This window comes from Ornithorhynchus anatinus, chromosome X1, assembly GCF_004115215.2.
Source record: "Ornithorhynchus anatinus isolate Pmale09 chromosome X1, mOrnAna1.pri.v4, whole genome shotgun sequence".
Lineage (NCBI taxonomy): Eukaryota > Metazoa > Chordata > Mammalia > Monotremata > Ornithorhynchidae > Ornithorhynchus > Ornithorhynchus anatinus.
Window position 1 is genome coordinate 47,016,851 of NC_041749.1, and position 72,089 is coordinate 47,088,939.

At 45.1% G+C, this 72,089-nt stretch overlaps 1 protein-coding gene and 1 non-coding gene across 3 annotated transcripts; one reads left to right on the top strand and one right to left on the bottom strand.

Moving 5' to 3' along the window:
- Positions 1–2,476: 2,476 nt before the first annotated feature.
- LOC114806661 lies at positions 2,477–2,614 on the top strand. The gene has a single exon (XR_003754723.1). It is a non-coding gene; the product is annotated as a small nucleolar RNA SNORA7 (small nucleolar RNA).
- Positions 2,615–13,707: 11,093 nt separating this feature from the next.
- EFHB (EF-hand domain family member B) lies at positions 13,708–50,975 on the bottom strand. Of its 2 annotated transcripts, XM_029050017.2 has the most exons (13): positions 50,800–50,975; positions 44,954–45,016; positions 39,743–39,886; positions 34,777–34,957; positions 33,147–33,257; positions 31,935–32,064; positions 30,805–30,888; positions 24,418–24,485; positions 22,400–22,554; positions 18,441–18,648; positions 17,437–17,634; positions 15,890–16,071; positions 13,708–13,956 (listed from the first exon to the last, which is right to left on the bottom strand). In XM_029050017.2, the coding sequence occupies exons 1-13, from the start codon at positions 50,908–50,910 to the stop codon at positions 13,792–13,794; spliced, it is 1,800 nt and encodes a 599-aa protein (XP_028905850.1). In that variant the 5' UTR covers positions 50,911–50,975; the 3' UTR covers positions 13,708–13,791. The 2 variants fall into 2 exon arrangements, with proteins under 2 accessions (XP_028905850.1, XP_028905851.1); XM_029050018.2 differs by lacking the exon at positions 39,743–39,886.
- Between the last annotated feature and the right edge of the window lie 21,114 nt (positions 50,976–72,089).

The window sequence follows — 72,089 nt, forward strand, 5'->3', positions numbered from 1 at the left end:
TGGGTAGCAAGAAAACACTTGACGTGAGTTGGGAATTGTGGAAGAGGAGAAGGGGATAGTTGGTTCCAGGCTGGGGAAGCCTGGAAGCCCATGGGCTCCGATTCTGAACATTTACAGGCTCTCCTAATCCTCGTTGCATATTTGAGATGTTTCTGACCTTGGGTTTGAGGTCTCTCCTTTCTCCCAGCTGGTCCTGTGACTGATCGTATCAATACCTTGTTCCTCTGCCAGCCCCCAACCCCCCCTGCAGGTTCTCCCTAGGCCTCTGACAGACAGGGGAAAGGGAGCAGGGAATATGAACTTCTAATAGTATGGTATTTATTAAGCACTATATACCAAGCAATATACCGAGTGCTGGAGTAGATACAAGATCATCAGGTTGCACCCAATCCCTGTCCCACAAGGGGCTCACGGCCTAACAGAGAGAGAGGACGGGAATCAAATCCTGATTTCACAAGAGGAGAAAGCTGAAGCACAGAGGAGTGAAGTGACTTGCCCAAGATCGCACAGCAGGCAAGTGGCAGAGCTAGGATTAGGACAAGGTCTCCTGACTCCCAGGCCTATTCTCTTTCCACTAAGCCATGATGCTTTTTCACTGGCTTGACCCAGTAGGGACAAGGGAATGATTTTTCCAACTTACCCCCGGCCCAAGCTAAGGATGTGGACAGTGAGGTATTTTGCCTGTCTACTAGTGCACTCACCCACCCTCTATTCTTTTTTCTTTTAAATTTTTATTTTTCCCCTTTCTCCCTGCTCTTGCACTGTTCCCAGGTTTCCTTCCCTCATTGTTCCCTGATTCCTGCTCCTGGATTTTCAGTGACGACTCCTCTGATTTGTACATCCAATAGGAGCTCTTCGACCTGCACCTGGGCATAAATAGGATGAGGACCCGGGGAAGCCTGAGGCTGAGGAGGGCAGCCGAAAGGATTATGTGCCACAAACACAAACCATACCCTCACCCCAGCCACTCTTCTCACAGTGCACAGCATTGCCTGCTGAGGGACTGGGCAAGAGAGTGTGGATGACTCAACCAAACCCCTCACTTCTAATGGAGAGACCACCCAAATACACTTCCTTTGGGTGGTGGGATATGGATCGAGAGCGCCAAAAAGGGCCATACCAAGTTGAAAGTTTCATAGGTTCCTGGGCCAGCTACATGATACTGATCCAGTTTCAGCTGCACCATCTACAAAACTCAATCAGAAAATGGCAGGACAAGATTACCAATGATGAGTACCTGGAAACATTGTCAGCTCACTGGCATTGAAAAAGTGGCCACAAGCAGCACAGCTCTGAGACTGAAATGCAAATCAGAAGGACAGAATAAACCAGTTAGAGACCCAGTGAAGCCTAATCTCAGATAAAGGGATGGAGCAGGGGACTGATGGAAGACCAGTGTCACAGACAGACCAGCCTGACAGGTAGCTGCCAGGGCTTAGGATGCTTGTCTGGAGCAAAGACTTTGCAAGTCATGGGATGTGAAGAATCAGGTTTGCAAATAGGGAAAGGTCCTGTTTAGGATAAACTTCTCGGGATATAAGTGCACACAAGACAAGGTTATCAGTCACACTGGGTCTCACTATCGGTAGCATCAACTTAGAAAGTGAAGGGCAGTTCTCTAATGCTCATTTTCTTCAGGCTCTCCCCTACCCCCTCTCAGATGTATACATATGTGTCCCCTCCTCCCACCCCTAGGCCACCTGCCCCCCAAATTCAAGCCAGTCCTGGGTCTCCTGAGGCTGCAAGGGGTAGGAGCTGGCTTTCTCCCTCCCCCACACTGGAGAATTCCCCTGCCCCCATGCCTCCATCCCCACCCTGGCCCAGCCCTGTGGCCACCACCCTAGCTACAGTGGTGGAGAATCTGTGCCATGCCACGCCTGTGCCTGCCCATGCCTGCACCCCTGGTTAAAGTAGGAGCTAGGGTAGAGGAAAGCTTGGCATTTCCAAATAATTCATTCTGGAACATCTTATGGGCACTTCTATTGAGCCAGTATAGCATACTGCTCCCTTCTGACTTACTTTCACCTCTGACCAGACTTCTGATTATCTATGTCAGTGCTCCCCTGTACTGATGCAGATAATCCAGAGAGTACTGTACCTTTCATTATAAAGATCTCCTTGGGAGTAGCATTTGATAATAATAAGTGTGGTGTTCCTTAAGCACTTACTGTGTGCCAAGCCCTGTCTTAGGTACTGAGGTAGATACAAGAAAATCACACTGGACACAGTCCCTGTCCCACTTGGGGCTCTCAGTCTAAGGGGGAGGGAAAATAGGAATTTAATCCCCATTTTACAGGTGAAGAAACTGAGGCACAGAAGAGTTAAGTGATTTATTCAAGGTCACACAGTGAGCGAGTAACAGAACCAGCATTAGAACACAAGTCCTCTGACTCCTAGGTCTGTTCTTCCCAGTAGTTCGCACTGATTTTCAAGCACCAATCTCTCTCAGGATTTCCTTCTAGGTAGAGGCTATTCCCCCCTCCCAGGGACACACCTGGAGAGTTTCCAGTACTCTATCAGTCTCGACTACAGGAATGAGAGTCAAGCAGAGGCATACCCATTCCATTCCTAGCTTGGCCAATGGCTAGCGAGTGGGAGACAATCTGCTACAAGTCAAAACTCCCCTGTGCTGGGTAGCAGGGGTGTGGGAGAGAGTCAAGGGCAGAGACTCAGGTTTACTGCACAAAAGGAGGCAATGGTAAGAAAACTCTTGCAATCTTGAAAGCGATTGCAGATGGAGGAGGGACGTTCTGAGAGAGATGTGTCCACAGTGACACTGTAGGTCGGAGACGACTGGACAACATAAGACGAGAGGCTATTCATATGCCCTCAGATGAAGGAACAAGTTTACTGGAGTAAACAGCCCTGGAATGGTGATAAAGGAATGATAAAGAATGAGGAAATTAAGGAACATCCAGAGCATTTATCAACAGCTCACTCAGGGAAGCAGTAAAGAAGGAACAAAGAGAGATGGGTGGGGAAACGCTGGCAGGTTGGGCCCCAGTCAGCCCCTGTTCTATTGGACTACCCTGCTGAGCCTACAGCTTCAGAGAGAAACTGCACCAAATCCACACCATCAGATTATCCCAACAGCCCCTGTTCCAGTCTAGGAAGAATGAGAAATCAGTGGTAGAAATCAGTGGCCTTCTCAACTTTTACAACATCGGGATAACTGTGGTTATGGCTGCAGTCGTGACTGTGGCTGTCGCAAATGTTAGAATCTAGATTACCATTATCCTTGCATTTTAGGTGGTGGATGTGTTTTTAATCCTTTCATCTTTCCTTACGTACCTGTGGCCAGCACTCTCCCCACTTTATTGTCGGGGGCCAAGGACCGTTTCTGATTCTCACCGGTGTATATTTTCCCCCGGCAGCTAATATAATTCTTTGACCCTTAGTAAACACTTTGGGAGTTTGGGGGCTGCCTCTCTATCGTCATCTCGTGGGCAAGCCTTTGAATGGCAGCCTGTTGCCTCTCTTTCGCCATCTCGTGGTAGAACTAGGAGACGTGTAAGGACGCTCTCTTGCCTTATTCAATTAATTGTTGCTTGTTTTGTATTTCGCTGTTCTTGTTCTAGTTGTTCATCCCCTTGTAGACCGTGAACCCCTTGTGGGACAGGGACCAGGCCGAATCTGTTTAAATCCCCCTCAACCCCCACCCCCAGCATTTAGCACGGAGCTTCGCACATAATAAGCAATCACTTAAGAAACACCACAACCATAACTACGATATAGTTGTGCTAGATTTACACACATAGTGGTCTCAGGACACATCTGGGCGTAGCTGACACAAGTCAAATCCTCTCCAGGTCAACTAGAAAGAAATCAGAAGTAAAATTTGGAAGGTAAAGGCCCCAAGAGCTCCCCCTGACCCAATTCCTGTGAATTGAGAAGCAGCATGGCCCTGTGGAAAGACCATGGGCCTGGGAGTCAGATGACCTGGGTTCTAATACCAGCTCCCCCACTTGGGCGACCTTGGCCAAGTCACTTAATGTCTCTGTGCCTCAGTTACCTCATCTGTAAAATGGAGATTAAGACTGTGAGCCCTCTGTGAGACAGGGACTGTGTCCCATCTGATTAACTTGCATTTTCCACATCGTTTAACAAATACCATAAAACAAAATGAAATAGCAGCTGCCCCAGCCTGGATATCAATAGGAACTTGGCGATGATTTCTAGGCCTTTACAAGGGAAATTAGAGGAGGGATGAAGGCATGTGTGTGCTGGGAGGGGGAGGTTATCCTGTTCCAAAATGACTGAAAACAGCAAAGTAACTGGAATTTGGACCTTCGCTTCCTGTGTGTCACAAGCTGGAGCATCTTCTGTTAGCAATAGTGGTAGCAATATGACTGAGAATAGTAGTAGAAGCAGCAGGGCATAGTGGATAGAGCACTGGCCCGGGAGTCAGAAGGTCATGGGTTCTAATCCTGACTCCACCACTAGTCTGTTGTGTGGCCTTGGGCAAGTCATTTCCCTTCCCTGGGCCTCAGGTACTTCGTCTGTAAACCGGGGACTGAGAACTGTGAGCCCCACATGGGACAGGTACTGTGTCCAACCTGATGTGCCTGTATCCACTCCAGGGCTTAGTACAATGTCTGGCACATAGTAAGTGCTTAAGAAATACAATAATAATATCAGTAATGATAGGGATGTACCTGTGGCCTTTAGTTCCCCTCAAGACACACCTGTGAGGTCAGGTTCATTTCTCCAGCCACTGCTCCCCTCCAACCCCATCACCTTAATTTCTGCACCTCACTTCCTCACCGGTGACCTCTGTCCATGTTCCCTTCCTCGTCGCATCAAGCAGAAATTCCTGACCATTAGATTTCAGGCATTCAATCAGCTATCTCCTCTCACTCTCTTGGTTTCTCTGTAGCTCACCTACTCAATGGACCGCATTCTCACCTGCCCCCACCATCCAACTCATGTTCACGTCCTGCCTTCTGCCTGGGACTCCCTCCCCCTTCAGACTGCTGTTCTTCCCATCTTCATAGTGTTGCTGAAATCATAGCTCTTCCAGGAGGCTTTTTCCCCAGTTAATTTCTAATATTATAGCCCAATGATTACCCCTTTAGCACTTAAGCCAACTCTTCATGTGTATATTTACAACAACTCTTCATGTGTATATTTACAACCACCTGAGGCCACCTCTCCGCATATTTTATATACCCTATTTCTTAAGTACTAACTCATTTATAGTTACAATTTTCCTCCTTCCTCTTATCTGTACATTATTTTAGTGTCTGTCTCCCCTGCTAGAGGAAGGGATCATGTTTTCTGAGCCTATTGCTCTCACTTAAGCACGTAGTACAGTGTTCTTTGCGCTGCAGGTGCTCAGTAACTATTGATTGATTGATCCTGGCCTCGTTCTGTCTCTTCTATTATTCCATCTTATGCTGCTGGGCTCATCTGCTCTTCTTTTTTCCACCCTTTTCTTCTCCTTTCCTCCTCCCCCTGAGAGTGTATATCAGCCACCTTGCAATCGGTGGCTGCAGCTGTAGCTGTCTAAACAAAGGGGCCGGTTTGCTCTTCACCTGATGGAAGTGACAATCTCGACACGGTCTCAAGAGTGAACAAGTCTATTCCTTGAAAATAATAATTTTCATATTTGTTAAGTGCTTATAACTGGGGTGGATGCAACATAAGCTTGTCAAACACTCCCTGTTCCACATAGGTCTCACCATCGGCGCATGCCCTAGGATCTGTACACCTTCAGCACTTTGATCTTCACCCCACCTCATCTCCAAAGAACTTGTGTACATATCCTTACACTCTGCAATTTCTCCTAGCTCTAATTTGTTTTAATGTCTGCCTCCCCCACTAAGCTTCTTGTGGGCAGGGACCATATCTACTAACTCTATTATATTGTACTCTCCCAAGCACTTGGTACAGGTATTGAATCCCCATCGTTACAGCTGAGGAAATGGAGGTATAAAGAAGTAAGTGATTTGCCCAAGGTCACACAGCAGGCAAGTGGTAGAGCCGAGATTAGAACGCAGATCTTCTGACAGCCTTCTGCTCCTTCGACTAGGCTATGCTGATTCCGTTCTGTTTTTCAACCTACATTTCAGGTAGTCACAAATCCTGTCAGTTCTTTCTTCACAACGTCTCCAGAATCTCTCCTTTCCTCTCCATCCAAACTGCTACCATGCACGTTCAAGCACTTGTGTCACCCAGTCTCTACTACTACATCAAGCTCCTCCTCCCAACCCCCAGCCTCTCCCCTCTCCAGTCCATAATTCACTCAGCTGTCTGTATCATTTTTCTAAAACATTGTTTGCCACGTTTCCCGACTCTTAATAATCTTCTAATGGTTGCCCATTCCTTTCCCCCATCAAAAAGAAACTCCTGATCCTTGGCTTTAAGACACATAAATAGCTCTCTCCCCTCCTACTTACCTTGGCTCCTCTCCCACTCCACCCAGGCTTCACTCCTCTCAAACAGTGTGGCCTAGTGGAAAGAGTATAAGCTTGGGATACAGAGGAGGGGTTCAAATCCTGGCTCTGCTACCTGCTTGCTGTGTGACCTTGAGCAAGTCACATAACTTCTCTGTGCCTCAGTTTCCTCATCTGTAAAATAGGTATAGTTCTCTTTCTTACTTAGACTGTGAGCCCCATGTGGGAAAGGAACTACGTCTAACCTGATTAGTTTGTACTCACCCCAGTGCTTAGAACAATTTTTGACACATAGTAAGCTCTTAACGTATATAATAATAATAATTTTTAAAAAGCCAATTGACTCACTGTGCTTTGTTCTTGTCTCTCTTATACCATCTCTTGTTCATACCCTCCTTTTTGCCTGGAACTCCCTTTCCCTTCACATTGGGCGGATGACAGTTCTCTCAATCAATCCATCAATGGTATTTGAGTGCTTATTATATGCAGAGCACTGTACTAAGTGCTTGGGAGAGTACAACGCAATTAGCAGACATGTTCATCCTCAAAACCCTTCTGAAGTCCCAACTCCTCCATGAGGTCTTCCCTGATTAATTTCTCATCTCCCCACCCTATCCTGCCACCATATTACTGCCATCTCAGCACTTCCACATCACATAATCTCTTGGGTACTCACCACCCGCAAGCCCCCATAGTATATATAGAGAGAGAGATATACATATCTCTCTCTCTATATATACTATGCTGCTTCCTCTTACCTAATTTTTTTGGTGTCTGTCTCCCCCAGAATTATGAACACCTTGAGGGCAGTGATTGTATCTACTAACTCTATTGTACTCTCCCAAGCTCTTAGTACAATGCATAGAGTAAATTCATAATAAATACTTTTAATTTTACTTGTTCTTCCTTTGCTTCCCACCCCATAGTTGTAGGTGTGGCTTAGGGCTCTTTTCTGGGTCCCCAACTCTTCTCACTTTACACTCACTGTTTGGGGAGTTCATCCGCTCTCACAGATTCAACTAACATGCCTATGCAGATGATGCCCAAATCTATTTCTCTAGCCCTGATCTCTCTCCTTTGCAATCTCACGTTTCCTCCTGTCCCCAAGACTTCAGTATATAGGTTTCCCGCTGCCACCTCAAACTCGATATGTCCCAAACTAAACTCATCTTCCCTTCAAGATCCTTTTCTCACCTTAACACTCCCATCATAGTTAATTGAACCACCATCCTCCCCATATCTGATGTCCACTCCTCCTTTTTTTTGACTCCTCCCTTTTTTTCTGGCCCCATATTCTGTCTTCAAAGCCTGACAATTTTGACCCAGCAACATTTCCACCCCTTCTTCTCCCTCTATCCACACCACCACCATGCCGATCCTGGGCACTCGGCTTGAATTCCTCATCCAATTTCTGCATCAGCCTCTACCTACTGACCTCCCTGCCTCCAGCCTCTCCCCTTTCCAGTCCATTATTTCACGCTGGGCCCAGTTCATTTTTCTAAAACATTGTTCTGCAGGTGTTTCTCCACTCCTCAAAAAGCCCTGTATGTTTGCTCTGTTTTTTTTTTCTTTCTTTCCCATAAAGAACCAGCTTATTACACTTCCTCCAACCCCACTGCACACCCCCACTTTCTTTACTAGACAAATTTATTTTTATTCCTTGTAGCAGGACAGGGAGATAGTCAAGAGTCTTCAACAGGGATCTGGGTATCAGGAGTTTGGGTCTTTTTTCAAAACATTGCCATTGATTTGCTGGATGAACTTGGTGAAAGTTACTACTGGAGGCAGAATTAGAATCCAGGTCTTCTGATCCAAGTCTTTATTCAATTCCCATTTTCTCAGTGAGGAAACTAAGCGCACACACAGACACATATAGACTCGCATTTGAAGGGAGCATTAATTTGGGCAACCCTTAAGGCACTGATTAAGCACTTATATTTGCTGGAATAGGTAGTGAAAAATCACATTGGACATGTCCCACACTGGGGAGCAAATACACACACACACACACACACTCTTTCTCCCTCTCTCTCTCTCTTTCGTCTTCTGTCTCTCTCACCCAACTGATTATATTGTCTCTACCCCAGTGCTTAGTGGAGTATTTGGCACCACAACTATTGTGAACCTTCCCTCTGTGAAATTCCCTCAAACCTGCATTCCAGAAATGGATCTCCAATATCCCATCCCAATTTTCCACTACCTTCATGCCAATGAGCTATTACTTATCCCAGCCCTCTGTTCCCCATTCAAATCTGGGGGAAACTTCCTGGGGCAAATTCCATGATTGGCAGACGCATCTCTCCCCCTATTGTTCCTATGAGACAGGCCCTTGACATCCAGTGTCATCCTCAAAGAAATGTAAATTTGTGAATTTTCGGTGACAAATCATTCTAAAGTACAAAAAAGATCACTTCTTCAAATTCAAGATATATCATTTGATTAGAAAGTCTGAACTCTAAACAAGCTATACACTTAATCAAGAAATGTCAACTATGTTTGTTGGTGGATGCTTTCCTGTAAATCTCCCAGAAAATGCTTGCCGGGCAGGTGGGTTACGGCTGTAGATCATTGGTGACTTTTGAGAGGGTGGTTTCTGTGGAGTGAAGGGGACAGAAGCAAGATTGGAGGGGGCCAAGGAGAAAACTGGAGGAGAGGAATTTGAGACAGTGGGTGTAGAAAACTGACTCTAGGAGTTTGGAGAGGAATGGTAGGAGGGAGATAAGGCAAAAACTGGAGGGGGCCGTGGGATTAAGAGAGGGGTTTTTTAGGATAGGGGAGACATGAGCATGTTTGAAAGCAATGGAGAAGAAGCCATCGGAGAGAGAACAGTTGAAGATGGCTGTTAGGGAGGGAAGTAGGGAAGGAGCAAGAGTTTTGATAAATTGAGAAGTAATGGGCTCGGATGCACAGGTGGAGGGAGTGAATTTTGAGAGGAGGCAGATCTCCTCTAGAGATACTGCTGGGAAGGATGGGAGAGTTGGAGGTGGGACCTGGGGGTCATTAGATGACAGTTACTAGAATCTGGAGTGAGTAGTAGAGCCGGATGATATGAGCTTTGAAGGAAGGGAAAGAAAGAGATGGGGGAGGTGTAATGGTACAAAAGCAACACTGGGATGCAAGGGAGCCATAACCTCCTCCTTTCCCAGTGAGTCTGGGTGAGTGGCAGGAAAAGAGGCCCCCTCTGAAGAATCAGGAATAGGTCAAGGATGAAGGGAAGCTTTCCCATGATGGAATGGTGGATCCACAGACCACACTTGGAAGAAGCTCTTAGGGGAGGGGACAGTGCCAGGTTTGGGGAGGGTTTAGATGGGAGTGAGCTGATGGGGGCCAGTGAGGGGGGAGGGGGACGAGGGGTGGTGCTGGACAGGATTATAGGAATGGAAAAGGGAGGAGTGGGGGTGGCGCAAGGGGTGGGGAGGTGTTGGGTGGTGGTGGGAGTGGGGGCAGTGTGATGGTAGGGGAGAACTTGGAGGTTCAGTGTGGCATAGTGGATAGAGCATGGGTTTGGAAGTCAGAAAGTCATAGGTTCTAATTTCAGATCTGCCACTTGTCTGCTATATGACCTTGGGCAAGTCACTTCATTTCTCTGGGCCTCAGTTACCTCATCTATAAAATGGGGATTGAAACTGTGCGCCTCAGGTGGGACAGGTACTTTGTGTCCAAAAAGATTTGCTTGTACCACCCCAACACTTAGTACAGTGCCTGGCATGTAGTAAGCACTTAAAAATACCACAATTATGATGATGATTATCATTATTATTATTATTGGGATGGGCTGACAGGAAGCAGGGGATTGAAGGGTTATGGTGGGGTCAGTGAGATAAATGACACCAGTAACAACTTAATCCAGTGATACCCAGAGGAGATGGTTGAATTGTCCTCAGGTCATTAAGAGTGAATAATAATAATGATGATGGTATATTTTAAGCACTTACTATGTGCCAAGCACTGTTCTAAGCGCTGGAATAGATACAAGGTAATCAGGTTGCCTCATGTGGAGCTCACAGTCTTAATCCCCATTTTATAGATATGGGAACTGAAGCACAGAGAAGTTAAGTGACTTGCCCAAAATCACACAGCTAAGTGACAGAGCCAAGAATAGAACCCACGACCTCTGACTCCCTAGCCCGTGCTCTTCCCACTGAGCCATGCTGCTTACTCATAGCGATGCTATTTGTTAAGCACTTACTATGTGCCAAGCACTGTTCTAAGAGCTGGGGTAGATACAAGGTAATTAGATTGTCCCACGCGGGGCTCACAGACTTAATTCCCATTTTACAGATGAGATAACTGAGGCACAGAGAAGCGAAGTGACTTGCCTGAAGTCACAAAGCTGACAAGTGGCAGAGCAGGGATTAGAACCCACAACTTCTCCCAAACCCGTGATCTTTCCACTATGCCTCCTCGCTGCTTTGTTTAGGGGAACCCTGAGGACATGGTTGAATTGTCCTTGAGGCCACTGAATAAAGATAACAGCCTGAGTTGGTTTGAAGCTAGAAGAAAGCAGGGGCTGAGTAGTTGTAAAGGCAGGAGCCTTTGAAATGTAAAAATGTATGAATCTGGGCTTTTGCCATCTACGGGTTAGGCAGCCACAGGGACTGCAGGAAAAGAGGGAAGATGAAGAAAATGGCCACTTCTTGGCTGGAGCAGGGAGGGAACGAAATCTCCTATAAACCTGGCAGGCGAGAAGACAGTAGGCAGTGGTGCCGATGGCTGATGACCTGGTCAAGCTGAGTCCACTCGATGGAAAGATCTCAGCATCCTCGGGCAGATCTCTGTCCCAGGTGATGGATGATATTACTACCAGTGCACTTGTGAAAGGGAATAACTGCTTGGATAAGCCCCCGGGGAAATGGCCAAACTGTGGAGAATTCACTGAACAGGACTTTTGTCTATAAAATCAAATTAGCTTCATGATGTTGCCCCAAAGCCTGTTAGTATTCTCAGCCTCCTGAAGTACTTATGTAAATATCTCATATACCTTATTTTTAAAGCATGGGTATGCGTATGGGTCCCCTTCTCCTTCTTACATCTATCTGTAATTCATTTTGTGTATTTGCACTACCAAATCTTAAGTTCTTTGAAGGCAGGGACAATGTCTGGTATCTCCATTCTACTCTTCCAAGTATTTAGTTCAGAGCTCTTCACAAAATAGGCACTCAATAATACTACTGATTGATTGATTTGATTGAATTTTCAAGTGGCAGAAGTAATAATATCAGAATACTGAGATTTATGATCCAATTACAGATTTAATCACTCTGGCACTATTACTTTATAGACATGTGATCGAAGAGAACAGAGCAGCCTAAATTAACTTTTTTATTTGAGTTTCTGGGGCTGGAGACCAAACTGGAATGGAACTTCCTATTGGAAGCCCTGTAATTATATTTGAAAAAATATCTGATAATTTAAAAATCTCCAAAGCACAAAAGAACTCCAAACCTTACCTGAAAAAAACATTTCAAAGTAATTGCAGTATTAATTTCTACTGCCCTTATTTTTAACCCCAAAGAGCTTCTTTGTGCTATATACTAGAAACCCAAATCATCTGGCACGGAGTCTGGTGTGGAGTCTGATATGGAATCTGACAGTAATCGTTCAATCAACCAATGGCATTTATTGAGCACTTACCGTATGTAGAGCACACAGAGTTGGACATAATGTCTGGCTTGTATTCTCATCTGTAGTCTGGCACTGATCTGGCATGGAATCTGGCAGTGGGAAGGGAGTGGAGGCAGGGTAGAGGTTTCTCCTTTTTTCCCTGGGACTTCCCCTGACCAGCCATTTCTCCCCTTCCACCCTCTTTCTTTTTGGCCTCCCCACACTTGGTTGCTCTTTGTGTTCCGATTCTTTTCTTTATCTAGCAGTTTATTTCCCGTAAGTCAAAAATCCACTGGGTAATGGCACAGAATTTAAATCTTTTAAATTTGCATTATAAGCCATTGTACACCATAGGACACCTAAGAAGAAGTTGTTTCATCAGATTCGAGGTGAGGTTGTATTAATGTGCTAGGAGTCTGTGCCATTCACATGCTTTGGAAAGAAAGCCTAAGCTGTCTTTATTTTATTTGGTATACCAGTTTTAAGCATCCTAAATCACCAAAGGGCATTTGGGGTAAAATATCAGGGTAAAGTTGTCACTGTTTGTGGGAGATACTTGGGGGAGACTTTTGAAAGAAGTCCAAATGTCTCTTATAATGGGAAACTTGCAAAGAATGGTGGGAAACAGACTTTTCCCAGACTTCCACTGATGAGGTCTCTCACATAGAATAAATTTGGTGCATCAGAGTTTATTAGCAGGCTCATAAGGAAACAGCATGGCTTGGTGGAAAGAGCACAGGCTTGGGAGTCAGAGGACGTGACTTCTAATTCTGGTTCCGCCACTTGTCTGCTATGTGACCTAGGGCAAGTCACTTCACTTTTCTGTGCCTCAGTCACCTCATCTATAAAATGGGGATTAAGACTCGAGCCCCACTTGGGACAAACTGATTTCCTTATATCTACCCCAGAGCTTAGAACAGTGCTTGGCACATAGTAAGCACTTAACAAATACCATAATTATTATTATTATTATTATTCATAGGTCTCAAACAAGGGGAAAATAATAGGCTTGTAGCCATAGTAGCAGACAAGCCCTTCTCCCTGCCATCTGTGTAATCATCTCTCTCCCCTTTCCTTCCTACCCCTGCTCATTCCTTCAGGCCTCCTTGCCGTCCTCAGCTCACCCTACTCCCGACATTTGGCACCTTAACCACTCTGACCTGGTTACCAGTGCTCACATCCTATCCCAGACCCTGCACCTGGTGCCCTATGACCACCATAGGCCCCTCTCCTGGCACTACTTGACGTGATCCTTGCTCCCTGCCATCCCTGCCTTTCCAGGACATCATTCCCAAGTGCCCTTCTCATCCTGTACCCTGCTCCCCACTGCCAGGTCCACTTCCCAGAGCCTGAGATTGGTCCCAGTCCTGCTTTGCAGCCATTCCCAGCCTGCCCTGGGGGTACCACCCACTCTGGGCCTGTTCCTTTCAATTCCAAACACACTTTGGATCCTCTGTTCACCAGTCCTGGCTTTCCCACTTCCTGTCACTCCCATCCACATATCCCAGGGTCCCCACTCCCTCCTGGTGTCCTCCCCAGCCAGTTCACGGGTTCTCCAGATGGCCTGAATTCCTGATTTACCTCAGAGACTGACTCCCCATTAACCCAGATTCCCCACCACAACAGTCCCCATCTCCCCAAACCCACCCCAACCCCATCTTCCCCTCATTCCACTCTGGGTGTCCTTCCAAAAATAAAGGGTCACCACTCTCAGGGTTGGCCTCTGCCGACAGAATCTATTTAAAGGCATATGCAACATCACACAAATGAGGGCAATTTCTGTTTGAAGTGATCACTGACACTTGATGTGTAATTCATGCAGCCACTTATCTAGGACTTTGAGGAAGATCTCCATACAGACTTCCCCGTTGGGATGCTTTCTGGAAGCCAGAGTCCATAATTCTTCAAAAGTTTCAACAGAAAGGTTTACACCAATGTTGTGTAGTATCCATGCAATCTACAAGACACGAGAGAAGGAATATTGAAGTGGGAAGCTGATGACTGGAGAAATAAGGTGAGAGATGTCTAGAGCTCCCCCTAGACTGTAAGCACGTTGTGGGCAGGGAACGTGTCTACCAACTCTGGTATACTGTACTCTCCCAAGTGCTTAGTACAGTGTTCCTCACATAGTAAGTGCTCAATAAATACCATTGATTGGTTTAGAAGAGACTGTGTCAGGCGAGGTAATGGCAGAGTTAATCACGGAGGGATCGGGCTGTCTCCATTGGTCAGCTGTCTTGGAAAAGATACCCATGGAAAATCTCCAGGAAGCAATTTTCACCACAAAGAGATGGAAAGACACCCTCTCCCACCCCTGCCCCTGGATTGGCATCCCCCACAGCAGGTGAGGGATAGGTCGCTGCAACCATGCCAACATCCTGCTGCGGGCCCTTGCCAGGGAACAACCAATTCCACTCTCCAATCAATCAAACCTTTTACATGCAAATTCAAAATTATTCAAACGGGCACTGCCTCAGGTGCAAAAATCCATTTCAAATCAGTAAGTTCCATAAAGAAAGACCACAGCAAGTGCCAGCACCAATACACACATTTGAAAGGAGCCTTGTGGCCCACAGGGAAATCACATGTGACTACTGTGAAATGGAAGAGGCTTGCAAGTGGGGCTGGGATGAAGCCCCCAGGAGGAGAGAGATTCCAGGGACCCATTACTGAAGTAAGAATTCATCAAAGGGAGAGCACAGTCTGGTAGAAATGGTAAGCTCCTTGAGGGCAAGGAATGTGCCTTGTGTTTCAGTTGTACCAAGTGCTTGGAATGGTATTATGCTTTTCAGTAAGCCCATAGTAAACACCCTCCCTGCTGCTAAGACTAGAATCAAAGTGTTGCAAGAAACTTCATAACTGGAAAACAGAGGAATTTATCAGAGAGAAGGTCCAAAGACCAGGGCTTCAGCCACAGAGGAGAGAGGTGTGCTCATAAGATGAAATTTGAAAAGCTTACCTCAATAAATCAAGCAACGGTATTTATTGAGTGCTTACTGTGTGCCAATATTTTAGGAGGCACTTGGGAGACTATAATACAGAAGAGTTGACAAATTCCCTTCCCACAAGAATCATGAAAAGCAGTATGGTGAAGCAGATAGAGCACGGACCTGGGAGTCAGGTGGCCGTGTGTTCTAATCCTGAGTCTGCCACTGGTCTGCTGTGTGACCCTGGGCAAGTCACCTCACTTCTCTGTGCCTCAATTACCTCATCTGTAAAATAGGGATAGAGATTGGGAGCTCCAGGGGGACAGGGAGAGCACGGGCTTGGGAGTCAGAGGTCATGGGTTCTAACCCTGGCTCCGCCACTTGTCAGCTGGGTGACTTTGGGCAAGTCACTTGACTTCTCCATGGCTCAGTTACCTCATTTGTAAAATGGGGATTAAGACTGTGAGCCCCAAGTGGGATAACCTGATTACCTTGTATCTACCCGGAGCACTTAGAACAGTGCTTGGCAAATAGTAAGCACTTAAGAAATATTGACGATATTATACATAATCAATAATCAATAATAACCAATATAATATGATATATTGATAATATTATTATATTATTATTGTTATTATTTGTTTGTATCCAGCACTTAGTACAGTGCCTGGCAAACAGTAAACACTTAACAAATACCACAATTATTATTATTATCATTACATCTACCCCAGTGATTAGCACAGTGCCGGGCACATAGTAAGTGCTTCACAACTACCATTAAAAAAAATCAAGACTTTTAAAGCTTAAAACTACTTCAGTACATCTACTATTCATGAACAAAAGTTGGAAAAGGAAAATATCATCAATCCCATGAATGGCTTCTTCTTTGTTGAATGGGTGTGAATAAAACTACCTATTCCCAGATATCACTTTTTTGGCATTTTTAAAAATAATGTACAGTACCTCTTCCTTGGATCTAGTTTTGAAGAAATCTTTTTCAAACACTCTCTTTCGACTGTAAATCGATGGGTATAATAAAGCATAAGCTGTGCCGTCTCCCCCATAGTTCATGCTGTCACTGATGCTTCGGATACGAGGTGCAGGTATGTCACTACGAACAGTTGGAATACCATACACGGGGTAACCTGGGAAATGATAAATTAAAAAGGCAACAAAGTCACACTATCCACCCAAAATTCTAACAAGATTGTAAGGTTCAGGCTGCCTGCATTTTTGCAACCCTGCCTCAGTTTCCTGCACATGTGTAGGCCTTACAGTTTTGAACAGATGGTGCAACCAGATCACTGTGAGTGTTTAGCCATTCGGTCATCCTTTCATTCATCCATTCATCTATCCATCCATCGATTCATTCATATGTTCCACCCACTCATCCATCCATCCATCCATCCATGGCAACTGGTCCTGCTAACCTTTTCCTCCATCAGTTGTGAAAGGAAGCCCACTTGATGCCAACACTGAATCCTTTTTTCTGAGTCTTCTACTCCCTCCCAACCCCACTCCCAACACCCACTTTTAAAAAAAAAGTGATTTAAGTGCTTACTATGTACCAGGTACTGTATGAAGCACTGGGACAGATACAAGATAATCAGGTTGGACACAGTTCCTGTCCCACATAAGGCTCACAGTCTCAATCCCCACTTTACAGATGAGGTAACTGAGACACAGAGAAGTTAAGTGACTTGCCCAAGTTCACACAGCAGACAAGTGCCAGAACTGGGATTAGAATCCAGATTCTTCAGACTCCCAGCTAGACGATAAGTGCTTAGGACAGTGCTCTGCACACAGTAAGTGCTCAATAAATACGACTGAATGAATGAATAAGCTCGTTTTGGGCAGGGAATGTATGTCTATTGTTATATTGTACTCTCCCAAACACTTAGTATAGTGCTTTGCACACAGTAAGCGCTCAATAAATACAATTGACTGACTGACTTCATCCACTAGGCCACACCGCTTTACCTGTGCAGGCAGAAGGGGTAGCTGCCCTGAGCCCATTACCCTCAGGGTATGTTTGTGTGGTGGGGAAGAGGGAACAAACTCCACACCCAAGGAGATCCTCCAAGGTAACCCCAACAGTCCTCTCTCCCCTCCAACTGGGCTAGATTGCACACAAAATGAGAGAGCAGAATAGTCTAAAAATCCTCCAGGGTTTTTGAAGAACCGAAAAGAGCCCTGGAAGTGCCAGGAAGCAGAGATACATGCCCAAACACAAAGACGAGAAGGACCTCACAGAGAGTTTCCAGATTACCTCTGCTCTGCACAGAACTTAATTCGCATACAGAATTGCCAGGACTCAACCCCGGTACCTGTAGCCGAGCCATGATCGAATCCTGGGCCTTCTAACTCTAGGGCCAGAAAGATTGAAGGTAAGAACGTATGCTTCTCAGTTGTTCGTATCAGTTAGTATCATCTAATAAGCTGATACTTTTGGGTAACAGGAAATGAAAACTTGGGTTGTGGTTCCAAAGAGTCAGGTCTCATGTACTCACAAGTCGAAGGAAAGCCTCCCACGATTGCATTAATCTGCGATGAGGATGTCCGATAGTTAGAGTACACTCTATCTGTTGATTTTGAGAGTGCCTTGGGAGTTTTTTTTGAACCCCCTGACTCCTTCAGTATGATGTCTTCTGGTTTCAATAAGGCAGTGTCTTTGTGCAGGATAGTCCGGTCAGAATCCGACTTCCTCCCTTGCATCAAAGGAGAAGCAAAATGATGCAGAAACCAAACTACAACTACTTAGATCTACAATCAACAGGTGGGGGAATTTTCATCGAATTTCCCTTCTGCAAGCCAAAGCTGCATCAGGCCAGGGGGTGCCTGAACTGCAGGAGTCCTGCCCAGGGTGGAAAGCCACTGCAAGGAGAACCAGAGACCCTGGGCCAAGTGGGTGTCCAAAGACACCTGTATGAGCCCCCAAAGACACATAAGACCCCTAGCACAACCCAAACCCCAAAGTGGTTCTGAGGTAACCCCAAATCACCCTGGGATTGTGGGTGGGAGGGGGGCTTTGGGAACAGTAATCCTCAACACTGACTGCTCTCACTGCCTGAAAACTGCCAGGAGACATTTGTGGACATTATTCATTAGAACTTTTGAGCAATGCCTGATAGCCTTCTCGTTCCCCTCCCCAACCTCGATTTGGGTTTCATAACAAAGTATTCACCCTTTCCAGATTCCCCTGCATCTTGGCTCATTCCTGCCCTGACCCTAAACCAGCTCTCCTATTGCTTGAGAAAGTTTTGGGGTTGGATTTTAAAGATATCAGTTGGCTTTGATTAGCTGCTGCTGGGACGCTCTTGTTAAAAGACCTTATAAGAACTATTTGATCATTAAGACAAACAATGGTGTCCTGCTATTTCTACTTTACTCCAGTATGGGCTTTAAAGACCATCAGAGTAGAGGAGGAAAAGAAATCTCAGAGCAAAGGACCAGCTCCCTTTCCTATCTACAGACCCGGCTAGTGGCTGAATGAGCCTCTGTATCATGCACCTACCTTGAGTAAGGATCTGTTTTTCAAAATCATTAATGGCCATTCTATCCTTCCAGTTAAGAAAATTTGTAAATTCTTTATAGTCGATCCGGCCGTCTTGATCCAAATCACAGATATCAAATAGAGCCTCCAGGAGGTCTTCCTCTAGGTCTAGGTTAACTTGGCAACAGGTTTTCCGTAGCTCTCCTTTGTCTATTTTTCCATCCCCATCCTATTATAAAGCAGCAACAGCTAAAATGAGACTGTCCTTAGGAATAGATGTAGCCTACCCTTGAGTTTAAAGAAAACACATTACTTGATAATAATAATAATAACAATGATGATGGCATTGATGATGTTAAATCCTTACTATGTGCAAAGCACTGTTCTAAGCGCTGGGGTAAATATAAGATAATCAGGTTGTCCCTCGTGGGGCTCACAGTCTTAGTCCCCATTTTACAGATGAGGTAACTGAGGCACAGAGAAGTTAAGTGACTTGCCCAAAGTCACACAGCAGACAAGCAGCAGAGCTGGGATTAGAACCCAAGATCTCTGACTCCCAAGCCCATGCTCTTTCCACTGAACCATACTGCTTCTCTAACTTGATGTTCTGACAGGCTTACTATTCCATGAAAAAAACACTGAATTTGCCTTTGTTTATACATTAACAGTCAATCATTAAACTATATCAGTGTTTTTCAAGGACACTATTATATTTGCTAATTACCAACACTAATTATTTTACCCAGCTTGAATTGAAAAAATAATTGAAGGCAATTATGAATGTCAAGATAGCATTGAAATGTATTTCCACGGCCCCAGGGTCAAGTCCAGTGAGTTCAATGTGAAGTTTATCTTTAGTTGGTCAAGCCCTCGATTGGTCCCAGTTACGCTTACAAGGACAATTGTTTTTAATGGTATTTGTTAAGACCTTACTATGTGCCAGGCTCTGTACTAAGCGCTGGGGTAGATACAAGATAATCAGGGGGGATACAGTCCATGCCCCTCTGTCTTAATCCCTATTTTACAGATGAGGTAACTGAGGTATGGAGAAGTTAAATCACTTGCCCAAGGTCATACAGCAGATAAGTGGCAGAGTTGGTATTGGAATCCAGGTCCTATGACTCCTGGCCCCGCGCACTTTCCACCAGGCCACACTGCTCCACCTGTGTGGCTTCATCATTTGACAGGAGGTCATATAATTCAAGTTGTTTCCTAGACACAGGTTTCTCTGGACTACTTCAGCTCTTGTGGGATCAATGTCAATCAATTAGTCAATCAATCGATGGCATTTAGTGAGTACTTATTGTGCATAAAGCACTCTACTAGGTACATGGCAGAGTACAATAGTGTTAAGTATACGTGATCCTCAACCTCAAAGAGCCAAGAGAAATTTTAAAATAAGGAGCAGACTTAACCTACCAAAAGAAACAATTGACATTTGGAGAGTTGTTAATAAACCAAATATTTGGTCAGTGGTTATGATTCATGTTTCTATTTCTGAGAAAACTTCACAGAAACTTTAATAACCATATTTCGTTCAAATCTCCTTATTTTAGTTTTCATAGAGTGTTTACTTTGTGTTCTACAAAGTTCCACATGGATTCTAGTAAAGTGTCCAATGCTGTATGAGCCTTTTTTTATTGATTTTTGGAAGATAGGGCATAACTTCCATAAATAAGAGTTGTTGGGCAAATGTCCCAACAAAAATGAAAAACGACCTTAATTTTGTGCTTGCAAGGAGCACCATGGAACGAGAGGATGGAGGGAAGAACAGGAAGAAGAGTAAAAAAGTGAAGGAGGAGGAGGTGGAGGAGGAGAAAGAGAAGTGGGCGTGGGGGGAGAGAGAGGAAAAGAAGGAGGAAGAGGCAGAGAAGGGAACCTAATCCTAACTGCTTGCCTTACAGCCCACATTACTCTTGAGATAAGTCTGCAATGACAGTATGCTAACCCCTCCTAACTGCCACATGTACAATATTGAAAATCTTCCAGATCAGTATTAAATCTCATTCTCAAAATTCACTGAATGTAATTTTAGCAGATGGAATCATCTAGAAATTAAATGGTAACATGGCCCAAACCTGGGTCTAGGGCTGCCCTGGGCAAAACATTTAGCTACTCGCCCTCCCATTTAATAATAATAATAATATTAATAATGGTATTTGTTAAGTGCTTACTAATAATGTTGGTATTTGTTAAGCGCTTACTATGTGCCGAGCACTGTTCTAAGCGCTGGGGTAGACATAGGGGAATCAGGCTGTCCCACGTGGGGCTCACAGTCTTAACCCCCATTTTACAGATGAGGGAACTGAGGCACAGAGAAGTTAAGTGACTTGCCCACAGTCACACAGCTGACAAGTGGCAGAGCTGGGATTCGAACTCTATGTGCCAAGCACTCTTCTAAGTGCTGGGGTAAATCCAAGATAATCAGGTTGTCCTATGTGGCGCTCACAGTCTTAGTCCCATTTTACAGATGAGGTAACTGAGGCACAGAGAAGTTAAGTGACTTGCCCACAGTCACACAGCTGACAAACGGCAGAGTCTGCATTCGAACCCACGATCTCTGACTCCCAAGTCCGGGCTCTTTCCACTAAGGCACCCTGCTTCTCTAGAATTCAGTCACTCGCTCGAGTCCTTGGCCCTAATAAAAAGTGACTTGCCAGAGGTCACACAGCAGAGAAGTGGCCGAGCTGGGATTAGAACTCAAGTCCTCCTGACTCTCAGGTCTGGAGTTCTTTCCACTAGGCCATGCTGCTTCCTTAGGGGCACCACTGCCCTCTTTTGGTTGATAGTGAGAGTGGCAGCTCCACAGCTATCTGCCGTGGCTCTCCCCTCTCCTCTCCATCCTGCCTCCAGGACTCAGGCCTACTTGGGGGCCTCTGCAGGGTGACCCGGACTTCCTCAGCTGTATCTCGGCCTCCGATTCCTCCATTAGCCCACACACCCAGGGATTCCTTCCCCACTTTCCCAGCAGGGTGACCCTGCAGCCACCTGAGGACCAATGACAACAAACCAAGACAACTTCAGGACAAAGACTCTAGATGTGAGCTCTCTGTGGGTATGGAATATGTCTACCACCTCTGTTGCACTGTACTCTCCCAAGCGTTTGGTACAGTGCTCTGCACACAGTAAGCGCTCAATAAATATGAATGACTGATTGATACATAAATGAAGACATTCTTGGAGGAGTGAGTACTCAGATTCCTCACTGCTCCAAGCAAACAGTCCTTATTTCTGACCCACTGCAGCCTTGCCAGGGTTCTAGAGGTTGTAAAGATGGGAAGGTGCCTTCCAGCATACATGGTCTTGTGGTGTGAGAGGGAAGGGGAGCCGCTGGTCTCTGCATGGGTCTGGTGGCAGAACCCAGAGCCAGGGTCTTGGGGACTTCAAGTCACATGAGGATCAGTCCTGCTCTATGATCTGCCAGGACGGCATAGGGCTTCTGCTCCAGGTGGGAATGAGTGTAGCTTAGTGCATAGAGCACAGGCCTGGGAGTCAGAGGATCTGGGTTCCCATTCATTCATTCATTCATTCATTCATTCAATCAAATTTTTTGAGCACTTACTGTGTGCAGGGCACTGTACTAAGAGCTCGGAAAGTACAGTTCGGCAACAGAGACGATCCCTACCTAACAACAGGCTCACAATCTAGAAGGGGGTTCTAATCCCAGCTCCGCCACTTGTCTGCTGTGTGACCTTGGGCACGTCACTTCACTTCTCGGGGCCTCAGTTCCCTCATCTGTAAAATGGGGATTAAGAATGTGAGCCCCCTGTGGGATAGGGACTGTGTCCAACACGATTTGCTTCTATCTTCCCCAGTGCATAGTACAGGGCCTGGCACATAGTAAGCCCTTAATAAAGGACACAGTAAGCACTCAGTGAATAAACAGATGTATAAAATGGGCCAGGAGAACAGGACTTGGGGTCCCTCCAGTCACCGGGAAAATTTCAACAAGCCACTGTCATCCTCCCACCTGTGCTGACCTGGTCAAAGTGCCTGAAGGCCGCCAGCAAAGTCCGAAAGTTGTGATAGTTCACATTCTTCAGGTGATGGCGAATCGCTGCCAAGGTAGCACGCTCTTTGTCTTTACCACGGAGGAATTCACTAGGCAGTCTATAACGGAGCAAACCACTAACATCTGATGAAATAGAAGGGCTTAGTCATGCATTTAAGTTTTAAATTTAAGAATGGAAAATAGTACTGTTTTCATTTTTACTGAATAACGGAATAATCAGCCCCTTCCAGGGAAGAGGGAAGAATGGCTGGGAAGCGCCTAAGCATGTGAAGTTTGGAGGTTGAAGTACAGAGGAATCTTAAAGGTTGTGATGTACAGCATCAGATTCCATGTATCATAAGATAAATGCCATTAAGGGTCAGACTAATGATCTATCCAATGTAGCATTCTGTATTCTTTGAAATAGCTCATTGAAGGCCTCTTCTCCATGAGTATACTCAAACCCTCTTGAATCTGGGAAGCAGCATGGCCTAATGGAAAGAGCACAGGCCTGGAAGCCAGAGGACCTGGGCTCTAATCCCAGATCCACCACTAACCTGCTGTGTGATCTTGGGTGAGTCACTTAACTTTTCTGTGCCTCAGTTCCCTAATCTGCAAAATGGGGGTTCAATACCTTTTCTCTTTCCTACTTCCCTCTAGACTGTAAGCTCGATGTGGGTAGGGAACATGTCTACCAACTCTGTTGTATTGAACTATCCCAAGCACTTCATGGAGTGTTCTGTACAAAGTAAACATTCAATAAATGATTTCTTTAACAGTACTTATTAAGCACTTACTATGTGCCAGACCTCGTATAAAATGCTGGGGCAGATACAAGGCAATCAGATTGGACACAGTCCATGTCCCACATGGGGCTCACAGTCTTAATCCCCATTTTACAGATGAGGTAATTTAGGCACAGAGAAGAAAAGTGTCTTGCCCAAGGTCACACAGCAGTCAGAAGCAGATTCCAGGCTTGTGTTCTACTGACTGATTGATTACTTAGACTGGGAGTCCCATGTGGGGTGGGGATTCTATCCTACCTGCATATACTGTATCTGCCCCAGTGCTTAGTGCAGTGCTTGATACATAGCTCGCTCTCCCTTCTGCGTCATCTATACACTTCAATCTTGACCTTTGGACATTTCATATTTGCCCCGCCCCCAACCCCACAGCACTTATATACATATCTAAAATTACATATAAATCGATTCTAAATTATTTATTCATATTAACGCCAGTCTCTTCCTCCAGACTGTAAGCTCATTATGGGCAAGGAATGTGTCTAATTCTGTTGCACTGTACTCTCCCAAGTGCTTAATACAGTGCTCTGCAAATAGTAAGTGCTCAATAAATATGAATGATTGATTGATAGTTCCTGCTTAAACAAATATGATCTAATACAAATTACAAGTAATTACAAGTATTATTATTATCTATTGAAATAATAGATAATAACTCCCATCTTCCCCCAAAACTGTCTGCTCATTTGTTGAAGCTTCAAGGCTGATAACTCAAGCCACTTGAAAATGCAAACCTTTTGATCTTTTCCTAAAATGCTGTATTAGCAACCCATCTCATTTGACTTGCATGAAGTAAAGTATTTCATGTTAGGAAGTATGATGAACATTGAACCAAATCTGAATCTCTGGTGGATGAAGAGATATGTGCGGGTTGCTCTCGATGCCGACATACTCCACTGGATCACTTGATCAACCATGTGCAGAACTCCGACATAAATTTAGCCCAGATTAAAGTGTCTGTCTTTCTCAGTAATTAACATGTCCCTTTAAAATGCTTACTGGGGGCATAGCATACTCAGTAAAATAGAGAATGGAATAAGAATTTCTCTTTTTTGAACCTTGAACGATTTCATCAACTGTACAGTACTTCAGACCTGTAATTTACAGTTTAATATGGAATTTGCTGAGGATGTAGGTATTGCATATAACATATTGAATTCAATGTTATGTATTACTTCGGGGGGAAAAAAAACAGCATATTTACCAAACTCATCTTTTTGGGGAAGCATTCCAAATGTGTGGTCTGGTGGAACATTCCTTGATTCTGCACTACTGTCAGATGATAAGAAAAGAAATCCAAGGACTTTAGATCCCACCAACCCAGGAGCCTGAAATTTGAAATATCGATTCGAGTCCTACAGCTCTTATTTAACGTTTGCCCGTCAGTCAGTTGCCAAAGTTGCTCAGAGGCAACTGTGTTCTTGCCTTGCCACTTGCTGCCCTAATGCAGAGTCCGTCTGCATTCCAACTGCAAAGGCATTTATGGCCACAGGGATTCAGGAAGCCAAGCTTCAAACACACAGTTTTTAACAAGGTGGTTTCACTCTTACAATAGTAGAGTTCCATGTGGTTCACTGCCGCCTGCCCCTCACAGGAAAGGGACAGCTCAGGGGGAAATGTGTGGGCAGGAGACCCTGAGGTGTCACACCTCCAGCCCCTTGTTTAGCCCAGCGTTAGCAGCTGGGACCAGTGATAGCGCAAGTTTGGAGCGAAGCAGCAGAAGCACAGCCTCCACCTGACATTTCAGCTGGCACTCGAGATCCAATCATCTGCCACCCCTACGACACATGTATTCATTTATACCCATCCGCAGTACTTGTGCATGTATAATAATGTTCACTTCCACATTCAATTACTTAGTCTGGTAGCTCATTTTGACGTAGTTCATCCCATCAGCACTGTTTCCCCAGACTGTAAACTCATTGTGGGAATGGAACATGTATACCGAGTCTGTTATATTGTACTCTCCCAAGCACTTAGTACAGCTTTCTGCACAGAGTAACGGCTCAATAAATACCACTGATTGATTATATGATCCTTGTTCTTCCTTCAGTACCTGCTATAAGTAAATATGTTCATGCCTGTTTGGTTTTGTGTTTTTAACAGTATTAGTTAAGTGCTTTTTTAATGGTATTTTTTAAGTGCTTTTTTATGGTATTTCTTAATAATAATAATAATGTTGGTATTTGTTAAGCGCTTACTATGTGCCGAGCACTGTTCTAAGCGCTGGGGTAGACACAGGGGAAACAGGTTGTCCCACGTGGGGCTCACAGTCTTAATCCCCATTTTACAGATGAGGTAACTGAGGCACAGAGAAGTTAAGTAACTTGACCAAAGTCACACAGCTGACAAGTGGCCGAGCCGGGATTCGAACCCATGAACTCTGACTCCAAAGCCCGTGCTCTTTCCACTGAGCCACGCTGCTTCTCTGTCAACTGAGGCACAGAGAAGTTAAGTGACTTGCTCAAGGTCACAGGACAGGCAAGTGGCAGAGCTGGGATTAGAACTCAGGTCCTTCTGATTCCCAGGCCTGTGCTCTATCCATTAGGTCATGCTGCTCTCTGTCAGGCACTGTACTAAGCACTGGGGTAGGTACAAGTTAATCAGGTTGGATATAGTCTCACATGGAGTTCACAGTCTTAATCCCCATTGTACAGATGAGGTAACTGAGGCCCAGAGAAATTAAATGACTTGCCCAGGATCACACAGCAGACAAGTGGAGGAGTCAGAATTAGAACCCAGGTCCTACTGACTTCCAGGATTGTGCTCCATCCACTAGACCACACTGCTTCTTGGTTTCTCTACCTGTCTCTCTCTTTAAATTGTAAACTTCTTGCAGACAGGAAATGTGTCTTGTGCTCCTGTTGTACTTTCCCAAGTGTTCAGGACAGTGAATTGCCCTCACCAGGTGCTCAATAAATTTCCTAACTACTATTACAGATAAAATGGCAATTATCAGCTACCTTGAACCATGTGGTAGTATTATAGCCTTTAGTCACCAAACAGTGGGAGTGTCTGGAGAAGTAGGATTGCTGGTGGGGGGAAGAGAGCAGTTGGGTATCTTGGACTAACTGTCTAAGCTAAGACACCTTCATCCCAACTTCGGTGTCATCTTTGACTCGGCTCTCTCGTTCACCTCACACATCCAATCCGTTACCAAAGCCTGCCGGTCTCACCTTTATAATATTGCCAAGATCCGCCCTTTCCTCTCCACCCAAACGGCTACCTTACTGCTACAGGCTCTCGTAATATCCCGGCTAGACTACTGTGTCAGCTTTCTCTCTGATCTCCCTTCCTCCTCTCTCTCCCCACTCCAGTCTATTCTTCACTCCGCTGCCCAGCTCATCTTCCTGCAGAAACGCTCTGGGCATGTCACTCCCCTTCTTAAAAACCTCCAGTGGTTGCCTATCAACCTCCGCACAAACCAAAAACTTCTCACTCTAGGCTTCAAGGCTCTCCATCACCTTGCCCCTTCCTACCTCTCCTCCCTTCTCTCTTTCTACTGCCCACCCCGCACACTCTGCTCCTCTGCCGCCCACCTCCTCACCGTCCCTCGGTCTCGCCTATCCCGCCGTCGACCCCTGGGCCACGTCCTCCCGCGGTCCTGGAATGCCCTCCCTCCTCACCTCCGCCAAACTAATTCTCTTCCCCTCTTCAAAACCCTACTTAAAGCTCACCTCCTCCAAGAGGCCTTCCCAGACTGAGCTCCCCTTTTCCCTCTTCTCCCTCTACCCCCCCTTCACCTCTCCACAGCTAAACCCTCTTCTCCCCCCTTTCCCTCTGCTCCTCCCCCTCTCCCGTCCCATCCCCTCAGCATTGTACTCATCCGTTCAACTGTATATATCTTCATTACCCTATTTATTTTGTTAATGAGATGTACATCACCCTGATTCTATTTATTTGCTATTGTTTTAATGAGATGTTCTTCCCCTCGATTCTATTTATTGCCATTGTTCTTGTCTGTCTGTCTCCCCTGATTAGACTGTAAGCCCGTCAAAGGCCAGGGACTGTCTCTATGTGTTACCGATTTGTACATTCCAAGTGCTTAGTACAGTGCTCTGCACATAGTAAGTGCTCAATAAATACTATTGAATGAATGAATGAATGAATGAACTTTGCCTGTGAACTCTAAATGGTTCTACCATCTTTCAGATTGAGCACTGGCTAAACTGTACTGGGACCCTCTGGAGAAAAACTGGACTGATTTCACCTCTCTCAACAATAGGGAGAGGTATTTAACAACAATCAATAGTATTTAATGAGTCCTTGCTGTGTGCAGAGCACTGCTTGGGCAAATAAGAGAAACATTTGGATGAAACTGCTGTTTCACATTTGCTTGGTTAAAAAAAAAGATCTCTCCCCAAAGTTTGCCTGGAATATAGGCTTTTTTGTTTCTTTCCAAGTGCTCAGCCACAAGCACTAACCATCAGACATCCTGCCCCAACTCTGCCCTCACCTCAATCTCACCCAAGCCTAGGCCCCTGCAGGAAGCTGAAAAGGTGTGGAGGTAATAGGGACCTCCTGATCCAGCCGAAGCAGAAGGGATCGGAAAGCCACACTGTCGCAGCATGAAGTGACCAAGCAATCTGGCAGCTTGCTTTGTGAGTAAGAGAAGCTCAGAGATTGCACAACGTTTCATGTTACCTGTTTCCATATTTGGCAAGACCTGGAAATTTCTGTACATTCTTATCTGGTTTGGGATGTCTCCACTATTATTTTCTCACAGTAGGATACAATTTGCTTATCATTTAAGGAGTTTGGACCCTGTTTCCCAGTTGTGTTACATAAGCTGTAGGCATGTACTGGTCATTCATCCTTTAAGGATTCACTCTCCGTCCCATCAGCCGTGCACCTTTGTAATGGTAACTGTTCCATTAGGAGGGTGCTGGCCAAGGGTTAATATTCAATGCATATTCGATGTTCCTAAATACTCCCTAGCCACCCTCCTACCTGCTTCAAACTTAATGACTACTTTTAACATTGTGCTCTATTCCAGTCTTACTACCAATCCTGTTTTTCTCACATCGAACTTGTCATTAAGAGTCATTGTTTTTGTTCTTTTTTGAACTAGGCTTTGTCTATGGCACACAAAATAAAAACATAGCAACCAGCTCCAAGGGTTTTTACATGGATTTAGGCCAGGGGTTACCGTTTCTGATGAAACGTGACATGGCAAATTTAAATGGGTAACTGTCCTGTTCAACAGCAAGTTAGCTTTTTATCATAGGGCTCACCTGTCTGCCAAAACTGATCCAGATGAAGTGGGATTTGGAATTTACCCAAATCTACATCGCTTGCCCTGATCTCTCTCCCTCTCTGCAGCCTCGCATTTCCTCTTGCCTTCAAAACATCTCTACTTGGATGTCCTCCTGTCACATCAAGCTTAACATGTCCAAAACAACTCTTTATCTTCCACCCAAACCCTTGTCTCTATCTGTTGCCGAATTGTACATTCCAAGCACTTAGTACAGTGCTCTGCACACAGTAAGCGCTCAGTAAATATGATTGATTGAATGAATGAATGAATGTCATCCCCCTGACTTTCCTATCACTGTGGACGTCACCACCATCCTTCCTGTCTCACAAGCCTTTGGCATTATCCTTGACTCCTCTCTCTCATTCAACCCACATATTCAATCCATAACTAAATCCTGTCGTCCCACCTTCACATCACTAAAATCCTCCCTTTCCTCTCCATCCAAACTGCTATCCTTATCTTCCCTCCCAAGCCCTGTCCTCTTCTTGACTTCCCTTTCACTGTGGATGGTACAACCATCCTTCCCATCTCTCAAGCCCGCAACCTTGGTGTCATCTTTGACTCAGCTCTCTCATTCACCCCCACACATCCAATCCGTCACCAAGACCTGTTGGTCTCATCTTTATAATATTGCCAAGATCCACCTTTTCCTCTTCACCCAAATGTCTATCTTACTGGTACAGGCTCTCATAATATCCCAGTTGGATTATTGTGTCAGCCTTCTCTCTGATCTCCCTTCCTCCTCTCTCTCCCCGCTCCAGTCTATTCTTCATTCCGCTGCCCGGCTCATCTTCCTGCAGAAACGCTCTGGGCATGTCACTCCCCTTCTTAAAAACCTCCAGTTGTTGCCTATCAACCTCCACACAAAACAAAAACTTCTCACTCTAGGCTTCAAGGCTCTCCATCACCTTGCCTCCTCCTACCTCTCCTCCCTTCTTTCTACTGCTCACCCCGCACACTCCATTCCTCAGCAACCCACCTCCTCACCATCCCCCATTCTTGCCTATCCCGCCGTCGACCCCTGGGTCACATCCTCCTGCTGTCCTGGAATGCCCTCCCTCCTCACCTCCGCCAAACTAATTCTCTTCCCCTCTTCAAAGCCCTACTGAGAGCTCACCTCCTCCAAGAGTCCTTCCCAGACTGAGCTTCCCCTTTTCCCTCTGCTCCCTCTGCTGCCTCTCTGACCCCCCCTTCACCTCCCCACAGCTAAGCCCCCTTTTCCCCCCCTTTCCCTCTGCTCCTACCCCTCTCCCTTCCCCTCCCCTCAGCACTGTACTGGTCCGCTCATTTGTATATATTTTTATTACCCTATTTATTTTGTTAATGAGATGTACATCCCCTTAATTCTGTTTATTGCTATTGTTTTAATGAGATGTACATCCCCTTGATTCTATTTATTGCTATTGTTTTTGTCTGTCTGTCTCCCCCGATTAGACTGTAAGCCCGTCAATGGGCAGGGACTGTCTCTATCTGTTGCCAAATTGTACATTCCAAGCACTTAGTACAGTGGTCTGCACATAGTAAGGGCTCAATAAATACTATTGAATGAATGAATGAATATCATGTTAATACAATCACTCATCCTATCCTGCCTGGGTTACTGCATCAGCCTCCTTGCTGAGTTCCCAGCCTCCTGTCTCTCTCCACTTCAGTCCATACTTCACTCTGCTGCCTGGATCGTTTTTCTACAAAAATATTCAGAACATGTCACCACTTTCCTCAAAAATCTCCAGTGGTTGCCCATCCACTTCTCCATCAAATAAAACCTCCTTATCATTGATTTTAAAGCACTCCATCAACTTGCCCCCTCCTACCTCACCTCACTACTCTCCTACTACAACCCAGCCTGCACACTTCGTCCCTTTAATGCCAACCTTCTCACTGTGCCTTGATCTTGCCTATTTTGCCACCAAGCTCTCACAAACATCCTGCCCCTGGCCTGAAACACCCTGTCCCCTCAATTCCGACAATTACTTTCCCTCCCTTCAAAGCCTTATTGAAGGCACATCTCCACCAGGAGGCTTTCCCTTTTTAAGTCCCTGCTTTCCTCTTCTCCCCCTACTTTCTGGATCACCCTGACTTGCTCCCTCTGTTGTTTCCCCCGCCCCACAGCCCCACAGCACTTATGTACATATCTGTAATTTTTTTTATATTAATGTCTGACTCCCCAGTTCTAGACTGAAAGCTTGTTGTGGGCAGGGAATGTGTCTGTTCATTGCTGTATTGTACTCTCCCAAGCGCTCAGTACAGTGCTCTGCACTCAGTAAGCTCTCAATAAATATGAATGAATGAATGAATGAATGAATGAATGAATGAATGAATGAATGAACTTACCAATCAAGAACTTTTCCAATTTGCGGTTGAAATTTTTCTTTGAAATCATCGATATTTTTGGTTACCACCTTTGCTCTTTTCTTCCTGCAATTTAGAAAAAGGTCAAGCAAATACAGTTTTCAAAGAATAACCTTGCTGATGTGTATAGGTTTAATGAAGAGAACAATATAAGTGCTGAGAGAAATATTTTTCAAGTAATTATTAGATTAATTTTTTAAAACAAATTACTCTGCACCCTGGTTATCATTAATTATTATCAATTAATATTAATAATCACCAGCATGCTATTATAAGTGATGATATTAATGCTCCTACCAATAGTAGTAGTATTTGTTAAGTACTTACTATGTTCCAAGCATTGTACTAAGCACTGGGGTCACACAGTCCCTGCTCTTTCCATCTTAAAGTCAGTTTTAAAATACCAATTTAAATTACCTTTAGGGGCTCAAACTACTGGAGTCAGAGGAAAGGGAAGAGAGTGGGGAATTTTAATTCTGACCTAGCCTTCAGATTGGAATGATGGCAGAGAAAGTAAGAATGTGGATTCTGGCATGGCCTTCATTTGAAACTCCTTTGGAAATTCCCTCTTGTGAAATCCCTGAGGAGCTCTGAAAATGCTGTTGTGACTACAGATATAAATTCATCAGAAGAAAGTAACTAGCAATGTAGAAACAGCTTAGAATCTTTGAACAATTTCTACCTGGCTCCCAGGGGAATTCTAGAGTACCAGGAGAATGATGGCAGGGAAGATAGTTGTTAGTACTTTTACATAGTACATTCTTACGCGGTTTCACATAATAAGTAGTCTCCACTTAAAAAACAGCTGTCAATTTGGAACCTGACATAGGAGATTAAAATGGACTTTCAAAGCCCCAGAGAGGAAACATCCCACAAAATAGTCATCCATGATGCAGTGTCTTTAATAATCGTAAGCATCCGTTATGGTCTTTATGATTTCCCAAGATTCGCATTATTAATTCTAAAACATCATAACGGAATTGAAGATGAAAGCTATAAGCCACAGATCTTCTAGAAAAATGAATTCTACTGAAATTTCTGATCCAAAACACTTATAAATCAGAACAATAAAAGTGCTGAAAAATTCTAGTACCTCACATAATTTCACTTACAATTGAAGATTGTGGAATGAACACAGACATTTGGCTAGGTTCCGTCCATCGTTAAAATGAGGTGTTTCCAATCCATACATTTTAAACCTGTGGAAACTGACTGGGTCATAGTTCCTATTCTTTGCCTCTCCTTTGAAAAAAGAGGATTCAAGTTTATTCTAGGTCAACAAACAGAGCTGGAGAAATGGATTGAAAGCACATTATTTGGCCCCTTGCTTTGAAGATTAGATGGTTTTATTAAAGTACTCCATCACTTTTTAGGGGGGAAAGGAGTACAGAGGACATAGGATGCTTGCAATGCAGACTACTGGCTTGGGCATCCTGGTAGATGGGCAGAGATCCTGGTGTTAGCGAGTGGCAATCACTCTTGATCCGAGGAAAGCGCTAGACAGGAAGTGTGTCCCCGCTCAGAGAATATTAGTCTCCACACTAGGGAAAGCCTCGAGGCTTAAAGCCCTGGGGTCCCAGACCACTGGGAGATTCTGCTATTTCCCAGGGCGGGCAGGAGGCAAAAGGCTGCACCCCACACCCCTCAAGTTTCCGCTGAGGAGAACTGACTCTAGTGATTCTGTTCTCACAGCAGCAGCATAATCTCATGGAAAATATGGACCTGGGAGTCAGGGTATGAGCACTCAATCACCTTGCCCCCTCCTACCTCACCTCACTACTCTCCTATTACAACACAGCCCACACACTTAGCTCCCCTAATGCGAAGACTTTCACTGTATCTCGATCCCATCTATCTCACCGTGGATCTCTTGGCCATGTTCTGCTTCTCGGGAAATGCCCTCCCTCTTCATATCTGATGAACAATTACTCTCCTCCACTTCAAAGCCTTGCTGAAGGCACATCTCTTCCAGCAGGCCTTCCCTAAGCCTTCCCTTTCCTCTTCTCCTACTCCCTTCTGCGTCATCCTGACTTGTTCCCTTTATTCATCCCTCCTCCCAGCCCTACAGCACTCTAGACTGTAAGTTCATTGTGGGCAGGGCATGTATCTGTTGATATACTCTCCTAAGTACTAAATACAGTGCTCTACACACAGTAAGCACTCAATAAATACAAATGATTGATGAATGACTGGTTCCATTTCTAACAAAATGATTTCGGGGAGGTGTTCACCTAACTGTCAAACAGGATCATTATTTCCCATCTCTTTTTTATTCTGAGGATGGAAGATAACACACAAATGTAAGTTGTTGTGCCTGATCTTACCCGGGCCGTAATCATTGTGCGAGATGATGTACAGATCCCGCCCTTCTTCCCACTCCCTAAAAACTTGGTCAAAGGATTTGGATGGATTTATCAACTCTCTGGCAGGTAATCCTGAAAACAAAACAAATAAAAGTAACCTACTTTACCTAGAGACAATGATCAGACTAGATTTCAATATAATACCAGAAAAGATTTTGAGTTCAATCTTACCTCAATTTAGCTGTAGTTAGTTAAGAATGCATATTAACTCCATCAGCCACTGCAGCAGGAGTCACCTCCTCCCCAGCTCCCTTTAAAAGGGAAGCAGTGGAGGGCTCTGAGGATCCCTGCTAGCTGTCGTTCAGAGAGGATCCACAAAGACCAGCCGAGAGCTCCTAGAATCAGAGGAGGCCAGGACTCGGAGCTAAGGCCAAGGATACGAGAAAGAAGCGGAGAAGCCAGAAAGTAAGGAGCTGCTTCTGGAAGGAATGTGGTCAGCTGAACTGCTCCCAGACCTTGGCCCTCAAGTAAAGGCTAGTGCTCTCACTGGCAGCATCGAGGGAAATGGAATAGCAAGGGCTCTCTGTGCCTAGAGCAAAATAGTGGGCCTTCACATATACTCAGACAACAGCAACTTATTGGACTAAACGATCTTTGTGACTCTTATCACTATTGCACAGGACGGTACCCAGACCTTGCACCTGTTTTAACCCAGCAGGTGATGAAAGAAGGATAAAAGTTTAGCTTCTGGAATTTCTCTCTTTGAAGGACACGGTCTTAGACCCAACTTTTCATTGGCTGCCAATAGCTTTAAGGGGGAAAAGAAAGCTTAAGCAGTCCTATGAGGGAGTTGCGGTTAAAAGAGTGGGAAAGTCCACCTTCTGGCTTTTACTAAATGCCTAAATGTAAGCAACCTCCAACTCTGTGTCCCATAGGAAAATTTCCAAAACTTAGAAAACCTCAAATGGAATTGGTGAAGCTCATTTCAAATTAGGGCTTTAAGATTCACAGCATGTGGTCAAGGATTGTCTCTCTTTATTGCTGAATTGTACTTTCCAAGTGCTTAGTACAGTGCTCTGCACACAGTAAGTGCTCAATAAATACGAATGAATGAATGAATGTTCCAGGACCCCACAACAGGGACTTGTCTCACAAAGATAAAAGGAAAATTGTGACCTCACCCATCTTCTCACTGTTGAGAACCTTGTGGCTACTTCAGCCTAATCTAGGCTGGGCAGGATTTCCAATAAAGACCCAGTTCACACATACCCACTCTAATCCCTTCGCTTATTATTGGCTGCTCTCTGTCTTCCCAGTAGGATGTTGGAGCCTGCAGTGAGAGGGTGTTGCCAAAGGGAAAGGGAACTGGCATCTCTTTCTGGGCATGTACTCTGCTTCTCTAATGGCTTTGTGCCCGTGGGGGCCCATGGGAGGCAGAGAGCAGTGATGTGGTGCTTCAGGGGTGAGGGAGGATACCCACACCCACACCCACTCATAAACACACTGACCCCAGGAGAAAAGCAATCCTCTGACTGACCTCATGCCCCTCTCCACAAGAGTGGCACCTGCCACTCGGATCGAGCCCTTGGCCCACCTCTGAGATGAGGACGGTCCTGTATTCAGAGAGAACACTTAAAGCATCTATTGTTACCTCTGATGCTGGTTGTTCCAAAGGTTGTGTTAACTATATCCAGACCTTTAGGCAGTTTTGATGTTTGATCACAGGATTTCCCTAATGGTTTTCGTTTATTACTTAAGTAAAACGATTCTCTTTTCTCACTGAATATGCGTTCAGATGTACTGATAACAGATGGATTTATCAATGCTCCTACCTGAATAAACCACAAATCACACAAATGTAAAAGACCAAAGTTAGAGACAATCCCTAGAGACGCCTTAGACTTACATTAGAGCACAGCCCAACAATTCAAAATTTGTTAAAAAAAAAAACTAATGAAAGTCAAAAAAGTAAATATAAACTCGGGCTGTGAGAATAATCAAACCAAATCCTCCATAGACCAAAATATCTACTTCGGGACCTGAATGGGTAGGTCCACTCAGCCTAACGTCCCCCAGTGAACTGCCTTCTCTCCCCATCTGAATGTGCATTGGACCTAGCCTAAGAACTTCCAATAATGTCTCAGAGGGAAACTGAGAAAGGGCTTGGAAGACATGATCAGGGGGTCCTAACTCCATGACTGATAGGGGAGGCACCAAGGCCTAGTGGAAAGAGCCGGGATTGGGAGTCGGAAGACCCAGGTTCTAGTTCTGGTGCTACCACTTTCCTGCTGTGTGACATTAGACAAGTCACTGAACTCCTCTCTGCCTTAGTTTTCTTGTCTATAAAACAGGCATAAAAACCTGTTAACTGTTAGACTGTGAGTCTTATTTGAGACATGGACTATGTTTAATTAGACTATATTTACCTCAGTTCATAGCACGGTGCTTCACACACAGTTAGCATTTACAAATTTCATTATTATTGTTACTATATGTATTGTATCCATGTGTAATTTTCTCAAAATTGGAAAATGCCCCCTTTTCAGAAATGAAGTCTAGGCTGTAGTCAAGAGTATGCAGTTTTTTGCTGTTTTTTTCTTACGGTTCCTTTCCTCTATGTTAAACCCACAAAAAGTATCGATGAGTGAGCTCTCCTAATCCATAATCCATGCAGGTGCCCTCTCAGTAGGGCAAAAGAGATGTAATCTCAACTGAGTACAACCAATACATATTTATAGACACAGGCTAAATTTACTTTGTAAAGAAGGGAACATACTAGGTGGTGTCTGTAAATCAGGGGTGATGGGGAAAGGTATCTTCGATCCTGGGATGGAATTCAGCCTGGCTGGCCTGGAAAATGCTAATCTGGGCTCGGCAGATACTTGTTTTTAGCACTTTCTCATCAGTTCAGTAGGTGACTTGGTGTTTAGTTGATGTTTGAGAGTGGCAGCAGTAACAGGATAGTGAGACTGATACAGGGATGGATGGGGGACAAGGAAAACTTCTCTAGGCTGATGTCAGGGGTCTTGGAGCAGGACAAGTCAAGGGCTTGATGTCTCTCTGAAGATCTAACAATGGGACCAGATGGCATCATGGCTGAAATAGAAATATCTCCTAAAAAATTCCACTGCCACTAATTCTAGTTCCTGGGATTGGGCTTGTCATTATGTATTCTAATCAGTCAGGCTTACACTAAGCAGTTTGAAATTAATCAGATCTCATTTGGAAATGCACTGTAGAAACTGTGCTCAAGCCCTCCTTTTAGTTGATTAGCTTTTGGGAGTTTAAAAGAAACAATTGGGGCTGATCTTTTTTAACAGGAAAGTGTAATTCAGCCAATCAAACTTTCAATCAATCAATGGTATTTCTCAAATGCTATCTGTGGGCAGAACATCGCACCCAGCATTTGGAAAAGTACAATACAATAGGCAGGCATGATCCCTGGCCTCAAGAAGATTACAATCCAGTGGCTTTGTAGTCTTTCCAGTTCTCCCATTGGCCTACTGTTGACAAGGACAGTATGACAAGCTGGATACACAATAATAATAATGATAACAGTATTAAGTGCTCACTATGTGCCATGCAATATGCTAAGTGCTGGGGTAGACACAGGATGATCAGATTGGACTCAGTCCCTGTCTCTCACAGGGCTCATGCTCCAAGAGATGTTACCAGAGATGGGGCACAGGCATTATTCTGGGAAACAAGCATTTCTTCAACATTCCAGGAAACACAAAAGTTCAGGGACTGAATGGGGTGGTCATTTTTTTTTCTCTTTAATCTTGCAATTTTGCCCTAATCTCCTTCATGCAACAGGAGATACATGTCTCTGGTTGGTAGGTGGCCCCTAGGGGCTTTGAGACTGGAGCACAGTAAGCGGCCAGAACTGTTGAATAATTTAATTGAGATCTCCAATAAGGGGAAAGGAAAGACAGCAAATTAGGAGACTCTACAATGAATGAATCAGAAGATACCCTCTGGGAGATTTGAGCAGTTGTGAAGAGGAATTGGGCATATTAGAAGGAAAACCTGAAATATTTTTTAGTGGTGAAGAAAAATGGTTTCATTATTTCACTGAAAGAGAAGACATTAACTCATTGCTTCAAGCACCTTAGAACTTTTCCCTTGGACGTGTGTGTGTGTGTGTGTGTATGTGTGTGTGTGTGTGTAGGGGGCAGGGGTTGTTTGGTTTTTTTGGTATTTGTTAAGCACTTACTAGGTACCAGGCACTGTACTAAGCACTAGGGTAGATACAAGTCAATCAGGTTGGACACAGTCCCTGTCCCACATGGGGCTCACAGTCTTAATCCCAATTTTACATGTGACACAACTGAGGAACAGAGAAGTAAGTGACCTCCCCAAGGTCACACAGGAGACAAGTGGCAGAGTTGGGATTAGAACCCAGGTCCTTCTGACTACCAACCTATGCTTTTATCCACTAGGTCATTATGTTTCTCTAACTTTTGCTTGTTATTGTTTCTGCTTGCTACTAATTCTGGTGTCTCAGTCTCCACTCTCACTTTTGGCTTGAGGTAAGGCTGGGCATGTACATCCAGCCAAACCTCCAGAATCTGGTGGCACCAGGAAAATTGAAGCCACCTAGAGAGCTCTTAACCTGCACTCCAATTTACCACTGTGCCCAGAGAACTTGGGGAACACTATGGGTGAAAAACTCCACTCCATTCTGAAAGTTTCACAAGGCTTCTGGGAAGAGACCACTAATTGTGGTGTGGCCCAAGGAAACACTGAACAGGCATGAATTTTTCTAGTCTACAATCTCTGGGTGCCTTTGCACTCATGACAGGATACCCCAAAACTCATTCTACCTTTGCTCTACCCCTGGACCCTTTCAGGATCTCTCTCCTTGCTGGAGGAAATAGTGTGCAGCTCAGTGTTTTGTCATCTGGAGAAAGGTTATCCCATTTTTGCTTTTAACCCTAACCCTGGAGTGGCCTGATTCTCTCTGGCTTGCTCACTGGCTTTTCACAGTGAAGATGAGAACCACCAACGAACAGTCAGCGGCAGATTACTTGTGACTTGGAGATGGAAATATAAAGTCAGTGGTTCCATCCAAAATTGTAGGATTCAGAAAGGAACTGAACTGGCTCAGAGAGCCCAAGAGGAGCTGCACTGGTAGACAGCAGACTCTTCAGGTCTGGATTCAGCTTGAGATCCTGAGAGTCCCAGGCCCAGGAGGGAATTCCCCGCACCATCAAAGGGCTGAGTTCCTAGGTCTTTCTATCATCTTCGGTTTGAACTGGGCCTATGGAACTGTGATTGAGCATCCAACCCGGCTCTTCCAGGGGGTCCTCAGCCCACCTCGGCCACCCCCGACACCTAGACTCAGGGGTCTATTGCCCAGAGACAACTTGGGGATCGCCGGACTGCTTCCCCTCACTGGGAGGGGAATAGCAGCTGAATGACACTTGGGCATCATTGGAACATCAGGGTTTCTCTTGCCAACTGTAGGGGTTACATTCCTGAAAATGCTCGCACTGGGTAATACAGTGACTGGTAACAACAGAGGCTTATGAAATAAAGGAAACTCTATGGCTTCAGTCGCGCCTAGTGGAATTCAGGATGTTCTGTCATGGGGGGGACAAGACAAGGGAAAGCTTTCTAAACCCATCTCAAGCCAGCTGTGCTCTCTCTCCCTTGGTACTTCCAACCTGGACCTACTGCTACCTATGAGGGAAGCAGTGTGGCCTGGTGATATTAGCACAGGACTTGGAGTGAGGAAATCTAGGTTCTAATCTCAGCTACGCTGGGTGATCTTTGGCAAGTCACAACGTCACTGGGCCTCAGTTTCCTCATCTGTAAAATAGGGATTCAGTTCCTGTTCTCCTTAGATTGTGAACCCCATGTGAGGCAGGGACTGATTTCATCTGATTGTATAATAATAATAATTATTATGGTATTTGCTAAGTGCTTACTATGTGCCAAGCACTGTTCTAAGATCTGGGGTAGATACAAGGTAATCAGGTTGTCCCATGTGAGGCCCCCAGTCTTATTCCCCATTTTACAGATAAGGTAACTGAGGCATGGAGAAGTTAAGCAGTTTGCCCAAGGTCACAAAGCCGATTAGTGGCAGAGTCGGGATTAGAACTCACGTCCCCTGACTCCCAAGCCCGTGCTCTTTCCCAAGCCATACTGCTTCTCTTCTCCAGTGCTGGGCACATAAGTAAGCATTTTAACAAATCCCACAGTTATTATTATTATTACTCTAGCAATAGTACTTACTCCCATAATGCAGGAATTCAATGGGGACTACCTAAAGTTCCCTGTTTTGAACCCATAAGTTAAGGTTCAGTTACCAGTAAAGAATTAACAATTTATTTCCTGTCTAATGCTAATAATTACTGATTTAGAGAAACTCTGAAGTAGCAAGTGAAAAGGCAGTGAGCCTGCTTTGGCAACTAGTATAGTTACAGTTGTGGAAAACCATGGTTACTCAAAACTGGGCAATGTGGTGGTCAAAATGGTACCTGGAAAATTAATCTTAAGTACTCAAAACTCAAGTTAGCAAAGGAAACCCGCACCCTGATGTTTTTTCAGCCAAACCCTATCGAGGAGACGCTGAAGAAAGCATAGAAAGTAAACATAAAAGAGAAATTTACTTTTAGTGAATAAGAGTTTCTCATGCCATGTGTTAACTGGGCGGCGATATTAGGATCTTTTGCCCTTCCATAAAATACTCTTTCGGCTCCTGGAGGTGGATTTGAAGTATTGAGAAATTTTCTCACCACAGGTGGAGTGATAAGCTGTAACACAATGAAACAAGGATCATCTATGTTACACTGGATATCAAGCCCTGTATAAAATCATGAATGGAATTGATTGCAATGAATACACTTAATGCCGTTAAGTCACAGGAACAGAACGACACGTTTATGGAATCCGTGTAAATATGCAAATGCTACTAAAGGAATGTCTGATGTTCACACTGAAAATGAAAGATAAAAATGAACACGCTAGCAAATGTTATCTTTTTCTTTACACACAGTAGAATGGGAACAGATTAGTAAGTACAAAGAGATAGGGGATGCAGTTAAAACACATGCAATGAAAGAGATAGAAGGTCGTCCGTTCTTTACCTGGGGAAAATGGACTCACTTCCTTCGGGGCACCCAAAGAATGTTATCCAAGATGGTAGGGGGTGAACGCTGCTATTTACAAGATGCCCAGCAACTTAGTTGGGCATGTCCGGAAGATTCTCGAAACACTATAATGGTGATTTTCTGGGTGCGTAATCATATCGTTGATATTAATAGATGAGGTCCAATTACTATTTCATGGAAAGCTCAAGCCAATGGAAGAAAACAGGCCTAAACATGTAAGTTGATTTATTTATCCCAAGTTAATAAAAAAGTTTAGAGATTTACAGGCTGGTGTGAAAGCCATACAAATGGAACATCTCTAAGGCTAGGAGAGGGGCAGGGACCAGTCGCTTCAGCTCTGGCTTTTGGGATGGGGGAGGGTTCATGCAGGGAATGAATGCTCTGTGTCTTTGTGGAGTTATTGCTCCCCAAGAGAGGAAGGGCTTTCGTCACTTGTAAAGCTTGTGCCAGTCACTATGGAGGGTCCTAGTACCAGTTTGCCCTCTAGACTGTAGGCTCATTGTGGGCAGGGAATGTGTCTGTTTATTGTCGTATTGTACTCTCCTAAGCGCTCAGTACAGTGCCCTGCACACAGAAAGCGCTCAATAAATACAATTGAATGAATGAATAATACTCATTTCTTTTGTCCTTCCAGTTTGAAGATGCTGCTGCTGAAGAGAAGCAGTGTGGCTCAGTGGAAAGAACATGGGCTTTGGAGTCAGGGCTCATGAGTTCAAATCCCAGCTCTGCCACTTGTCTGCTGTGTGACTGTGGGCAAGTCACTTAACTTCTCTGTGCCTCAGTTCCCTCATCTGTAAAATGGGGATTAAGACTGTGAGCCCCACGTGGGACAACCTGATTCCCCTATGTCTACCCCAGCGCTTAGAACAGTGCTTGGCACATGGTAAGCGCTTAACAAATACCAACATTATTATTATTAAGTTAACGTTTTAACAGTGTGTGCTGGAAATGAGGTGTGTCTCACAATCTCTGCTACATTGTGTGCACATGAAATTGCCCCTTACCGATGACTGCACCAGCTACCCACAATGCCCAGCACTGTTTTCATTTCCCCTCTGTGTCATCATCTCAAAACATCTGGACTGAGAATCACCTCAACTTTAACTGAAAAATTCCAGCTTGGTTGGTTTTCTGCTCCTGTTTTGACTGTACTTGGAGATGTCCCACGGATTGAGGCTGTGCTTCTAGGTGTCTTTAAGGCGTTCCTTCTGTCCACCATGTTTATGACTTCTCCAAAGAGGAGATGGGAGATGAGCTGATGTCATTGATTCTCGTTACATGTCCCACCCAGCAAAGATGTGATGCATCAACGCTGGTGGACAGACTATATTTCTGGGCCCCATGGTCTGTTGATCCAGATTGCCATTTGATGGTATGGGTTGCACTTAAGTGGCATTGATGGAACTTTTCCAGAAGTGAAAAGTTGTTTTTCACAGTGGGCTGGTTTCACAGTCACATAGAATAGACACTATAACTCATCTATAGGCCTTCAATTTGGTCTAAATCTGATTCAGTCAATCAATTGTGTTTACTGAGTGTATACTGCATGCAGAGCACTGTACTAAGCACTTGGTAGAGTGCAATACAGTTGAAGACACAATCCCTGCCCTCAAGGAGCTTTCTGTGTTGGTGCTACCTGCAAGTCTCCCAGAGAACATCTTGACCCTCTTGAATTGATCTACCTCAGGGTCTACTCTTGAATAACTGGAAGATGTCGTGGTTTAGTAGAGAAGCAGCGTGGCTTAGTGGAAAGAGCATGGGCTTGGGAGTCTGGAGGATGTGAGTTCTAATCCCAGCTCCACCACATGTCTGCTTTGTGACCTTGGGCAAACCACTTAACTTATCTGTGCCTCAGTTACCTCATCTGGAAGATGGGGATTAGGACCATGAGCCATGGCTGGAGAAGTAGCGTGGCTCAGTGGAAAGAGCCCGAGCTTGGGAGTCAGAGGTCGTGGGTTCGAATCCCGGATCTGCCACTTGTCAGCTGTGTGACTGTGGACAAGTCACTTAACTTCTCTGGGCCTCAGTTGCCTCATCTGTAAAATGGGGATTAAGACTCTGAGCCTCACGTGGGACAACCTGATTACCCTGTATCTCCCCCAGCACTTAGAACAGTGCTCTGCACATAGTAAGCACTTAACAAATACCAACATTATTATTATTATGTGGGACAACCTGATTACCTTGTATCTACCCCAGTGCTTAGAACTGTGCTTGGCACATAGTAAGCTCTTAAATACCATAATAATAATAATAATTGATTGTGATTGATTGATTGATTGATGTGTGCTTCCTAGGTGGCAAAATTCACTGGGAGCATTCAGGTACAGTGCAGTGCTCTGGGTCTAGTAAGCCCTCAATAAATACGATTCATTGATAGAGGTTTATGTCACTGGTGGAAATCCTTGCCTGTGTCTAGAGCCGGTCTGGGATAGGAGACTTTTTTGACTAATTGCTGATCAATAGCATTTCAGTGGTTTGAACCAGGAGCCCCTTAGTTCGACCAGAATGGGTGCCACATTGAACAATGGCTTGAGTGACAAGTAACAAGTAACAAGTAACAAAAGGCACAGCCATGCCCTTTGCTGAGGTCTCATAAAGCACTCTGTCCTATGACATTATTCGACATGGGGTTCCTGGCTAAAATTCCTAGAATGAGAAGCAATTGTCCCTCTTTCAAACAAGGCACCCAAAAGGAATCCAAAATACTCAGATAAAGCTTTCTTTAGGATTCTGGCACCCAAAAGGAAAATATTTTTTTATCTTGCCAGAATCCTAAAGAAAACGCTGAGTACTTTGAAGAAATGTAAAACTCTGATTCACCATCTCTGCTAACAAATAATGTTTTAATCAGAGGCCTAATTGAATAGGATGCAAAAAGGTAAATTCAGACAAAGATTTCAAACCACAAACTACGTTGACCCTTCAAAATAGATCGTCAAGCCCCTCTTTGCTGGCATGTCTTCCCAGCAGCTGAATGAAGGGGAGTGGGGTCAGCTCTGAAGCGATTCATCCCTCACCCTGCATCAGGAGGGGAAAAGAGAAAGGAGAAATCTCTCTTCAAATCCATCAAGGCTAGCTCTGGGTCTTGCCTCCACCCAGGACCACCTTGATTGATGGCTCAAGCCCCTTTTGCTTCTCCTTTCATTCCCTACAGCTCCTTGGTCAACCTTCACTAGATCTACTGGAAGACCAAAGACTGACCATGATGCAGTACAGCAAACATTCATGCTGTCATTTGGGAACTGAGCAAGAGTTGAGGTGGTTTAGTGCAAACCATCACTGTTCTTATCAGTGCATGCCCTGATAAAAATAGAATTCTTCTCTTGCCTCCCTGGCCTTTCAATCAGTCAATCAGTGATATTGACTGAGCTCTTACTGTGTTGCAGAGCACTGCACTAAGCTTTTGGGAGAGGACAATACAACAGAGTTGGCATCCTTCCACTGAAGTCCTAAACAATTTCGGCTTCTGGTTTGCTGAAGGGACAGTGGCGGCAGCAGTAGCCACATCTATGACATCCCGCTTTGGTGTTTGAAAGGCCCAGTTCAGAAATACAGTCCTTACCCAGCTAGGGCAAGGGGCCTAGGATAGTGGAAGAGACCATATTTTGGCCATCCTCGCATTCACAGATAAAAATCTTCCATCTGGTAGGGTTAACTTTAAATATAGCAGTCGTGCGTGTGAATGAGACTATCCCAGGTATTAATTTGAACATTTACTTTTGTAGACTCACGTCCGCCACTCTGAGTGCCCTTATATACCCAGAATACATTTTTATAGGAAACTACCCAGCAGTAGTGAACCAAAGTTTCACAAGCAAATATTACTCGATTAAAGATTTGTTTTTCTTCATGTGGTTTATAAAACCCAGTTTCAGCATTTCCCTGATATCGGGAAACAGGAGGAGATGGGAGGTTCATTCAGCAAAACTAAGAAATATAATCTAAAGTTCTGCTTCCCACATTCCTCTTATAAAAATTAAATCAACAGTGGCAAAACACCCCAGGGAAAATGATCTGGTGCTGGGCTCACCTTTCCTCCATTTGTGAATAATGAGCTGTTAAAGTCCTAGGGGTAAGCACTGCTTAGTACAGTGCAAATGCTCAGGCCAGTTCTCTGCCCATGGTAAGCGCTCAGTAAGTGCCACTGAATGATCTGAAGGTTGTTGCTAGCCTGATGGAGTATGATGGAGTCTCTCTTCAGGGAAAACAGATGAGCCTGAGACTTCAGAACCAGGACTCTGTGATACACACACACTCTAGTCTCACTGGGGCTTGAGCACAACGAGCGAGTAGAGGGGAGGGATGCAAATCATTGCAAAGTGCATATGTGGTCTTTGCCCATGTTCGCCAGCAACAGGAAGACCTAGAACCCAGGTCTCCCGATTCTCCGAGAAATGTTCTTCTCAGAGGACTCGCTGATACTTAGATTAAAATCTGTAAGCACCTCTTCCTCTGGCAAAAATAGAAGTCTTTTTTTCTAGGCGGGGAGACCTATCAGTTTCCTCCTCACTTCCAAACCTGTAATAGGGAAGGGTTTGGTCTAAGGACCAATCAGTATATTAATGGTACTTACTGGGAACGTATTCTATGCAGAGCACCGTACTAAGTGCTTGAGAGAGTGATCGAGATTTTACTTGTTTTTTTAAATTTTTTTAAACGTGATGCCAGTGGTAGCAACAAGAGCACAAATGCAGACTGAACACTCACCCGCGGAAGTTTCTCCCTGAGGCAGGCTGCGACCCTGTACCCAGTTGGATAAAGCTTCCCGGCCTAAAAAACAAAAATGAGGGACTGCAGAGGTAAGGATTAGCGCTTGTTGGGAATGACATTTTCTTTTGCCTGGCCCCAGGCTGACAAACTAATTTCAACATTAAAAGAGCCTAATGAAATCATGTCTTATTGAAATATAGGATGCATCATCACAGTACCCAGCAGCTCTGTAGATACTCACAGAGTTGGAGATAACTTCAATCGATAATATTTACTGAGGTCCTAATGGGAGCAGAGCGCTATATTAAACACGGTTCTGGATCCTCTATTCTTCACACTTAACACACAGTCCCTTGGGGAGCTCATCTGCTTCCATGGCTTCAAATACTTCCTCTCTGTGGCCTTTACTAACCCCAACTTCAGGCCAGCTCTGCAATCTCCTGTTTCCTCCTTCCTCCAGGTCATCGTTATGTAGATCCCCGGCTAGTAGCTCAAGATCAATCTATCCCAAAATGAACAAAACTCTTCATCTTCCCTTCCAATTCCTCTCTTCTTCACCAACACTCCCATCTCAGTTGACAATACTACCATCCACCTTCCCCATCTTGAAAGTCCGCATCCTTGCCCTAAACCTTTGACTTTTCCATATTCAGTTTGTCATCAAATCCTTTTTGTTTTTCCTCCGGAAAATTCATGAGATCTGCTTTGTTTTGTCCATCTAAATGGTCACCATGCTGGTACAGGCAACTGTCCTAACCCACCTTGAATATATTTATTCAATCGTATTTATTAGGTATTAATTGTATTTATGTATTGTGCAGAGCACTCTAGCAAGTGCTTGGAAAGTACAATACGGAAGCAGCATGGCCAAGTGGAAAGAGCACAGACCTGGGAGTCAAACGACCTGGGCTCTAATCCCAGCTTTGCCAATTGCTTGGACATGTCACTTTAACTTCTCTGTATCTCAGTTTCCTTGAACGTAAAATGGGGATTAAATGTGTGTTCTCCCACCCGCTTAGACTAAGAGCCCCATGTGGGTCAGGGACTGTGTCCCACCTAATTAACATGTACCTATCCCAGGGCTTATAACAGTGTTTGACACATAGTAAAAGCTTAACAAATACCATTAAAAAGCTTCTTCACTGATCTACCTGCCTCCAATCTCTCCCCTCTCTAATCATACTTTACCCTGCTTCCTGGATCACTTTTCTAAACCATCATTTTGCACACATCTCCCCACTCCTCAACGATTTCCAACGGTTACCCATTCTCATCAATTTTCTCTCTTCTATTTAGCCCTTCTTTTTTAAAAAAATGGTATTGGTTAAGCACCGACTATGTGCCAAGCAACTGAACTAATCACTGGGGTAGAGATAAGATAATCAGGTGGGTTACAGTCCCTGTCCCACCTGGGGATCGCAGTCTAAGTAGAAGGGAAAAGAGGAATTGAATCTCCATTTTAAGATGAGGAAACTGAGGCACAGAGAAGTTAAGTGACTTGCCTAAGGTTACACAGCAGGTAAGCAGCTAAGTGGCAGAACCAGTATTAAAACCCAGATCCTCTGATTCCTGGGCCTGTGCTCTTTCCACTAGGCCACACTGCTTCCTCACAGTGACTCTTGGGTTGGGGGCTGAGTGATTGGAAAATATTTTGAGCTCTTTAAAACTGTATCTAAAAGCAAACTGTATCTAAGAGCCCATGTTCTATCCACTAGACCATGTTGCTTCTCTTCTCCTACTACACCCCAGCTTGCACTCTCTGTTCCTCTCAAGCAAACCTACTCACTGTGCCTTGCTCTTAACTTCTTGGTCACATATCTCACCCTGGCCTGGAACTCCCTCTCCCTTCATGTTCGACAGATCATAGCTCTCCCCATCTTCAAAGCCCTGCTGAAATCACATTGCCTCCAGGAGGATTTCCCCAATTTATTACCAACCTCTCCATCTACTATACCCTCAACTTCACCAACCTACCCATCTAATATACCCTCAATCTGCCACTTCAGCCCTTCAAGACCACCAGAGCACTTAAATTTTTATAACCCCATAGCACATATGTACCTATCCTTCTTCTTAATTACTTCTTCCTATCTGTAAATTACTTTAGTGTCTGTCTTTCCTGCTAGACTGTAAGCTCCTTGAGGGGAGGGATCAAATCTATTAAATCTATTATACTCTCTCAAGCACTTAGTAAAAAGCCTTTCACGCAATAGGTGTTCCATAAATATTCTTGATCTACTGACCCCTCTGGGAGAGAGCAATAGAGACAAAAACTATCCTTGCCCTCAAGGAACTTACGGTCTACTACTAACACCCTTAGCAGATGACAGATAGACAGGGTTTGGTAGAAAGACCCATTCCCTAGTTGTTTTGGAAGCAGAAATGGAGTTTATTTCTAGGACTAATAATAATAATAATGGTATTTGTTAAGTTCTTACTACATGCCAAGCACTGTTCTAAGCACTGGGGTAGATACAGGGTAATCAAGTTGTCCCATGTGGGGTTAATGCTTTTAATCCCCATTTTACAGATGAGGTAACTGAGGCACAGAGAAGTGATTTGCCCAAGGTCACACAGCAGACAAGTGGCAAAGCCGGGATTAGAACCCATGCAATTAGACATCAAGATGTTTTAAAGTGATGAAGAACACTGAGCCACCCTTCTGGTAAAATGAATTAGCACAGTCAACAGCTTTGGATTTGGCTTGGCACCACAGAGTGAAACAAGATTTCTCAGGGAAGGAAAGCTCATGGGCTGGGTAGCGGGTACAAGTTCTCCAGTGATCTGCCTTCTTCCAAAATAAGGTGCTTGAGGAACACCTTTGCAATCAGGCAAATAATTATGGTACTTGCTAAGCACTTACTATGTGTCAAGCACTGTTCGAAACTCTGGTGGAGATACAAGTTAATCAGGTTGGACACAGTCTTTGCCTTACATTGGGCTCACAGTCTAAGTAGGAGGGAAAACAGAAATCACCATTTCTTTTCACAGTTGAGGAAACTATGGCCCAGAGAAGTTAAGTAACTTGCCCAAGGTCACCTAGCAGGCAGGTGGCTGTGTCGGGTTGAGAACCCAGGTCCTCTGACTCCCAGGATCATTCTCTTTCTACTAGGTAACCCTGCTTACCAATCCTTTGTTTCAAACCTTTCAAAACTACTCAGAGGTATTCATGATGATCCTATAACCCTATGCCTTCCTGCAAAGTGGAAGTGCTATGCTGTAATCCTCATGCCCTGCCTCCTCCAATCTCTGCCAGTCATGTTCTCCGTGAAACTTGAGTTCAACAAGAGAGGAGGAGGGAGGGATGCAACTGACTGCAGAGTGAAGGTGTAGTCTTTGCCCAATTTAGCCAGGGACAGGCAAACTTAGAACCTAGGTCTCTTGATTCAAATCTTATAAGCACCTCTTCTCTGGCAGAAATAGAACTCTCCAAGTTTTTAACTTATAGTCCAGGAAACCTATTAGCTCTCCCTCACTTCCAAACCTGCATAGGAAAGGGTTTTGTAGGGACCCATCTATCAATCAATGATATTTACTGAGTGTGTACTGTATACAAAGCACCGTATTAAGTGCTTGGGAGATACTGTACTTTTTTTTAAAAGGTGATGCCAGTGGTGACAGCTGATCTATCTGTCTCCCTCTCTGCAGTCTCACATTTCCTCCTGTATTCAAGACATCTCTGCTTGGATGTACTGCTGTCCCCTCAAACTTATCATGTCCAAAACAGAGCTCCTAATGTTCCCACCCAAACCCTGTCCCCCCCACTGACGTTCCCCTAATTGTAGACAGCACCACCATCCTCCTTGTCTCACGTGCCTGTTACCTTGGCAGTATCCTTGACTCCTCTCTTTCATTCAACCCACATATTCAATCTATCATTAAATCCTGTTGGTTCAACCTTCTGACCATTACTAAAATCCACCCTTTCAACTCCATCCAATCTGCTACCACGTTAATCCATTCATTCATTCGATCGTATTTATTGCACACTTACTGTGTGCAGAGCACTATACTAAGTGCTTGGGAGAGTACAAAACAAAAAACAGTCACATTCCCTGCCCACAGTGAGCTCACAGTCTAGAGGGGGAGACAGACATTAATATAAATAAATAAATTACAGATATGTACATAAGTCTGTGGGGCTGTGATGGGGGAAGAACAAAGGGAGCAAGTCAAGGTGACACAGAAGGGAGGGGGAGAAGAGGAAAGGGAAGGCTTAGTCAGGGAAGGCCTCTTGGAAAAGATGGGCCTTCAATAAGGCTTTGAAGGGGGAGAGAGTAATTGTCTGTCGGATTTGAGGAGGGAGGGCGTTCCAGGCCAGAGGCAGGACACAGGTGAGGGGTCAGCGGTGAGATAGGTGAGATCAAGGTACAGTGAGAAGGTTAGAATTAAAGGGGCAAAGTACGTGGGCTGGGTTGTAGTAGAAGAATAGTGAAGTGAGGTAGGAGGGGACAAGGTGATTTAGTGCTTTAAAGCCAATGGTAATGAGTTTCTGTTTGATAATAAGCTGGATGTACAACCATTGGAGTTTCTTGAAGAGTGGGGAAACATGCCTAAACATTTTTGTGGCAAAATGATCCGTGCAGCAGAGCGAAGTATGGACTAGAGTGTGGAGAGACAGGAGGCAGGGAGGTCAGCAAAGGAGGTTGATACAGTAATCAAGGCAGGGTAGGATAAGTGATTGGATTAATGTGGTAGCAGTTTGGATGGAGAGGAAAGGACTAATTTTAGCGATGTTGTGGAAGTGGAATTGAAGGCACTTAGTGATGGATTGAATATGTAGGTTGAATGAGAGAGAGGAGTCAAGGATAACACCAAGGTTATGGGCTTGTGAAACAGGAAGGATGGTGGTGCCATCTACAGTGATGGGAAAGTCAGGGTGAGGCCAGGGTTTGGATGGAAGGGTATGAAGTTCAGTTTTAGACATATTAAATTTGAGCTGATGGGAGGACATCCAAGTAGAGATGTCTTGAAGGCAGGAGTAAATACGAGACTGCAGAGAGGGAGAGAGATCAGGGCTGGAGATGTAGATTTGGGTGTCATCTGCATAGAGGTGGTAGTTGAAGCCACGGGAGCAAATGAGTTCTCCAAGGGAATGGGTGTAGATAGAGAATAGAAGGGGACAGAGAAATGAACCTTGAGGGACCCCCCGACAGTTAGGGGGTGGGAAGCCGAGGAGGGGCCCACAAAACGCATACTGATATGTACACTTTAAGCACTTGATACTCATCCTACTCTCAGCCCCAGAGAACTTAGGTTCATATCTATAATTTATGTTAATAGCTGTAAGCTCTAGACTGTAAACTCTCTGTGGGCCTGGATCATGTCTACCGATTCCGTTGTTTTCTACTCTCGCAAGCTCTCAGTATGGTGCTCTGCACACAGTACTCGCTCGATCGATACCATTTATTGTACTGGGGAGGACTTTAAAGGTGGGAAGCGCTGCAGTCAGACGGGTCCTGGGATGGAGGAAGGGAGGGTGTCCGTGAGGTATGCTATCGATGCCTGTCAACTTGTTTTGTTATGTGGTCTGCCTCCCCCCTTCTAGACTGTGAGCCCGTTGTTGGGTAGGGATTGTCTCTATCCGTTGCCGAATTGGACTTTCCACGCGCTCAGTACGGTGCTCCGCACTCGGTAAGCGCTCAATCAATTCGATTGAATGAATCCAGCGCTTAGAACAGCGCTGGGTATACAGTAAGTGCGCGCTTAACAAGTACCATTATCATTATGAATGGGGGGGGGGGAGGGGAGAGGGAAGGAGCTCCCGGCGAACCTAACAGAGAAACGAGGGAGGTGACAAAAGCGAGAGGCGGTTGGAAGTTTGGCCGGGCCAGAGGACTCACGGTGGGCCAGCAGGGAAACCTGTCGACGAATCTCCCTTGGTAAACGGGCCTGATGTGATCCGGGGGCTCCACGGTGGGATCTTCCTGCTGTAGGAATGGGGCCTCCTCCATCAGTAGGGCTGAGAGCGGCCAACTCCGCCGCGACAGCCACAAATCCTCACTGTTTCCCCCGTTACCCTGGCAACGGGGGCGGGGCCCGACGCGCCACTCCGTTCCCCCCGTCCCCCCGTCCCCCCCGCCCTCCGTTTGGGGCGGTGCTGCAAGAACGCCCACACGACTGATAGGGAGGGGCGAAGGGGCCCGGGAGAAAGAGCACAGGCTGCGGAGTCAGAAGCCCCGAGTTCTAATGTCGCCGCCGCTTGTCTACCGTGTGACCTTGGGCGGGTCGCTTCACCTCTCTGGGTCCCAGCTTCCTCTCCTGTAGAGCCCGGGCTTGGGAGGGAGAGGACATGGGTTCTAATCCCCTCACCGCCACTGGTCTCTTGTGTGACCTCGGGCAAGCCACTTCGCTTCTCTGGGCCTCAGTTACCTCATCTGGAAGGTGGGGATGGAGAATGTGAGCCCCGCGGGGGACGACCTGATTATCTTGTATCTACCTCAGCGCTTGGCACATAGTAAGCACTTAACAAATACCATTATTATTATTATTGTTAAAATGGGGATGAACCTGTTCTCCCTCCTATTTACGCTATGAGCCCCATGCTGTACGGGGACCTGATTTACTTGATTCAGCTTGCACCTGTCTTTTGGGATGGTTGCTTTAGGGGTGCAGTCGTCAGCACGGAGAAATTCTTGACTGTCTCTGTGGTTGTTGATGATGATTCGGAAGAGTTTCTCAGTAGAGCAGGAGCACATTACAACATCTTAATACAGGGATCTGGTTGCAACCTCCACAATGGCTGCATGCGATACATTGGACTCATCCTACCACTTTTCTTCAGGGATTCCCCTGCCCTAACGCAGTGATCCTGGAGTAACGATTTCAAAATCTTAATGAACTTCTCAAGGTAATAATAACAGTAGTAATGAAACTCGTTCTCCCCCACTTGATCGTAAGGTCGTTGTGGTCAGGGAATATGTCTACCAACTCCCTTGTATTATCCTCTACCAAGTGCTTGGCCCAGTGTTCTGCACAAGTAAGGGCTTAATAAATACCATTGATAGACAAAGTGCTTACTATCTGGGAAGTTCTCCTAAACCCTGAGGTAATGACAAGGTAGACAGATTCACCACAGTCCCTCTCCAAAAGGAGTTCACAATCTAAAAGGAGTAAACACAAGCAGAAGACACCTCCAACTAAACATGTCCAAAATAGAACTCCTCATCTTCCCACCCAAGCCCTGTCCTTCCCTTGACTTCCCATCACTGTAGATAACACCACTATTCTCCCTGTCTCACAAGCCCATAACCTTAGCATCATCCTCGACTCTTCTCTTTCATTTAACCCACATATTCAACCTGTCACCAAATCTTGTCCGTTCTACCATCACATCTCTAATCTCAGTTCCGCCACTTGTCTGCTCTGTGGCCTTGGTTGAGTTACTTAACTAACTTCTGTCCCTTAGTTACCTCATCTGTAAAATGGGGATTAAGACTGTGAGCCTCACTTGGGGGCAGAGGCTGTGTCCAACCCGATTTGTGCGTATCCACCCCAGTGCTTTGGACAGTGCCTGGCACATAGTAAATGCTTAACAAATGCCATAATTATTACTATTATTAGTAATAAAATTAATAATAAAATCTGCTCTTTCCTTTCCATCCAAACTGGTACTATGCTGATCCAAGCACTTATCCTATCTCATCTTGACTACTGCATCAGCCTCTTCACCGCCATATTGCTTCCAGTCTCTCCCAATCAATCATATTTATTGAGTGCTTACTTTGTGCAGAACACCATACTAAGCTCTTGGAAGAGTACAAAATAACAGACACATTCCCTGCCCATAATGAGAATACAATATAGAGGGGGAAATAGACATTAATGTAAATAAATAAATTACAGATATGTACACTTCAGTCCTCTCCCCACTCCAGTACTTTCTTCAGTCTTAGTACATTTTTCTAAAAACATTTCAGTCCATGTTTCCCCACTCCTCAAGAACCTCCAGTGGTTCCCCATCCACCTCCACATCAAACAGCTCCTCACCATCAGCTTTAAAGCCCTCAATCAGCTCTCTCCCTCTTATGTAAACTCGCTGAATTCTTAACTATAACCTAGCCCCCACATTTGGCTCTAATGCCAACCTACTCACTGTTTCTTGATCTCATCTTGATCTTACCATCGACCCCTTGCCCATGTTCTCCCACTAGCCTGGAGCTCCCTCCCCCTTCATATCCACCATTCTCCCCACCCTCAAAAGCTTATCAAAATCACACCTCTTCCAAGAGTCTGTCCCTCATTACATCTTCATTTCCTCTACACCCTTTCCCTTCTGCATCACCTATGTAATGATGGTGGTATTTGTTAAGCACTTATTATGTGCCAGGCACGGTACTAAGCACTAGGATAAACATAGTTTTATCTGATCCCACGTGGGACTCAAAGTCTACATAGGAGGGAGAACATTTTCATGTTGCAGGTGAGGGAACAGAGAAGTTACGTGACTTGCCCCAGGTCACACTGCAGACAAGTGGCAGAGCCCTGGAACCCTGGTCTTCTGACTCCCAGGCCTGTGTTCTTTCCACTAGGCCATGCAGCTATACCCTTTAAGCCCTTGACTGTCACCACAACTTCAGCTGCACAGCTCTTACATACAGATCTGTAATTTTATTGTCTCTCTTTCTAGACTGTAAACTCCTTGTAGGCATGCTCGCTACCTACTCAGTTATACTGTACTTTCCAAAGTGCTTAGTACAGTTCTTGGCACTCAGTAAGTGCTCAATAAATACTATTGATTGATAGATAATGGTGAATTTGAAATTCAATGACAAAGTCAACAATTTGAGATACTGATGTAAAACAAAGTAACTAATCACCTCAAACTTAATATGTCCAAAGCAGAACTTATCTTCCCACCCAAACCATGTCCTCCCCATGACTTCTTAAATCATCCTTTCCTTTCCAACCAAACTGCTAACATGTTAGTCCAAGTACTTATCCTATCCTGCCTCAATTACCGTAACAGCCTCCTTGCTGGCCTCCCTGCTTCCTGTCTCTTCCCACTCCGGTCCATATTTCACTCTGCTACCCAGATTATTTTCAAAAACGTTCAGTCCATGTTTCCCCACTCCTCAGCAACCTCCAGTGGTTGCCAATCCACCTCCACATCAAATAGAAACTCCTAACCTTCGGCCTTAAAGTACTCAATCATCTTGTCCCTTCCTACCTCACCTCACTACTTTCTTACTACAACCCAGCCCGCACACTTCACTCCTCTAATGCCAACCTACTCACTGTACCTCCATCTCGTCTATCTCACTGCCGACCTCTCGCCCAAATCCTGTCTCTGGCCTGGAACGCCCTCCCTTTTCATATCCGACAGACAATTACTCTCCCCAACTTCAAAGCACTATAGAAGGTACATCTCCTCCAAGAGGCCTTCCCTTACTAAGCCCTCATTTTTTTCTTTTTCCTACTCCCTTCTGCGGTGCCCTGACTTGCTCCCTTTATTCACCACCATCCCTCAGTCCCACAGCACTTATGTACATATCTGTAATTGATTTATTTTATATTAATGTCTGTTTCCCCCTCTAGACTGTAAGCTTACTGTGGGAAGGGAATGTGTATGTTAATTGTTGTGTTGTACTTTCCCAATTGCTTAGTACAGTGCCCTGCACACAGTAAGTGCTCAATAAATATGATTGATTGATAAATAGAGTTCTTAAAGGAAGAAGTCCTTGCACTCCCTCCTGCTTCCGGGATAGTCTTTGATTATATACTTTTTCATGTCAAATGCTGTCATAAAAGTCTATGAAAAGTGTCTCACAGTCTTGATTCTGTGCTTACTGAACTTCTTTTACCAGACTCTACTCCTTGGTGTTGAACTTCCATTGACTCTAATATGCTGTGAAGATCAGGTCCGCTGTGTTACGTCTTGCCCTGAAAGTAAATCTGGATCCCATCAGCTTGTGGCCACATTCTTCTTCAGTGAACAATCTAGGTGGGCTCTGACCAGTATCTTGTCAGCAATGGAGCGGCCTTGTCAGCACTTACTAGACCTTGATAATTGCTGAGCCTGATCTTTCACTCAGTAAATACTGTCGATTGATTCCTTCTTAGAAGCAGCACAGTCTGGTAGTTAGAACGTGGGCCTGGAAGTCAGAAGAACCTGGGTTCTAGTCCCAGCTCCTTCACTTGTTGTTGTTTTTTTATGGTATTTGTTAAGCACTTACTATGTGCCAGACACTTCTAAGTGCAGGCGTAGATACAAAGTAACCAGGTTGATTACAGTCCCCATCCCACATGGGGCTCAGTTACCTCATCTGTGAAGTGAGGGTGAAGACCATGAGCCCTGTGTAGGACAGGAACTGTAACCAACCTCATTACCGTCTATCTACCCCAGTGCTTAGAACAGAGCTTGGCACATAGAAAGTGTTTAACAAATACCATAAAAAAAAAAGATGGTAATGGTGGCATCTTTGATCTTTGAAATCCCCTTACAGTTTTCCATTTGTGGAGGTTAGGACTGTGTTTAACCAGTAGGCCCCTATGATGAATCAGTCAGTTCTTAACACCAGGGTCCTAGTATCCACACACCTCTGAGCTGGTGTTAAGAACTCTCTTGGGAATCCAACCTCAGATTGTCCCTTCCTCTTCCCCCACCCGACATGGTCATGCATCTGGCTGGGATCCTGAGCTCTGCCTGGCAATGTGACCAGCTCATCTTGGATAGGTGGCCCGACCACCCTCAACTTTGGGCAAGGCGTTACTTGATGCCTCCCCGCCATGACTCTCGGACTTAGAGAGGCATGGAAAGCATTCAGGGGTTCACTTAACCAGTAATTCCCATTGTGGTTTCCTTGGAAACTGGGAGGGAATGCTTAATGCCAAGCCCTTTTGATAGTGAGCATCTCTGAATTAGCAGATCCCTCCTTGCCCTCCTCCCCATCACAACACACACAGAGACTACTCATCCACTTTCTTGATACCTACCTCGCACATGGTAAGCCCTTAACAAATACCATAATTATCATTATTATTATTACAATTTACTTTGGTTAAAGGTTTCAATAACAACAGTCACTGTCCAATAGGATCTCAAACCAGATCTAGGAATAACCTCTTATCCTCAATCTTGCACTTAATAATAGTAATTATAATTATGGTATTTGTTAAGCGCTTACTATGTGCAGAGCACTGTTTAAAGCGCTGGGGTAGATACAGGGTAATCACGTTGTCCCACATGAGGCTCACAGTCTTAATCTCCATTTTACAGATGAGGGAACTGAGGCACAGAGAAGTTAAGTGACTTGCCCACAGTCACACAACTGACAAGTGACAGAGCCGGGATTCGAACCCATGACCTCTGACTCCCAAGCTACAAGGTAATCAGGTTGTCCCACATGGGACTCATAATTTTAATCTCCAATTTACAGATGGAGTAACTAAGGCACAGAGAAGTTAAGTGACTTGCCCAAGATCACAAAACAGACAAGTGGCGGATCAGAATTAGAACCCAAGTCTTCTGACTCCCAAGCCCATGTTCTTGCCACTAGGCCCCCCTGCTCCTCTTCTAATTCAAATCCAGGGTTTCCCCTTGCTCCCCTTTTCCCCCCACAGTACACTGCCAAAGTTTCCTCAACAGCTCCCCTGTGAACATGCCAACCACAGGTCCGGCTTTGGGGGTTCACCCTGCTGAAAACGAGCTCTTTTATCCCCTGCCTTTCAGGAAGGAGGGACTGATCTCTCCTAGTGCTGAGCTTTTCTTCCACTGTTGTAGCCCCACCTCCCTGCCTAATTCTTCTTGTGGGATTAGCCACTCTCCCGCTGGTGTTTCCAGGTGAGTGACTGACAGTGTGGCTCAATGCAAAGAGCCCGGGCTTGGGAGTCAGAGGTCATGGGTTCAAATCCCAGCTCTGCCACCTGTCAGCTGTGTGACTTTGGGCAAGTCACTTAACTTCTCTGTGCCTCAGTTCCCTCATCTGTACAATGGGGATGAAGACTGTGAGCCCCACGTGGGACAACCTCATCACCTTGTATCCTCCCCAGTGCTTGGAACAGTGCTTTGCACATAGTAAGCACTTAACAAGTGCCATCATTATATAATGACATTGTACATGAAATAGATTTTCCCTCTCAGAAGGGGCCCCTCGCCCCACTTTGACATCCCACTCATGTTTCTTACAGGTTATAGGCGTTTTTACAGCTCAAGTGTCATGCTCACCAGTCATTGTCTGGAACTGAGAGAAACCTGTCTAGTTTAGGTGAAGGGAATAATTTTGAGGGTACCTTTTTAGTCCCCTTCCCCATCTGGGGCAAGCAGTGCATCCCTAAGGGGAACTGCTCAGACCTCTAGGGTGCAGCCTGGAGGAACTGTTGCTTCTTCAATAACCAGGCGATTGATATCCTTCACTAAACACCTTGATCCTATGGAGGAAATATCCGAACCATAGTGCAATGGCAAAAATTGCCAACGTGCCATACCATACCAGGGTAAATAAGCTGCTTGTTGGTCTGAATGAAAAGAGTGCCACGGGGCCATTAAATTCTGTAAATGTAGCACTAGCCAACCATGGGGAAAAAATGCATGTCTTCTTTTGGGGCCCTGCTGTTGGTTTGGGGAGATAGCCATGTTTTGGGAAATCAGAAGCTTAGACATTGGTGGGGCTGTATTACAGTCATCTCTTGGTCGTCCAAAGATCCTGTAAAATGGGGATTCAAAAACTGGTCTCCCTCTTTCTTAAACTGTGAGCCCCATGTGGGAAAGGGACTATGTCTGGTGATTAACTTGCATCTGCCCTAGCACTTAGAACCATGCTTGACATGTAGTACGTGGTTAACAAATTCTATTAAAAATAATAATATGGGGGAGGAAAGGAGAAATTACATTTCCCAGGAAGCAAAAGGGCTAACTCATGACCTCTTTGCACCTCAGGAAGGTGTGGAGCCAAGTCCCTGCCTTGCCTTGATAAGTAGTAGTAGTCAGTAATGATATTTATTAAGCACTTACTGTGTGCAGAGCACTGTACCAATCTCTGGGAAAGAATACACAGCGGGGAGAATAAGGCTGAGGAGCATTTCTGCTCTCTCTTTGCTCTATGAATGCTGTACAGTGAGGAGCCACTTCAGAGCTGGTTCCACACGGGAAAACACATATTCGTTAAGTAGGCTGATGGGAAGGTAGGCCAGGGAAGTAAGGATTGCTGATCTATTTAGGGGCTTTTCAGTGTAAATCTTAGTTTGTGCTTTTAAATCCTTGTTTGATTATACTCTCCTGCATTCTTCTCAATTGTTACTCCAATTAATATCACATTGTTTAGTGAACATGAGTAGTCAGAGTTTAAAATAATAAAATAGTGTTATTTGCTAAGTACTTACTATGTGACAAGCACTGTACTAATAATAATGATGGTATTTGTTAAGTGCTTACTATGTGCCAAGCACTGTTCTAAGCACTGAGCACTGTTCTAAGCATTGGGGCTCGTATATAAACAGATTGGGCACAGTTCCTCTCCCACATGCGTCACAGCCAAAGAGGAAGGGAGGACAGGAATTGATTTCCCATTTTACAGATGAAGAAACTGAGACACCTGGAAGTTAAGTGACTTTCACTCCACTGGTAAATGGTGGAGCTGGGATTAGAACCCAGGTCTTCTGACTCCCAGGTAATGCTTTTTCCACGAAGCTGCACTGCTTCGCTAGTTCTTTAGAATACTCAGACAGTCTCCTTTGGGATTCTGGTCCTACTCCACAGCACTTTTATTCGTTTTGAATGCCTGGTCTACTAATGCTCCTCATTCTAGATATTTTAGTAAGATGTCTCCTCTCTCTCACTGGGTTCTCATCCTGATTCTGCCAGGAGGGGAAGGCCTACCTGGGCCAGGCCATTAGTGAGGAAGGTTTCTGACTAAAGACCCACATAGGACATTCCATGAAGTAGACAGGCCCAACAGGATTACTGAAAAACAGTGGGTTTATGAGGTTCACAAAGATCAAAACAGGCATCAGGACCCCCTCCAGTTGGGTTATGGCACTATACCACAATCTTGACACTATGTTAATGTCTCTTTGGTCATCAATGGGTCCCGCCTGTGAAAAAAGCCTTTCATTTTGCAAGGTGCTGCCCCACAACTCTGCCTTCTGACTCTACCCTGGGCTTCAGCAGGAGCATGACTGACAAGGAAGAGATCGGGAGGGGTTCTGTAAAGACCACTGTAAGCCACTACTTCTGGCAGGTTCTCAATCCTGAAGTCTCAGGATTTAGGGGCCCTCTCCATCATCAGCAGTACACTCCGTCATCATCATCATCATCATCATCGTGATCATCATCATTTGTGTCTTCTCAGTCAAAGATGGAGTTGGAAAATTTGTATCTGATAAGATGATCATCATAGACAATCTAATCTGATTGTTTTTCACCCAGATGTCCTCTTGATGTGCTGTTACACACTTCCTTCCGTGGTGTCCTTTTCTTGACATGAAATGCAGCGAAAATAAAAAAATATTAGCTCAGGATGCCTTAGTGACAATTTCCTCCTGATTGATTGACACCGCTTTGAGCTACCAAGGTGCCTCATTTTCCCCCACCACTTGTTGCTAGTGTTATTTAATTGCTACCCTTATACTTATTCTCAGTCCCAGACTCTTCATGACTGAACTGGGGCCTATCCGTCATTTGCGACAGGAGACTCCATCATTTAATTGCTATTATTGCTCTTTGACCACAATCGATATTGTGCTTTGTGTTTAACCTACCTCCCTGTCAGCATCTTCCCAGGATAGCCCACTGAACTCCTTCCTACTGGAAGCTGAATCCATTCCTTCTGGTTCTGTCCTCAGTGGTGATCTTCAGGTGAACTATGCACATTCATGTCACTGAACATCTGATGGTTTGATACAAGTGACTTGTGTTTCATTTTTATGTTTTACTGCCAAAACAAAAATCTCAGTGTCTTGATATTCTAGGTGGACTCTAGGTGGCAAGAAAACTACTCTTACATCATTTAAGCCCACATGAATTTTTATGGATGTGTCTTTACTGCCCTCTATTGTTCCGTGGTCTCAGAAGCTGTTTAAATCCAGACTCCATCCTTTTCCTCACACACGTACTGAAGGCTTCCAGGGGGCAGAACGCAGCACTAGAACCTGGGAGATGTACAGAGGATTTTGTTAGACGCAGCCTCTGACCTCGCCAGAGAGATTACTGGTGTTCAATTACTTCTGGAACTTGTCGGGACTTAGCTCCAAGACCTAGGTTCTAGCCCCAGAGCATCTGGTAAGAACCTCTTCACCTCCGGAGTTCCAGGACAGGTGCACAGGTTCTGTGGTAAATCTCCTCCCCAGAAAGGTGGTAACTCAAAGTAGCAGAGCTTCTGCTCTGCCCAACCCACTCAGTCCTGCTCTCAAGGAGATTCCTCGAGAAGTAGTGTAGCCTAGTGGGAAGAACACAAGCCTGAAGGTGAGGGGTGGGGGGGTCAGAGGACTTGGGTTCTAATCCCAGCTCTGCTAATCATCTGCTATGTGACCTTGGGTGAGCCATTTAATCTCTCTGTTGCTCAGTTTACTCGTTGATAAAATGGAAGTTCAACATCTGTTCTCCCTCCCTCTTACTTGGACTGTGATTCCCATGTCAGACAGGGATTGCACCTGACCTGATTATCTTTTATCCACCTCAGGGCTTAGCACACCACATAGTAAGTGCTTAACAAATGCCACGATTAATATTACTACCTTCTAGGAAGATGATGAGACTATACCAGTAGGGTGCCTGTTTGTTGGGGTTCAGTACACTGGTACCTCTCTTGGGACAAACTAAGGGAATATGGCCTAGAAAAAAGAGCATTGGCCTGGGAGTCAGGAAGTCAAGAGACTCGGGTTCTGATCCCTGCTTTGCCACTGGCCTGCTGGATGACTTTGAGAAAGTCACATAGCTTCATCATCACCCCTCAATCCCTACCCTCTAGTCAGCCCATCCCAGGCCTCCCTTACCAATACCCCACGCCTCCCTTCCCACCCCATCCCTGTTATCCTGTCCCAGTGCCATCCCAATCCTACTCCCCCCGATGCCGGCCCCCGTCAGCTCACTCCCATCCAACCACTCCATCGCTCACACCATCCTATCCCCCAGCATCCCCCCTGCCCTCCCAACAGCCTCAGCCAAGTGCAGCCTATGGAACCCCCGCTCCATTATGGGAAAGCTTTTCTTCATCCTTGACCTGTTCCCTGACCCATACACTGCTCCTTCTCTCCATCACTGAAACCTGGCTCTCCTTAGATGACATGGTTTCTCCTGTGGCTCTCTAGAGAAGGCCTCATCTTTCATTCCTTCATTCAGTCGGATTTATTGAGTGCTTATTGGGTGCAGAGCACTGTACTAAGCGCTTGGGAAAGTCCATAATTCACTCTGCTGTCCGGATCACTTTCTACAATAACGTTCAGGATATGTCACGCCTCTTCTCAAAAAACTCCAGTGATTGCCCACCCACCTCCTCATCAAACAAAAACTCACTATTGGCTTTAAAGAACTCCACCCCTTTGCCCCCTCCTACCTCATTTCGTTTCTCTCCTTCTACAAACCAGCCCACACACTTCGCTCCTCTAGTGCTAACCTGCTCATTCTGCCTCGATCTTGCCTATCTCGCAGCGGACCCCTCATCCATGTCTTGCCTCTCTCCCTCCTCAAATCCAACAGACACTCTCCCCCCTTCAAAGTCTTATTGAAGGCACATCTCCTCCAAGAGGCCTTCCCAGCCTAAACCCCACTCTTCCTCATCTCCCACTGCCTTCTGCATTGCCCTGATTTGCTCCCTTTGCTGTCCCCCCATCCCAGCTCCACAGCACTTATGTACATATCTGCAATTTATTTATTTGTATTGATGTCTGTCTCCCACCCTCTAGACTGTAAGCCCACTGTGGGCAGGGAATGCCTGTTTATTGTTGCATTGTACTCTCCCAAGCGCCTAGTTCAGTGCTCTGCACACAGTAATTGCTCAATAAATACGATTGAAAGAATGAATATAACAATAAACGGACATGTTCCCTACCCACAATGAGTTTACAGTCTAGAGTCTACAGTCTTCATCCACTTCCTAAGGCTTGCTGGGAAAGGGGGAGGAGATGGCTTTTTTCTTTCTCCCCAATGCTGCTTTCACACCAACCCACCTGCCCCATACCTTTCTTGCCCTTCCTTTGAAGCCCACATCATCCGCCTCTACCACCCAGTCCAGATCTACTGCCCTGTAGGCTTTACCTCCAACTTTTTAAACAATTTTGATCCCTTTCTCATATTCCTTCTCACTTTCTCCATCCCTACATCAGTCCTTGGGGACTTCAGTGTCCACAGAGATGTTCCTGCCTACTTTATGTTATTTCTCAACTCCACTGACCTCCTACTCTATCCTAGCTCCCCCACTCACCAACTTGGATGCACACACTCAATTTCATCATCTCTAGTCACCGTACAATCTCTACCCTCAGCAGCTCTGAAATCCCTCTCTCTGATCACACTTCCCCACCTGCCTTCTCTCCCACACACCTCCTCCCCACAAATCTTTGCTGTTCCCCCACAGAGACCTCCAATTTTTTGACCCCATCCAATCTTTTCATGTCATCATGCCCCAATTAGCCTCCATACTCAAACTACCCTCCCTGATGACCAAATTAACACCCTCAACACCATCCTCTCCACTGAACTCAACTCTCTTGCTCCCCATCCTTTCATTGAACTCGTATCTCTAACCCACAACCCTGGTTCACTTCCACAGTCCTCTTACTTCACTCCTGTGCACCGATAAGCAGCATGGCCTAGTGAGAAGCAGCATGGCCTGGTGGTTAGAGCATGGGCCTGGGAGTTAAAAGGATGTGGGTTCTAATCCTGGCTCTGCCACTTGTCTGCTGTGTGACCTTGGGGCCAAATCACTTCACTGCTCTGTGCCTCAGTTACTTCATCTGTAATATGGGGATTGAAACTGTGAGCCCCATGTGGGACAGGGATTGTGTCCTATCTGATTAGCTTGTATGTACCCCAGCACTTAGAACAGTGCTTGACACAAAGTAAGTGCTAAAAAATATACTATCTTTATCATTATCATGCATTATTATGAGCTGCAGAGTGCTGCTGGCAGACATCTCGATATCAGGCCAAACTCATCCACTTCAAGTTTAACCTTGTAAGCTTTAACTCTGCCGGCAAAATTATTTCTCCATCCTAATTGACACCCATGGCCACTGCCCTCACCAGTTGTTCCAGATGCTTCACTCCCTCCTCAAACACCCGTCCCCCACCTCCCTCATCTCTTGCATCTAATAACCTACTTTATTGAGAAAATTGAAAGTATCAGGGGTGATTTCCCTAAAATCTCCCCTGTTACTCTCCAGTCCCTCCCTCCTTGTCTCCCTTCAACTTTCCCATCTTTCCCAGCAGTATCTCAAGAGGAGAGCTCCTGCCTTCTCTCAGAATCAATCCCCTCTACCTGCACATCAACCCCATCCCTTCACACATTTTCAAAACACTTGCTCCCTCCCTTCTTCCCTCTCTGACCACCCTCTTCAATTGTTTGTTCTCCAATGGCTTCTTCCCCACTGCTTTAAATCATACCCATGTCTCTCAAATTAAGGAGCATGTGTGACAGAGGGCAAGATTCATTCATTCAATTGTATTTATTAAGAACTTACTCTGTGCAGAGCACTGTACTATGCTTTTGGGAAAGTACAATACAACCACAAACAGTACAACAATAAACAGTAAAGAGTGACATTCCCTGCCCACAGCAAGCTCACAGTCTAGATGGGGGAGACAGACATCAATACAAATGAATAAAATTACAGATAAATATATAAGTGCTGTGGGGCTAGGAGAGGGGAAAGAGCAAAGAGAGCAAGTCAAGGTGACACAGAAGGGAGTGGGAGATAAGGAAAAGTGAGGCTTAGTCTGGGAAGGTTTCTTGGAGGAGATGTGTCTTAAGGCATTGAAGGAGGAAAGAGTAATTGGCAGATTTGAGGAAGGAAGATGTTCCAGGCCAGAGGCAGGACGTGGACAAGGGGTCAACATCGAGACAGGTGAGATGGAGGCACAGTGAGAAGGTTAGCACTAGAGGAGCAAAGTTAGCTGGCTGGGTTATAGAAGGAGAAAAGCAACGTAAAGTAGGAGAGGGCTGGGTGAAGGAGTGCTTTAAAGCCAATGGTGAGGAATTTTTTTTGGATGAGGAGGATAACCAGCCACTGGAGATTTTTGAGGAGGGGCGTTGTATGTCCTGAACGTTTTTGTAAAAAGATGATCTGGGCAGCAGAGTGAAGTATGGACTGGAGTGGGGAGAGACAGGAGATTGGGAGGTCAGAACAGAGGCTGATACAGTAATCTGGGCAGGAAAGGATATGTGATTGTATTAACATGGTAGCAGTTTGGATGGAGAGGAAAGGACATATTTTAGCAATGTGGTGAAGGTGGGACCGATAGGATTTGGTGATGTATTGCATATGTAGTTGAATGAGAGAGAGGAGTCAAGCATAATGCTAAGGTTACGGGCTTGTGAGACGGGAACGATGGTGGTGCCATCTAGAGTAACGGGAATGTCAGGGAGAGGACAGGGTTTGGGAGGGAAGATAAGGAGTTCTGTTTTAGACATGTTAAGTTTGAAGTGACAGGAGGACATCCAAGTAGAGCTGTCATGAAGGCAGGAGGAAACACAAGCCTGGAGAGAGGGAGAGAGAGCAGGGGAGGAGATGTAGATTTGGGCAATCTGCATAGAGATGGTAGTTGAAACCATGGGAGCGAATGAGTCCTCCAAGGGAATGAGTGTAGATGGAGAATACAAGTGGACCCAGAACTGAACTTTGAGAGACCCCCACAGTTAGGGGGTGGGCAGCAGAGGAGGAGCCCATGAAGGAGACTGTGAACCAACTGCCAGAGAGATAAGAGGAGAACCAAGAGAGGAACGAGTCAATGAAGCCAAGGTTAGATAAAGTTTCCAGGAGAAGGGGATTGTCCACAATGTCGAAGGCAATTGAGAGGTCAAGGAGGATTAGGATGAAGTAGAGGCTGTTAGATTTGGCAAGAAGATCATTGGTGACCTTTGAGAGGGCAGTTTCTGTGGAGTGAAGGAGACGGAAGCCAGATTCGAAGGGAGTCCAGGAGAGAATTGGAGGAGAGGGATTTGAGACAAGGTGTGTAGATGACTCACTCAAGGAGTTTGGAAAAGAATGGTAGGAGGGAGATGGGGCGACAACTGGAGGGAGCAGTGGGGTCAAGGGAGGGTGTTTTTAAGATAGGGGAGACATAGGCATGTTTGAAGGCAGTGGGAAAGAAGCCATTAGAGAGCAAACGGTTGAATATGGCTGTTGGGGAGGGAAGAGGTAGGAGGCAAGAGTTTTGAAAAGGTGTGAAGCAATGGGGTCCGATGTGCATGTGGACGGGGTGGCATTTGAGAGGAGGCAGGAGATCTCTTCTAGAGATATAACTGGGAAAGATGGGAGAGTTGAAGAGGGGTCCTGAAAGGAGCAGGGAGACTGAGGAGGAGGGGCAGGGGTGATTTTAGGGAGCTCACACATGATGGTGTCAATTTTCTTAATAGAGTAGATGACCAGGTCATATGGGGCAAGAGATGGGGGGGTGGGGAAAACAGGAGGCCTGAGAAGGGAGTTAAATATCTGGAACAACCGGCGAGGGTGATGGACATGGGTGTCAGTAAGGGAAGAGAAATAGTTTTGCCGAGCAGAGGAGAGGGTAGAGTTAAAGCATGTAAGGGTAAACTTGAAGTGGACAAAGGCTGATATTTAGATTTCCACCAGCAGAGTTCTGTGACTCAAGCACAAGAGTGAAGGAGGCAGACTGTGCAGGTGATCCAGGGCTGTGGGTTAGTGGTACGAGGTTGACAAAGGGATGGGGGGTCAAGTGAATTGAGTTCAGTAGAGAGGGTGATGTTGAGAATGTCTATTTGGTCATCAAGAGTGGGTAGATTGGGTATGTAGGCTAAGTGGGGCGTGACGAGTTGAGAAAGTTGAGCAAGGTGACAAAGTAAAAAAGATTCAGGGCTAATGCAAATCCCCAAGAAACAAAAAATTTCTTCACACAGATGAAAACAATGAATCTTCCTTGTTCAAGCCCTCACAATATCTCTGCAAAATGAAGGCAGCTCTAGTCTCATCAAAGACAAGCAGGGAATCCGGAAGAAATGAAAGGTTCATTTCAGTGTTCTGCTCCACAAGCTTCTACTATTAAAAACAAGGCCCTGCAAAACATATACAACTTTCTAGTGTGTGAAGACGTGTCCACACTGTTGCTGACAACCACCTTCCATCAATAACATACCAGGTTCCTGTAAGAGAATGCCCCCCCCAAAAGGTAAAGAACCCACCCAGCGCTCAGGTATAATTGCCAATCCAAGAATGAGATGGCACATCAAGAAGTCCACAGTGATGCAGTTTTCTGACTCAGTTCACCAACCAAAGACCAGTGCCCCCTGCTTTCCATTTTACACTCTCCAACACTCTTCTACCCTCCCCAGTTCTGCCTTGAAAGTAAGCTTCCTTGTCTCTGCCATCAGTCTGAGTCGTCTGGGGCATTCCTGAGAGATATCCACATATTTTGAGGCACCTCCTGGTCGGGAGGCTGTACAGTCCTTGCAAAAAGGGTCATCGTTGGGTCAACTAGCACAACCTTCTTGGGCTGATTGTCCAGAGAATAAAGTAGGAGAAGTTTTCCTGAAAAAATAATAGTAACAATTATAACAATAATAATAATATAATATAGCAATAGACTTTAAGCTTGCCCTCTAGATTGTAAATGCATTGTGGACAGGGAATGTGCCTACCAATTCTATTATATCGTTACAATGTATTCGCCCAACCGCTTAGTACAGTGTTCTGCATGTAGTGAGTGCTCAGTAAATAGGATTGATTGACTGAAGAATCATAATATTTGTTAACCGCTTCCTGTGTGTTAATTGCTGTTCTAAGCGCTGGGGAAGATACAAGATTATCAGGTCAGACACAGTCCCTGTCCCACATAGGGCTCACAGTCTAAGTAGGAGGGAGAACAGGTGTTGAATCTCCATTTTACAGATGAGGTAACTGAGGTCCAGAGAAGTTAAGTGACTGGCCCGAGGTCACATGGCAGAAAAGTGGTGGAGTCAGGATTGGAACCCTGGCCCTAATTACTAGAAGCAGCTTTGCCTAGTGGATAGAGCACAGGCCTGGGAGTCAGAATAACCTGGGTTCTCTTACCAGCTCTGCCACTTGTCTGCTGGGCGATCTTGGGCAAATGACTTTACTTCTCTGAGCCTCCGTTACCCCATCTGTAAAATGGGAATTAAGAATGTGACCCCCATGTGGTACAGGGACTGTGTCCACCTGGATTAGCTTGTACCAGCCCCAGCACTTAGTTCAGAGCCTGGCACATAGTAAATGCTTAGTAAATATGATTAAAAAAAAAAACAGATCCTCTGAGACCCAGGCCCATGCTCTTTCCACTAAACAGCTCTGCTCCTGCCAATGTCAATAGTTTTCCTGGTGGTGTTGGATCTAACTATTCTTTGTGGTAGCACTATTTTCTTAATTCCATTTTGCTTGTAACTGCTCTGATCCCGTCATACTCTTGATGGTCAAATTACAATTACGTGGTTCCTGGGACCCGCATCTGCCAGGAATCGCCTGGCCCACCCCATTCTACAGCTCCTTCTGGTATTCCCCATACATACAGTTTGAATACTCCATCATTGGCCAAATGACCCCCTCAAGTCCTAGTCTTCCTAACTTTATTGGGAAATTCACCACAGTTCTCAGTCATGACAAATGGAAAAACGCCTGGACGTGATGGCAATATTACTGTGATCTGCAAGTACGGGGGTGTCACTAACACAAATCCTTTCTCAACATATGAATCACTGAAGAGATGCCATGGGCCCTCAAAGATGCAACCTCTATCACCATCTCCAAGAAGATAGGAGAAAGAATGGATTCTGTGAGTGATCTAAGCAGCTCATGACTCTCAATTAGTAGCAAAATCAGCCTGGTACATAGTAAGTGCTCAACAAATACCATAATAATAACAATAATAATACAGAGTTATAGTGTTGTCCAACCTTCTCTAAGGCTGCGAAACCTGGACTCCACACAAGAGCTACACTTGATAAGCTTGTTGTGGACAGGGAATGTGTCTGTTACATTGTTGGATCATACTCTCCCAAGCACTTAGTACAGTGCTCTGCACATAGTAAGTACTCAATAACTATAATTGACTGACTGACACCAGTTCCATCAGTATCATTCAAAGGGTCTATTCAACAACAAATAGCAAGACAGAATCAGTCCATTTCCTAGCATTAGGAACAGTGCTCGGCACGTAGTAAGCGCTTAACAAATACCAACATTATTATTATTATTAGCATTATGCTCCCCTCAACATGACTACACTGAGTGGGGCAGGTGAGAAGAATGGAAAAATAACCGGGTAGCCAAACAGCAGCTGAATGGTGAACTGAAACTGGGAAACCAAAACAGAGGAGGAAAGGCAGTGTGTTAAAGACAACAAAATCTCAGATGATGCTGCAACCCAGCTGAAAACTGGGAGTCAGTCGCCATGGACAGACCAGCATACTTTACTGTTATCAAGAAAAGAACATTTTATTTTCGACAGAAATTCTGTAAAAATCGAGAGGCAAAAGTGAAAATAGTGCCAGGAGATGTAATAATCAAGCACGATAACTCAAGGGGGCAGCCTTTTGTTAATAATAATAATGTTGGTATTTGTTAAGCGCTTACTATGTGCAGAGCACTGTTCTAAGCGCTGGGGTAGACACAGGGGAATCAGGTTGTCCCACGTGGGGCTCACAGTCTTAATCCCCATTTTACAGATGAGGTCACTGAGGCCCAGAGAAGTTAAGTGACTTGCCCACAGTCACACAGCTGACAAGTGGCAGAGCTGGGATTCGAACTCATGATCTCTGACCCCAAAGCCCGTGCTCTTTCCACTGAGCCATGCTGACTGTGGGCTCCACATTGGCCTTTTCAAACAAATATGCATTTACAGTGAGAGCATGGGAACAGCTATCTAGAGAGATACCTAGTTAACCTTTGTAACTGCTACCCCGAGTACATTGGGTGCTTGTAAGGATAGACTCTTGCTGCATTAATGGGTTTGTTCCCTTCAAATCCTATCTTTGCAAACCTGCCTCTTGACATCTTGAGCTTCATAATGCCTCTCCCAGGTGCTGTACATCAGGCTGGCCTGACTGCTACACAGGTGTCCCAACAATTCACTGTTCTTTTACATTGTCTGAGACTGTGCTTCATTATTTATTTATTCTGTCCTCCCAGCTTGCATGGGCCCTTTTCAGGTCACTGTATAACAGTTGCTTGGTTATCCTGATGTTCTCATTAGCTTTAAGACACTCAGTCAGCTCTCTCCTCACTACTTACCCTTGCTCTTCTCCCCCTATTACACCCCAGCTTACACGCTTTGCTCTTCTCAAGCCAAATTACCCAATGTGCCTTGTTCTCATCTCTTTTCTCACCAGTGTCTTGCTCGCATCTGCCCTTATGCCTAGAACTCCCTCCCCTCTCACTGCTCTGTGATCACACCTTTCCCCATCTTCGAAACCCACTGAAATCACATCTGTTGGCAGGGACTTTGTTATATTGCACTCTCCTAAACACTTAGTACAGTGCTGTGCACACAGTAAGTGCTCAATAAATATGATTGATTTTCTAGAGCAATTACTATGCTTCCCATTTCACATATACATACCTCAGTGTGTACATATAATGGAATACACAAACACAAGACCTCTTGGAGGTCTTCCTTGATTAGTCTCTCATCTTCCCACTCGATTTTACTGTCATCACCACCTAAGCACTTGGATACTCACTACTTTTCCCAACCACTGCTCCCAGTAACACTTAAGTACATATACTTAAACTCTGTTGCTTCCCCCTGCCAGTAATTTATATTAATAACCATCTCCCCCTCTAGACTGTAAGGTCTTTGAAGGCAGAGATCCTGCCTAGTAACTTTACTGTACTCTCTCAAGTCCTTAGTACTGTGCTACACAGAGAAAGAGCTTAATCACAATTACTAATTGATTGATCGATTGATCGATTATCCATTCTCCTCTCAGGTCAGCAAAGCTGTACTGCTGAGTGCCTTGCTTTAATGCTAGTTAGTGACACACTCATACACTTATGTGTTTGTGTATTCCATTATATGTACACATCGAGGTATGTATATGTGAAATGGGAGGCATAGTAATTGCTCTAGAAAATCAGTCGTATTTATTGAGCACAGCACTGTACTAAGTGTTTAGGAGAGTACACTATAACAGACACATTCCCTGCCAACAATGAGCTCACAGGCTAGAGGGGAGACACACATTAAAATAAATAAAAATTAATTGCACATATGTGCATAAGTGCCCTGGGGCTGAGAGGGGTGCATGAATAAAGGGAGCAAATCTAAGTACAAGGGCTATGCAGAAAGAAGTGGGAGTAAAGGGAATGAGAGCTTAGCCAGAGAAGGCTTCTTGGAGGAGATGTACCTTCAGTAAGGTTTTGAAGGTGGGGAAGCTGTCAGATATGAAGAGGGAGGGTGTTCCAGACCAGAGGCAAAATGTGGGTGAGAGGTCAGTGGGGAGATAGAAGAGATTCAGGTACAGTGAGTAGGTTGCCATTAGAGGATAGAAGTGTGTGGGCTGGGTTGTAGTAGAAGAATAGTGAGGTGAGGTAGGAGGAGGCAAGGTGATGGGGTAGAAAAAAGAGGAGAGAGCATAGAATTTAGACATAAAGATCACATTTATTCATACCAACCTGGTACATCATCCTTCACAGAATCTACTTGTGGGATTGAATCAAATGGTTGAAAACTCAAAAATCCCCTTTTGTCATCCAAATTAAACTATTCCAAAACCCTGTAATGCTCTTATTCCAAATAACAACATGTGAGATTGCTTCTAGGAGACCAGGAGATTTTTTTTAAAGGGATTTAATCAATTTCTAATTTCTTTCCCTTCTTTGTATTCTAGTCTTTTCAGTCACTGCTGTCTGTCTGGTTCATCTGTGATCCTATGATACATGAAGGGCATAAAATTAATTAAACAAAAGGAAGAGCTGTTTTCCCTCACCAACTTCTCTTTATTTGCCATATGGATAGGGCGTGTTGCTAGCTGGACTCAGGGAATAGATTCTCAGTCAAATTATTCAGTGTTATAATGAACAAGTGAATTAAACAAACACAATTATCAACTAGAACGGCACTTGGAGGCCCAGGCTGACTGGAAAGGTAGAGCCTGTGGTCTGAGTTGAGAAACTGCATGTCCTGGTCCTGCTTACCCAGAGCCAATAGGGACAGAACAGCAGCCCTGCAAAGGGAGCTGGGAAAGGGCAGAGAGCAGTTATCTTTAACTCCTAGTTATCACCCTGCTCACTAACCCTGTGCAATTCAGCCCTGTGCTGGTGGGCATACACTTCAAAAATGCAGTAGATTCTGCTCTAACAGTATTTTCATTATATGACTCGAATATGACCCAGTGAGAAAATTAGGGAACTTCCTTTCCAAATATGAGCCTGTTCTAGTATAACAGCAACATGACCTAGGAAAGTGGAAAGAGCATAGGCCTGGGAATCGGAGGACTTGGGTTCTAATCCTGGCTCTGCCACTTGTCTTCTGTGTGACCTTGGGCAAGTCACTTAACTTCTCTGTGCCTCAGTTCCCTCATCTGTCAAATGGGGATTAAATACCTGTTCTCCCACCTAAGTAGACTGTGCCCCATGTGGGACATGGACTGTGCCCAACCTGATTTGTATCTACCCCAGCTTTTAGAGCAATGTTTGACACGTAGTAAGTGCTTAACAAATGCAGTAATGGCAATAATTGGACTACTGGGGCCTTCTCAGTGGGGGAAGATCTCCCCCTCCTCCAGCACCAACAGGAGTCCCATCAGCTCCTTGGACTCCAGAGGGAAGGGGGAGGAAGTAGAGGCAGTGTGAAGCCACCTCAGCTTCTAGGCAGGTCCAGGCTGTGGCTGCTGCCAAAACTGTGAGTGTGGCCACAGCTGTGAATGCTGGACTCTGAGCCACCAGTAGCCCCAGACTCTGCTCCTCTAACACAATGCCCCCTTCCTCTTATACGTATTTTTCTTTTCACCTTCCTTTTGCACCTGTCACCCATCCCCTCTAGCCTCCCTAAGGGTCAGAGACTGTGTGT

Bases quoted from the DNA above. Each gene is read 5' to 3' on its own strand.
- EFHB (XM_029050017.2), bottom strand. From the start codon at position 50,910: ATGGAGGAGGCCCCATTCCTACAGCAGGAAGATCCCACCGTGGAGCCC. The intron at 32,065-33,146 runs GTAAGATCAGGC...CTTTTTTCAAAG, and splicing joins GCACAATGATTACGGCCCGG to GAGAGGCAAAGAATAGGAAC. The intron at 22,555-24,417 runs GTAAATATGCTG...CTATTTCATCAG, and splicing joins TCCCCAAAAAGATGAGTTTG to ATGTTAGTGGTTTGCTCCGT.